Source organism: Aplidium turbinatum, chromosome 4, assembly GCF_918807975.1.
Source record: "Aplidium turbinatum chromosome 4, kaAplTurb1.1, whole genome shotgun sequence".
NCBI classification, from domain to species: domain Eukaryota; kingdom Metazoa; phylum Chordata; class Ascidiacea; order Aplousobranchia; family Polyclinidae; genus Aplidium; species Aplidium turbinatum.
Genome location: NC_137475.1, coordinates 23,323,323 through 23,395,411, shown reverse-complemented (window position 1 = coordinate 23,395,411; position 72,089 = coordinate 23,323,323). Strand labels below are relative to the sequence as shown.

Sequence of the window (72,089 nt, the reverse complement as noted above, 5' to 3'; positions counted from 1 at the left end):
TTTTGACAATGTGCTCAAGGCAAGCCTCCAATGATGAAGGTGTGCAACAGCTTCTAAACCTTCATAACTTTGGGGAAACAAAATTTGAATCGTTTGTATCTTCCAATTTTCTTGAAGATCAAAGTTTGGAGAACCAATAACCAAAGTATCGTTAGACTTGTTAGGCAAAACGCGAACACCAAAGAAGAACACACAACTCATAGTCAAATATAAATCATCCCTTCTTCATAGAGGGTTTGTTTCAAGCTATGTTCGTGGCAAAGGTGCTTTAAAGCTGTTCTTTAGGCTAAGCACGAAGTATCATTGTACCCTATAGCATTATCTGCAAACGGTTATTTGAGATCTACAACAAAATCGGCTCTGCTCACAATTTTAGAATATTTTGGATGTCCACATTGTACTGCACCAAGTTGCAACGTCTATGTTATAGATGGTTCAGCACTCATGCAAATAATCAAACCCAGAAGTAATGTGAAAACATTTGAAGAATACATTTTTTAAATCGTTACGGCAGGGCCCGATTAACCATGAGGCACACGAGGCACAGGCCTCAGGCCCTCTGGTTTTGGGGGCCCCCATTTTTTTTGCATTAGTAGGGAAAGTACTATAATTTGGACCACCTAATGAAAAATCTTAATATTTTTAAAAAGATCCACAACATTGGGGTGCAACTAATTTTATTTGATTAGTTACAGGCTAGTTGGTTTGCAAAAACAATTCCAATCAAAAAAACATAACACAAACAAAGAAAAACTACATTATTATTTTTTTATTATAGTGGTCCATATTATCAACTCAGTTTCTAAAATGGACCACCTGTTTCATAATATGGTCCACCATACTGTAATATGGACCGTTGTCATGTGAAAGTAAATATATCAAGGAAGTCAAACTGCAAAGGCATGAAATAGAACACACTCAATAAATAAAAATAGTCTGAAACGTTCATGATAGTCATCTCAAACAAGTTTCAAATCATTGATCGTTGGCACAGTTGTCACAATAGTAAAAATAAGCATTTGATATATCAGCACAACTTTCATGGGCCAATTTCTTGCACTGACAACACTGAATCCAATCCTCATCAGTGGACTCGTCACACACAAGACAAGTGCATGCAGAAGCAGCATTGCTTGGAATAACTCTCTTTTTTGAAGACTTAAAGGTTAAAGCCTTTTCTCACTTGTTTTGCTGGTTTAGCTTTTTCTGTGAACTTGATTTTATGTTTGTGTGGCGTACCTGTCAGCACAGTAGCCTTTATAGTTTTTCTACGTTTTCTTCCCTTCGTAACTTGTTTTAGAAGTGGGCTTATGTCCTCGACAGATACCCTGCATGAAATGCTAACTGAACAAGGTTGTAAGTTCTTAACACTCAATGACGATGGTCCTGGTGCTTGTGAAATTGCTTCATACGGTGCATCAGCTAAAGTTCCAGCATTTAATTCTGTTGACATAATAGATGTTTTTGCCACTTTCTCAATGTTTACCACATCTTGTGACAAAGGTGAAATGTTTCGAGAAATTGCATCTTGAGTAGACATATCTTGATCATCAATTACCAGCGGTGATAAATTGTTTGGAGAGGTGTCTACTTCATCAGGCTTGTCAGTAACTTCAGCTGAGTGAAAATCACTTTCATCAAATACAAGATAATTAATGGGGTAAATTCCTGCTTTTTTAAATCCATTTTAAATCCAATTTCCATGCTTAGACATGTCGTCAGAACTTAATCAAATTGTTTATAATATCTAAGTGATTATGCAAATTACTGGTAGTAGCTTTTATCACTATAAGAAAGCAAGTTACAAATATATGTTATGATGCACTCTAGAAAGTTTGAAAAAAATGCATAAATCTTATGGAACTTCATTTCTATGCCTGTCTTCATTACTGAGAAACAAATTTCTACCAATTGACCATAACCTGGACCACTGGTCCATATTACCAAACAGTTAGGTGGTCCATATTACAGTTAGCATATAATCTTATGTTGCTTGGTATCATTTAGAATTAAACAGCGGACATTTCTTCAAGATTTTGGCAGATAGTCATTAGTAATGTCTCTCCTGCAGATTACTTTTGTATAATCTTTTGTAACTGTAAAAATATTTGAAAAATTCGTAATAGTTTAGACCAGCAACATAACATCGCAGACCCCCAAAACACAAACCACTAGTAACAACAAAGAACCAGCTCATGAGCTCAATCCTTTGAATCCGAAACAGTAAAAACTAGGTCAGTAAGAAAAGTTAATTCAAGCTGTTCACAAACCATGAAATTATTTACTTCAGTCATTGAAAAAACAGCAGTGGTCCAACTTATCAGCCGGTCCACTTTATAGCACTTTCCCCTACCGTAGGCGTAGGTAGTGAAAGTTGTTGTGCCAGTGTGTGCACACTTGTTATTTTTGAGTAACAATTTCAAATTGTGTAACGATTTCGCAGTAACTGTTGAGCACTCCTGCTCTTCCTCGGCCGACTTGGGTCAAGCTCAACAGAATCCGAACCGGAGTCGGTCGCTTCCATTCCAACATGCACAAGTGGGGTCTGGCTCCCTCATCGGCCTGCGAATGCGGCGCGGAGGAACAAACTGCTGACCATGTCGTTCTCGAATGTCCCATCTACAAGGCACCAAATGGAACGCATGGTATAGCAACGCTGGACGAAGCTACACTCACCTGGCTCTCCACCACCTGCCCTGAAATTTGATCTAGTCTCAAACGAAAGAAGAAGACTCCTGCTCTGCATCGAAAGCGATTGCCAATAGGGGCCCCTAAACTTAGCTGTGCCTCGGGCCTCCGTGAGCCTTAATCAGGCCCTGCGTTACGGTATCCCTTACGTTACTGGCTAGGGAGCAAAGTTCAATCGTGTTGACATTGTCTTCGATGTACAGTATATCTGAAAAATAACATTAAATCTTCTGCAAGAAACAGGCGAGGATCTGGATGTTACGTGGCTGTCACAAGTAATAGGCTACTCGTCTTCCTCTCAACTGGTCTGAGCTTTTGATTTTCCGCGATTTCCGCGTGTGATCACGAAGAGGCAGACACCCGATGTTGCCTCCATGTGAAACATGGAAAATCCGATGCCATAATCAAACCAATAGATACTGATGTGGTAGCCTAATTATTGCAATTTCATGTTTTGACAAATTAGAAATCTGTAGACTATGGGTTGAATTTGGAGTTGGCGAAAACACTCGCTTCATTCCAATCCATGATATTGTTTCATCTTTACCTCAATCTCCGATGATTTGCGTTTCTTTGCCTTTGTTTTATGCTATCACAGGCTGTGATAGGCTACTGTTTCGTCTTTGGAAAAAAAAGCTTGGGATTGCTAGATGCTTAATAATCATACCGAAATGTGTGGTTTGTTTAACTTTCTGAATTTCTATACCTCTCCTAGTTCTATGAATGACATACAAAAGTATGTCATACAGTGACGATCGGTGAGGGAAAGCAGTGCTTACCTGAGCGAAAACTATGCAAAATATAATGACTGAATTCTAGGTTTAACTTCTTATTATTTTTATCACGTCTATTTTAACTTGAAAATTACTGTATTCGTGACTAAACTTACTCGTAACGCTTGTGAGTAGTCTTAGTCCTCACCAAACCGCATGTCTTGCCTATAAATGCCAATTAACGCAAACGCTTCTGTCAGAAACAATCACTGAGGCTCCAGGTAAGCAACTATCAAACTTGCTTTCCCAGATTCAAAAATGTCAAAAAACGCCTTCGTTTTATCCAATCCTCACTCGTTTTGCAAAACGTCACCAGCTGCTTAGCCAATCAGATGTGTTATGGTTATGGTATGGTTAGTTTTGCTTTCCCAGTGACGTCAATGCGAACATTCGCTAGAGCGGCTAGACTAACTCGTCAGAATGATCTCTCGTCACGGTACAGAGCATAGCATCATAATGCCGAAATAATTGTTGCTGTTTTTTGATGTCTCCTCGCCATGTACTTTAGCCTACTAGCTTTCATAGTCATGCCTTTGCCCTTTTTACAGCGTTGATATAACGTTACTTCGCCAATGAACGTTCAGGTGCGGATGCAATATTTAGTTCGTTAAGCTTCTATACGCAGGAGGCAAACTTTTGTACAAATCCAGCTTTTTGTACAAATTGCTTGCGGTTGTAATGTTTAGGCCTAAGTGTTAGTTTTTGTAGTGTAGGCCTAACTGAATATGTGAGAATGAACACTCATGACGAATTAAATAATAAGACAACTATTATTCCATGTCTAACACTGGATTTTGGTCCTGCAACGTTAAAATTAAAATTGTTCATGACTTCTAAACATTAAATGGATGTATGATCACGACATAGGCGAAGCACAATTTGACAGATTTTTATTTTTGATTTGTTTTGGAAATGCTCTCAGAGCGCACTAAATTGGAAGTGTTTTTCAAAAATTTCTGGGGGAGGCCCGCCAGACCCCCCGCTGGAAGTGTTGCCTTCGGCAACACACCTTCGGGCTTCGCCCGACGGTTACGCCCTTCGTGCCTACTACCTTGCTGCAGCATATTTCCAAGTTGCTTTCCCAACGGTTTAAGCCACCGAACGTCACTGATGTCATAGCTTTTTATGGCAATGGTCCTGCTATCACGGATGTAGACGAATGCCGTTATATGATGTTTGCCAATGGTTGCACTATTCAAAGGCTGCCACCAACGTCAGCTGCTCTAATGCAGCATACACGCAGAGCGATATATCAAGTTGAAATATGGAAATCAAGCCTCGTAAATGTCCAGCAATCACCTTCTCTTTTTAGCTTGGTGTTGGAAACATTATGATGCAAATCACTTTGTTCCGTTTTGGACCTCAAGCTATTCCACATCATTGATTCACGAAATGATAGATCATTGTAGGCTAGTTGTCAGTCTACTTGTGGCTCTCAATGTTCCTGTAAGACAAAATCCATAAAATGCACAAGCCTTGGTTCATCCGAGTACGAAACATGCAATTCGACCACAAAATCTCCAATCCTCTCTAATATTTCATCTTCATTCCACATTGACCTTTCATCTCCAATCCACACTGACCATTCAAGAAATGCTTTTGACTGTCTAAATTCTATGTTGTAACTTGAAAAAACTTGTCGTACGAATTTTTTTAACAGCAAATTACGTATGGTGGGAATTTAACATCGAAAACCGTTAGTTTTTTCATCCTGAATTGACAGTGTTGACTCAGACATTGCATAATCTGGTGTCGTGTATTCATTTGATTTGTAGATTACCTATTATTTTAAATTTTGAAGTGGCATGGCTAAAAGGGAAATTCACCCCTAGGAGTTGCTCTTCTGGTTATACCCTTGATGACGTCATTATTGCGTCATACTGTACTGGTATTGTTGTTATTGCTTGCAATTGAAAAATTTTAAGCATTTTCAAAACTTATAATTATAGTATTTGATCGCTTTTTTCGTAATAAACTTACCTTTGGTTCCTGAATTTCAAGTTGTCTAGTCTTAATAATGTAATGATGACGTCATAAAAGATGCAATCATGACGAAACTACTTTTGGTAATTGTGAAATGGTTTTAGTAATCGGTATTCCAACTAAAACCAACAGCAAACGACCAAAATAGGTTAAAAAAGCAAAAAAAATAGATAACGTCATAATGACTTCATCAATCAAATTATTTTGTGTTTGTTTTGTTTCACTTATTTGTGTGTGCTTTTTAAGTTAAAATATGCAAAAATCAAATATGTAATTGCACAAAAATGCCGTAAAAAGAGCTGAAACGTGATTTCTGGGGAAATCTCCGATTTGGGGGTGATCACGTGACCCAAAAAGTTGCGGCACTCATTAAAATCAAAGTTGGGTTGACCAACTCCAAAAATATGCAAAAAAACAACGTGTAACACCTAAAGATTCCCCTAAGGGCCTGCACTATGAAGGAAAAGAGGAAGTTATTATTTTGTCATAAACTTGCAGATGTCCTTCTTTGACTTTCTTTTTTGACTTTGTCATACAGTGCACCAAGTGTAGTGATTCTAGTGAAGGAGAGGACAAGAAGAAAAGAATAACTTTTATTTTATTTTTTTTTTTTTGGAAAAACTAAGTAGGCTAAGCTTATTCATTGGAAGTCGGAAGGTCATAGGTTCGAATCCCACTGGATGTAGGATACTAAATTTTCTTTTCTTGTTTCTTAATCTTGCAGCGGTCATTCACAAGAGCACTGTTAACACTTGTATCTCCATGATTTCTTATCTGTATATTATGCTTTTAGCAGCTAATTTACCAAGGTCCCGTGATTGTTTAATAAACTTAATACCAGTACCACTGAAATCGTGTATAAAAATATGCATCTCCCCAATGTTCAAAATCGTCTAAAACTTGATAAAATCTTGATTTATCACCCCCAATCCTCAACTAACTTAGGCACCACTGTCGATGAGGAAGCCAAACCCCACTTGTAAGCCTACATGTTGGAGTGGAAGCGGCTGACTCCTGTTCGGATTCTGTTAAGCTTAAAGTGCCCTTGACAGGTTGGACCCAAGTATAGTAACTTTTCTAAGCATTTTCTAGCGCAGAATTATGCTTAACGAACGTTTTAATCTTAACCTCGAAGCTCGACTGGTTAGGGCAAAATTTATACAAAACGACAGTTCCGCAGCGCCACCACAGGCGAAACTCCGTATTTCACTGCTCTGGGACGACTTTGGTGGTGTTACGTCATTCTGGGTGGGCGTCGTTAGCGACGGATGAAACAAATGCTTTCTAGATGTAATTGGTGGATCACAGTTTGGTCGGAGTTGGTACAAGCGGTTGCTTTTTTCGAAGATTTATTGTTTTTTGCAGTTTAATAAAACTGTACTGGATACGTTCCTACAAAACCTAAAATATACTTCAAGTGAAAAATAAAGAAATCGTACGAATCATCATTCATATTTAATTCATCACCATTCATCACTATTCATAAATGAATAAAAATTTTCTCTCTCTCTCTCTCTCACTCATAATGTGCCTTCAGTTGGCTATTGAAATCCGGTGTAACGGCCATCTGGACTAGAAAATTGTTTCGGATTCGCCAAACAATGCATGACGGCAGCACAATCCGATTGTTGCTTCCGAGAGCACCACCTTGTAGTTGTAGGCTAATATCCACTCCAATACATGCCTGTAAGCGACTAATTACCGATACTGCCTGCAAGGAAATAAAATCACTTCGTTTAGTGTGCATTCTTTAGCGTTTAGGGTATTTTTAGCCTAATGTAGCATCCTTATTCTTTTGATAGGTCTCCGTTTTCTCCTTTCCGCTTATAGCTTTTTCTCCAGTTCTTCTTGCTCCTCATAAAAAAAGTCCTCAGAACTGCAGGATGTAAGTGTGCCTCAAAATCGGTCAAATTGGTAACACAGCTAGATGCGTCTTTCTTCAAAAGTTTTTTCGTCTGTGGCACTTCATGGCAACATACAAATTCATTGGGCTCTCTTGTAGCAAACGCACCACTCGCACTTGTAGCAAACGCACCACCTACAGTTCCCAGCACGCCACTCATTGCTGAGAAGATCCAAATCGGGTTGGTGGTGTTAACAAAATCATCTCCATTGAAGTGAAGAGAACATATACGACTACTCGACTAGTTTTGTATGGTCCATCCCACTTTCGAACACTTGAAGAAAACTTTGACTATTTTCTTCTCAGCACCTTGTTTTGTTTGAAAGCATGAAAAGATAGCACACGTCTTTGTCACTGACTCTGTCACATAAACAGCAATTTCCAGGCATTACTTTAACCATAAATTAAGGGTACTGTCTGTGAGATACTGCTGTTACACCACAGTCTCTATATTACTAGTCTGGAAGGCTAACGAAAAAGGCAGTTGTCGTCGCTCGTGAAACAGCGCTCCTAGTGGTGGTAGGGTACATTATGAAAGCAAAGCACCAAAGGTATGCAAATACAGGCATATTGTCTACTATCAATGGTGAAATTGTGAAAGAGAATGTGGTTGCAGACTTGTTTTTAACTAATGTAGAATGTTTAGGATGTTAGTTCCAGTATTTATCTAGAAAAATTCGTTTGGTTTACTTTTCTGAGGCTTAGGTTAGCATGACTACAAGTAGTTAAAAAATGATGTGAGTTCAAATTATTATGGAATTGAATTTTGACTTCTTCAGCAGAAGACCAAAACATAGGTTGTTGAAAGGCTGGTTAGTTGCTAAACTTTTCTGCCAGAAATATTAGGCACTGGTTAGTTTAAAGGAAGGCACTTGTTGCCAATGGAAATTGACCTAGACTCAAGATTAAACAGTACTTTTGTCTATTCAAAGTTTATAAATGTATATGTACAGGCATTTATTCTGAAGAATTTTTAAAAGATATTGATAACCGGTAGCCTACATTATGTAAGTCTAGATAAGGCTATATCAGACTTGTGCAAATTATGATGCACTGGTCAAATCTATACTTGCCACAATCAACAATTTTGCTGTTCATTAAGAATATGTGAATTACAGTCAAAAATTTTTCCCATTCTTGTGGCTAGTTTTCTAGGTTAGGCACAATAAGTTTATTCTAACTTGCCATTGAATATTTATTGTTTGTCAGTTTACACTACAGACTGCAGATGTACTGGCAAAAAACTTGTTTGTTTACTACTGATAAAAATATAAAGTTAAGTATGTCATCTCCTTTCTTGTTCCACTTAAGATATTTTGCACCAAAATGAAGAGTGCATTTGACATGACACATTTGTAGCCTATATATTATGAGTTCTTATTCATTACCGCAACCATGGTTGATTTTAAACCAATTCCACTAAAACTATGCTTGTACTAATTCTCGTAACCACATAAAATAACTATGTTTGAATTAAACACCGATGGGCTAAGGTATTGGTAACTTACTTTTGAATGCAAACAGCTAGCTTCATAGAAAAGGAAATACAGCACTTCTATATTTCAGATATGTCACATTTAGCATGTTACTCGTGGGCCACTCATGATATAGAAAACAATTTATATGCATAATACAAATAGAGAATGTTCATAAATACAGTATATGTTTATTACAATACAGCAATAACTGTACAGAAAGGTTTTTTATTATATTGTTTTAAAAAGTCATTAAAATGTTATCACAATGTTTGGAGGCTCTTCAAGACATGAGTGAAGAAGAACTTATCGTACAATTTTTTGATGAGGTATGTTTAACTACACTTAATACTTTTGCAGCTTACTCGTTAACAATTCTCCGCAACAGCATTATCTGTTAACCGGGTTATTGTGATTATTCTTGTACTTTTTGTTTTTGTCTTTTTGCATGTATGGTAATTAATATGGACTGATTGGTCTGATGCAAATAAATAGTAATAATAATATTATCAATATCAAATTTGGAAATATAGCCAATGAAATACATACGGTAATTGCAGGTTGAAAAAGTTAGCTTTCAAAAGCATAATATGCAATATACACCATTATGATGACAGTGCTACTTTAGAAGTGCATTAATTCAATAATTCCGTAGCTATATTTACATTTTGAGGTACCGGTAATGAACGTTCTTTTTTGGGTGCCAATTTTGCCTACTATATATAGCAATTGAACGTGACTTATTTTACACAAAACATATGCATTACATTACTGGTATGCTAAAGAACTATGGCATCAAATGGTCACCCAAGTTCGGAGAGATTAATGGCACTTCATGAAGATGATGCATTACTGAATTTATTTGTATTTTACAGTTGAATGAAGATTTGGAAGGTGGAAATTCGCATATGACGGGGATATTCCCTTCGAAAAGTGGGCTATTACACCGACATATTGCGCGCAATGAAAGTAACAACCTTAATCTGCCTAATGCATATCATGACTATTGTGAAGAAAGCTTATTGCCGGACTTGGACTGTGCAAGGTATACAGCAATCCATACAGAAACCCTCTACGAAGGCGCTTTTAAAGAACTTTTCTAGAACCTTACTATGTTGACGTGTATTGTTTTCGCTGTGATGGTCAGAAATAAAAAAAAACTGAACTTAAGTGCTGTATACGTATGAGGAGTCATATTTTTTGCCACTACAAAAGCTGTGGCGACATTTACACTATATAGTGTAATAATTACCTCAATAGTGTTGCCAGATAAGGAATTCTGGTCTAATTTGAGAAAAGTTTAAAGCTGTTGAAAACAAAAGCCTGAATTTTGTAATTTTTTTTAGTCCTGGGCAAAGATGAAAACGCTAATCTTATTCCTAACTTTAACCCTTACCTTGACCCTTCTTAACTTTAATCCTAACTCTGGCAACACCTGCTTGTAACCACGGCGTTAAGTGTGGAAAAATAGCCACTTCCAATTGAGTATATGGTGAGGAAAAATATGCAAACACTAGTAAAACGTAACTTTAGTATTATAAACATTTCACTATAACATTTAAAATCAAAATGCAACGCCAACATTGTTAGGCCTATGTGTTTCCGGTGGCTCCAGGTCCCCTGCTGCCATGGGCAAGCATATTAACCCTTGAAAGGGGGGTATCACGACTGCCACGTCGCTCATTGTTGCCTGGTTTCGGAGGATGTTTGAAGTTCCTTGATTGGGGTAGGATCTCTACACAAACATATAGAAAATCATGTAGTGCAGTCAAGCATCTGTAGGAGCAGACAAACCTACACGATCAGCTAACTCAAACAACTGGGCATATTCCTCTGGTACACAGTCTTGGATTTTATGTACATTTATAATCTTGCACAAGCAATTCTTTGCAAGCCGAGCACTTTCTTCGGTGAGATACACTACGTCCAATGTGTCCACTAACAAAGCACGTAACATTAGCATCAACAGTTCAACATCAGATAAATCATCTATATGCTAACTACAACAAAGAAATCATCAAGCCAATTGAAAGAGAAATTCACATTCAAATGACCGTCGTGACCTTAACGCTAACCCTAACGCTAACCCTAATCCCTAACCCCTAACACTAACCCTAACCCTAACCCCTAACCCCTAACCTCTAGCCCCTAACCCTTAGCCCATAGCTTCTAGCCCCATACCCCTAACCATTCTAGCTCCTAACCTTTAACCCCTAGTCCCTAGCCCCTAACCCTTAATCATTAACCCCTAGCTCTTAACCCTTAACCCCTGAGTATTCCATTGCATATGTGCTTCGTCGTTCGATAAACTGTCGTTTCGATAAACAGTCGTTCGAAGAACTGTCGTTTCGATAAACAGTCGTTTCGATGAACTGTCTTTTCGATGAATTCTTGTCTTTCGATGAACTGTCGTTCGATAAATTGTCTTTCGATAAATTGTTTCGTCACGTTGAGTGCCACAGATTGAAACATATCAACTTTTTATTGTAGGCCTATCACTAAATAAAACAACTTTATGCACTTTTTTAAAATAAGTGTCAACTGAATTAGTTGATCAATCAATGTTTTTGGAAATGATGCTGGCTAAGTAGCATCTGCCAATTACGGTACTAATTTCAAGCCTACTTCAGCTTAAAGCTTCCACAAATATTTAGTAATTATAAACCCTTCAATTATTAAGCTGCTGTATATACTTGGTACATTGAAACTTATGAACTTTAAAAACCACTACTTCAAACTATAAAGTAATTAATTCCGTAGCAATTTGAAAACTCACATCATATTTTAACTACTTGTAGTCATGCTAGATATTAACTGTAACTAACATCCTAAACATTCTACATTAGTTAAAAACAGTCTGCAACCACAATATCATGCAGTTTCACCGTTGATAGTTGGCAATATGCCTGTATTTGCATAGCCTACCTTCCAAGCAGATTCTGTAATTTGACCACAGTCTCCATATTAAAAACTTAAGACCAACTTAGAAGGATAATCTGGTAATAAGAAAAAATAGCCTAGGCCTATTTAGCGGTAATCGGCAAATAAGAATTTAGCCTACTAAAAGTTAAAACAACCTGCAGTTGACATTACTCGGCTAAGCCTACCTAGTGCCTAGACTTTTGGCTACGACTTGCAAAAGTACCCTACCAACACTTGAGGCGCTGTCTCAAATGCAAAGACACAGCCTTGCCTAGCAACGCCATTGAGTTTCCAGACTAGTATTATAGAGACTGTGGTTACACTGCAAATGACTATAGCCAGATTAGGACACATAAAAAATTATCCATCCAAATTGTAGCCCTACAAGAGTTTAGAAAAACTGCAATTTCAATTGAATTGAGATGCTGTTTGATAAAAATAAACTCAATCTATTTGATCTAAACCTGATAGTAATAATAAGTTGACTTTTTCATTTCGGTAATTCTCATTTTGCACATGCTTTAGACCAATAGAGCCCCACACATTGACGTTTTGAAGTAGTCGTACCATACCTTACCAACTCACCACAGAGAAAGAATGTATCCTAATTCCCACCCATGGTGACGTCACAGCGAGGTTGCCGTTTTTATTTTCGCAATTGAATGAGTGCCAGTTTCGCCGAAAGTGAACGAAAGTTTGCAAGCGTGTTAGTAGCCTGTTGATATTTTTTACGATTTGCTGGTCAGGGAAGTTTGTTAGTGTCATCTCTTTGGTATCTTAGGTAAATTTAGCAAATTTATTTTCCTGTCAGAGGCACTTTAACCTAAGCCGGCCGGGGCAGGTCCATACCAGGGGGGGGATGCCACCGGGTGAGGTATAAACCATGGAGTTTGATGTCGGCGGCACACCATGCTGCATTCCAAGTGTCTTCCATATATAATGTGCTGCACTGATAGCAGTGGCGTAGCTGGGGAATGTGCCGCCCGGGGCGGATTCAGATTTTGCCGCCTCTTCAAGAAAAAGCATGTGAAAATGAAATGCGTTTTTTTATCAGATTATAATCAAAAATCGTAGTCTAAAAGTGCCGCCCAAGCTACGCCACTGACTGATAGTATGATCGCGCTCTGAATAGTGTTGTAATAATTCAGCGGCAGCTGGTACAAAGGGGTGTTTTGGCTTTAGCCGCCGAAAGGCTTCCTGAAGGGACATGCTGAGTTTTGAGTGGAGAAGGTGGTTGATATGATCTGCCCGGCGAGCTAGCTATATAACGGCTACCTTTCAGCGAAGCTCAGCAGGTTGGATGCCTGCAAGGATTGGTAGGTAGGGAAGACTCAGGTACCGTAAGTTAATTGGCCCAGCAAAATGTAAAATTGAGTTTGTGAGCTAATAACAAAATATAGCCTATGTTAAAGCGAATGCTATTGAAGAGCAGAGAATTTATCACTCTAGAAGTGGACATATTCTTGCATCAAACCAACATTCTCAGGTATGTAATTTATCAAGTTTTCCTAAAAAATTTAAATAGATCGTCTTGTCTTCCTATGCAGGTAATTTGGCCCATCATGGAAGGTAAGTTGGCCACGTGGCCAACATGTCCATCTACGCCGGTATATTAAACAGTAGAAAAGTTATCTTTCTCTTCAATTTTAGTTTCTTACTAATTATTTGTTGGTTTTATAGAGGCATACATACATTCTGGTCACAGCGGTAAACCATATATCTCCGTGGGAAAGTTGTAGGATAAAATTCCCAAATCCTTAGTCTGTATGCGATGACCGAAAAGAAACACTCTTCTGAAAAAGTCTTTAACGAATTGTATTTCAAGAAAACACAGCAACACCGGCTGTTAAAAAGAGAGCGCCACGTACGCACCAACGAAAAGTTGTCACCACAAACAGATTTCCAGATAAACAACAGAAATTTGGTCTAGTTATTACCCAAAGCAGAACTGTTTAATATCTGACCAACTTTCACAGCGACATTCTACAAAATGAGAGAATTGATTGCGATATTTCAAATGCACGTAACCCGCCTCTATGACGTAACAGTCCATATGCATCATTAAGCAATTCCACATGGGTTAAAAAGGAATGATGCAACAGTTTATAATTCAAGATGATGCAATACTTCACAGGTGTTATAAAAGAATGATGAAATCTCTGCTCATTTTTAGCAATATTCCATGACGTAAGACGCCAGGTTGAGTAGACTTTAACGGTTTTTGATTTGGGAGCGATTGTTCGTAACACAACGGCTCCTAGTTATGACAGGCCAACATGGCATAACTAAAGAAAAATTTAACGACAATCGTGAGCCAATGAATAAAAACACACGATACACACGTTGTTTGAATTAGTCACGGTGAGGCTAATGCCAAAAAACATGACAAGAATGAACAACAATAAGAATACACGACGATACATGAAGTTGGTACAATATAGGTACAGAAATGGTTGCGATAATAATCGACTGTTCTCAGCTCAGACAAATGTCGACCACCACAAACAGAACCAGGCTCAAACCCTAATTTCTTTAGGTAGCCTATACCGTATTCTTTAGGGGGGCGAGGCAGGAAATATCCCTCAACACATAGTCTACTTACACTTCCCCAGTACTCTCATCATAGGTGCAAACGGCATTCCCTTGCCTAATTTGTGGGACCACCTCATGCACCCTCCCAAGTTGATACTTCCCACATTTACCAATGTCTTAGTGAGAACCCACCACTACAAGTTAACCAGGCTCCAAATTCTCGGCCATTTTTAACCAATTTTTCGGGCTCCGAAGCCCTGACAAATAAAAATCTATCCATTTACTTCAAAACTGCTGAGAAAGTGACAAATTGAACCGATAGTCCCTTCGTAATTGGTCACGATCATGTGGTTGCCCAACAGCACAATATGGGTCTAAATATGGGGTCAAAAGTGAGGCAGTAAAATCCCTAGGTCGTCACTCAAAGGTACCAAAGGGCGTTCGTTTACGATCCGAACGGCACTGCTTGTCCTACGTAAGCTGTTCAATAAAATTGGGCTTGCGTATTCAAGTGTCCAAAATGTGAAAAAGGCATGTAGTCACATCGGCCATGAGACCTAATCTACCAAGCCGAAATCTAGCCAAGACATCTACCAGAGGGTTTAACAAGTCAGAACACGAAAACATTACATCATTAACACAAGTTCCTCGGAATTCAGACTTGTCATCGTAAATAATGCGCTTTTTTAATTGTGACGTCACAAAGTATGGTAAATACCACTCAAATCCCTTTACATTTTCTGCTTCACCAGCACGCTCAATCCGACCATTAGATTTGAGATCTCTCATGGTGTCGGTAAGGAAATTACAAAGTTCAGGTTGTTTTAAAGCCTTCTTTCTTAAAGCAGCAGCTCTATTCGCCGCCAACACATAATTGTTAGGTAGATCAATGTTTTTCTTCAATGGTACAGGTATCTCAATTCGATCATCTTTCAACTCAATATTCGGTTCAACAAGTTTTCTAGCCAAAATGTCATTGCGAAACAATTCACAGGTTTCATTTTGCAATGTCAAATCCTGAATGATTTTATTCAGGTCTGCTTATTTCCATATCACGAGACTCAATTTTACGCTGAAAGCTAGAGATGACATTAGACTCTGAAGACGTCTGCACTCTGCACACATTAGCAACGCTTTCATCTAAGGGTGACTTACCATCACAAGCCAACCCACCTATAGCGGAGTGAGTAAAGCATGTGGTTTACTACGATTCTCACCAAGACGCTCTTCTTTAGCCCACATCAAATAAGCGTTGTCGTTGCCAATCAGCACACCTACAGTACTATATTTGGTTAAATGAAACATATTCACGTCATGAAAATGACGGAAACCACTTAAATCCTGCTTATGCGGTAAAGTTTTAACATCGTCAGCCCAAGCTGGGTTAACCACCAAAGATACATTGCAAAACAGTTCATCCGTCTCTAACGACTTGATGTTGAGTTTAACAAGGTCAGCACAAGTAGCTTTCTGACCAGCCAGAGTATCCACTTTAAACGACGCTTTATCATACGGCTTAAGGCCAAGTTCGCACACCAAATCACTCGAAACAAACGTTAACTGCGAACCAGGATCATGCTGACAAGTGCGCCAACAGCAGTCGAGTACTGCGAACTTCCTGACATCACATTATCATGGGGTTTTATCGACGTCTGCCTAACGGGACATGAAGGCAGTTTTCCTTTGCCAAATTTTTTTAAATGATGCGTCTCACCAGAATCGCTCATTAGCATAATACTAAAATCAATCGACTTGCGTGTTTCATCCCGTACTACAAAATCGAACAAACTCTGAAAAGTAGGCTCATTAGTGCTTCCAAACCGATCACCTAAAAAATCAAGATAACGCTGCTTAGCGTCAAACGGGAGTCGCTTAGCCAAATCCAAAACAAAACGTCCTTCCAATTTATCATGCTGCCATAAGCTTGCGAGTAAAGCAAACACTACAACAATTCATCTTTAAACTCTTTCAAATCACTAGAAGAGATCGAAGTCAATTTGATACCATAGCGGTAGGCTACTTCCTAATTTCCGGTTCGGCAAAAAGACCTCCACGAGCTCTAAAACGTTGGGAGAAGCGAGCTAAAGATATTTCTATCCTATCTTCCTCTGACAAGCCAGGGGCGTTGGAAGCCAAATTAGCCATCGTTTGAGCAGCTGTTCTAACACAAGCTGCTTGTAACAAATTCAAACGAGTTCCCTTTAAAAGGCGAAGCTGCCATCAAGGCCGTACCGTAACACGATTTTTAAAGAAGACAAATGGCATATTATTACCATCGTAACCAATCAAGGCCGCCTTATCGAAAAACGTCCTACTACTTTGGTATTCAAAACAGCAATCCTGTTGTTGAGAACTCGATTTAGCAGGAGAAGACAAACTATATCCCTTAAGGAGCTGAAGGAGCTCAGTCACATGCACAGCCCGATCACGTTCCTCACACATGTTAAATTTAGGAGACGCGGTACGTTTCTCACAATCACCCAAATTACGTGTAGCTGGGCGATCAAAACCTAGCGGCGCAGAAAACTGCGAAAGAGGCAAAACATTACTTCTGATGGCGGCCCCGTAACCTGTACGCTCTGGGGGAGGAGTTCGGCAATAATTCGCAGGCCTTGGTTCTGTCTAACACGTAATTTATTTTCTTGCTTCGGTAGGAACTAGAACATGTTATTTATTTTTTATGGTCACAACGGTAAACCATATATCTCCGTGGAAAAGTTGCAGGATAAAATTCCCAAATCTTTCGTCTGTATGCGATGACCGAAAAGAAGGGTAGGCACTTTAACATTACCCACTCGTCGAAAAGCGTACTCGCGATTTAGCTGATTTCAGTCATGTGACTCGACACGTGATATTCTGATCGAAAATTTTTGATACGGTACAAAGAAATTTAACTGAATGCTTCGCTACAACCAGCTTTGCGTAATGGTTAGGGCAGAGGAGTACTAATTTCGATTTCGTGGGTTCGATTCCCACCCAGGGATATCTAGAGAAGGGGATATGAAGGCTCAAAGCGATTGCCTTATTCTCATGACATTACCAGGGCGGTAGTTTGTAGTGCTTTAAACACGTGTTTCTTTTTAAAATCATAGAGAGTTTTGTAGTGCAGCTGGTACAATGAGCTACAGAAGACAGTTAGCAAATGTTACGTAGAGAATATTTAAAGAATACTTGTTTACAAAGACAGTTGAAAAGTTACCAGTAAGCTGTTTTTTTACCAAAGCCTGATGCGGTAGGCTAGATGTAAAGCAAGTATATGGGTAGTTGAATTAACAAGCAATCATGAGCATGCTGTGATTATCCTGGCCTGATGCTAATAGCGCAATGCAAGTTATCATAACAAGATTTATTAAACTACTATCGGTGCCAATTGTCATTTTACGATAAACACAGATTATTTACGATAAACAAAAGCCCTTCTATTGTCAGACGTAATAAAAGCCTTCGTATCCCCTTCTTTAGATATCCCTGTTCCCACCCTCTGCTAATACTATTTTTTCTTCTGCAACTGAACTGAGTGCAAGAAGGATCTTAATGACTGCAATCAATGGAGTTTATAAGGAAAATTGTAACTAAAACACAAAGCAATTTCACATTGAAAAGCAGGCACTCTTCGACGAGTGAGTGATGTTAAAGTGCCTACCGAAAAGAAACACTCTTCTGAAAAAGTCTTTGACGAATTGTATTTCAAGAAAACACAGCAACACCTGCTGTTAAAAGGAGAGCGCCACGTACGCACCAACGAAAAATTGTCACCACAAACAGATTTCCAAATAAATAACGGAAATTTGGTCTAGTTATTACCCAAAGCAGAACTGTTTAATATCTGACCAACTTTCACAGCGACAGTCTACAAAATGAGAGAATTGATTGGGATAGGCTATTTCAAATGCACACCTCTATGACGTAACAGTTCATATGCATTATTAAGCAATTCAACATGTGTTAAAAAGGAATGATGCAATACCTTATCATTCAAGATGATGCAATAGTTTATTTTAATTAATGTTTTTGCCATGAACACATCCATGTAGCCTATGGTTTATAATATAATCTACTATTATAATAGTGTGTTTTACCTCAGTAAACTCTTTTTACATGAGTATTTACACCAAATAAGCTTTCGAAAATAACGAAGGCTGTATCAAATATCATGTAGTTGGAGCGGTATGCCTTTATTCCTAACGATCTGGTCACTTTAACGATACTATAATAAGTAGGACCTTGTTTGCAGTCCATAAACCCCAATTTTGCATGGGCACCAATATCGGAACATTTTTAATGTATCTCCGAAACCAAGTACGTTTTAGACCGTCGCTTGAAAAGTGGTTACATATTTTTCTTTGGCTCCCACCATTCTTCAACATCTTTAGCCCCTCTTCATACACCTGCTGAGACACATTTCCGCGATTGGTTTTCTTGATATAATTACTTACCGTTATTGTATTATTACCATATGGGTTAGGAATTAGTTGTCGCAATCTGTGGCATAAAAACGATGTTAAGAAGTGTATTATCGTTTGATCGTTTAATGCCGATGTAAAGCCGCGATTTACTTAGCCTACTTTGGATACTTGATGAAAGGCTACTTCAATCTTGCAAAATTAAGTTATCGGATTAATTAGTCAATTATTATCATTCTATATAATTTTTCATGAAGGCAAGTTGGCCATGGTGGCCAACGTACCCATCCACGAAATGGGCCAACTTTCCTGCATGGCAGCCATATTGTAAAAACTAAAATTTATGTCAAACTATCGAGCTTCTAACAACGGTTTTACCGTCAAAGTGAGCCTTAATAACTACCCTAGCGCTGCACTCACTATATAATAACTTTTCTTATAACTTATAGTAAGAAAAAACTCACTTAACATCTAAAAAATTCTAAAATCAAAATTTTTTAAAAATTATAATTTTTCATATAAAAATCGTGGTCACATGTTTATATTGCTTGCTAGAGCCTCCGAACCTGGTGATAAGGTAGTTTCAACAGCACTTTCTCGGTATGCGTATGATATGTCACAATAACTATATTGTAGGCTACTTAAAAAATTATTTAGAGTGTGCCAACTTGCCCATTGGGAAAATTTACCTGAGTCTCCCCTACTCTGATTGATTGAATCTTTATGCTCAGACTGGGAAAGCTTCTTGCAGAGCTTAATCCAGTTTTGCATAGGGTAGAGGCTTTGAATCACTGACGCAGGCTCGGTCATCGTGATTGATAAAGTGGAGTTTCCGATTGTTTAAGTGTTTTTGCCTGAGAATTATTCCATCCATCTGGTGCCACTGAATGGAGGGCAGTTTTAAACGTACGTTGCTCAAGCGCACGCCCCTAGAGTCGAACCAGCGCCGCTTGATCTTGAAGCTTCGTTCCAGAAGTCACACGCTCTGTTGGAGTTGTGCGCATTCATCAAATTACAGATCGCAATGCGTCGTTGATTGGCGGCTGTGGGCAACAAGGGTGCAGTATTTAGCAATGCAGTGAGCCAGAGTTGCTGTGCGCAAGGTGTCAGCGCCTGCACCCCACGTTGCGTCTTCCAAGCGTTTTAGCAAGGGGATGTCAGTTTTTGCGTAGTGACTGTAAATGATGACGGTATGTGAGTGACCTGTCAAGCGTAACCCAAAGGTATGTTGGTTTTAGACAAAACGACAAGATCTTGCCGTTGATACTCACTTTCAGGTCACGTTGAACCTTCCTGTTGTTGAGATGGAAGACTGCCGTCACCGTTTTAGTTTCTCTGATCTTCAGTTTCCATTGATGGAGGTGTAGCAATCCAATATCATGCCATATACGTTTTCCTTCCTGTTGATGACGTCATATCATTGCGCAACACAGTATCTGTCTTGAGATCAGTCACTTCGCCTTTTTGTATTCTACGACTACGTGAGCTAATCCGTTATCGCCATTATTGTGACACGCATTGTTGCACCTTGTTGCAAACGTTCGTAAATGCAAACGTTCGAAAAACCATACGCCGTGTATGCGACAACGTAACTTGTAAAAAAAGTTGGCGGCGTCAGCGTTAGCGCATACACTAGCATAAACTATTTTGGTTTGCCAGGTGCCCAACATTCACACGGTATAAACCACTCGAAACAAACAAGTTTTATTTTGAATTTTCACGAAGATGCACAAGCATCTGAAAGTGTTCATCTGACGTTTTGCTGTGTTTTGGTTCCAATATGTCTTTGCCCATTGAAAACATTCTTTCAACTGCAGCGCTGGAAGGTATTGGCTTGTTGTGGCAAAAAAAAATACATTAAAAGGTATGCGTTAACGCTATGCGCTAAAAACCCGCGAAAACTTTACGGCGCAGCCTCAAGCGCAAACTATCCAAAAAATGTGGCCGCAAGCGTTAGCGTAAACAAAAAGTCTACGAATGCGTAGAATTTGCGGCGTATACGTACATCTCTGATGGCAGACAATTGTATAATCCGTCAACAAACAAAACCAAGCAACCAGAAAGAGACACTCAAACAACACAACGAAGGAACGGCGCCATGGAAGAAAATTGGTATTGATCTGTGTGAGTTTCAACGAAAGAGTTATTTAATAACGGTCGACTACTACTCCAATTTCATTGAAATCGACGTGATGACGTCAACCACCACCAGACAAGTTATAGGCTGCTTAAAAAAGCATTTTGCGCGATACGGCATTCCCAAATGTGTAATATCAGACTGCGGCCCACAGTTTATGTCTGATGGCTTTAACGCATTTTGCAAAAAAAATGTCAGGTCACCCATATTACTTCCAGCCCAGGCCATCAACGAGAAAACGGGAAAGCGGAGTCAGCGGTTAAATGGGCAAAAACCATGCTTAAGCGCACATTTCTCAACCAAACCGACCAATACCAACCCTGCTTGAGATCAGGAACACGCCGCGCCGAGACGTAAACATCCGCCCAGCAGAAATCCTCTTCGGCAGAAAACTTAGATCAGTGCAGTGGCGTAGCCAAGGGGGGGGGGGGTTGGAGTTACAACTCCTCCTGGGCATGCGTGTGACGTCACGATATTGAGAATGATGCTTTCAGTCTAAAAAAATGCCTAATATCAAACATTTAAACATCTCAGCCAGGAATTAGCAACAAGAAAACATTGAGACTTAGCTTTATTTCCGAAAAATGCCGAAGAAAACATGATCTTATCCTTTTGCTATGCCACCGGACAGCACCATTTTGCAGGAATATTCATACCCACATTGTTGAAAATGCTCTCAAAATGCATCAAATTCAAAATGATTTTTAAAATTTTCTGGGGGAGACCCCCTGCCGCTGGGTCCCATGCATAAAAACCCATGCATAATTTCCTAAAGATTTTGTATTTTTCCTTCTAAGCTGAACCAAATAAAAAAAGGTAAGAGAAAATAAAACTGTCCACACTCGCCCTTTGAAGGGAGAGACGTGGAGAAACAAACAGCGAAACGAGAAAAATTAGAAAGTACCGTATGCAATTTGGATGAGTGAATGAGAACTAGGCGTACGTGAAGTCAAAGATCAGTGGATATACCCTGGCAGCATGCACTAACAGCAACGTTCATGGAATAGCCACATATGTGAGGAACTCTGCTAAGTAGATACCGATTGCTTCATACAACCCTGACTATGAAGTTGAATAGACAGCCATTGAAATCGAAGGCACAGCTGTGATCAACGTGTAGGGGAAGGCGGGGCAAGTTGTGCAACGGGGCAAGTTGTGCAAGTCTCCGTTTGAAAGAAATAAGTAGCGTAATGAATCTTTAACGCCATTATTATATTTTACCTATAATGCCTTTGAAGCACGTGAATCACAGTTGTCAGTTTTTTGGGCAGGTTAGGCTTGATCAACGATGTAAGGTGTTTAGGTCTTAGGATCTAAATTCGGATGCCAACAAAATTTTGATTTTTTGGATGCACAGTAAAACTAGTCAAACTTTAGCAGTAGGCGTCAGTAGACATATGATGTAGCCTAGTTGTATTTTCGCAGGTAAAATTTTCTCGTACATTTGTCAGTTTTCTTGAAATTTTTTGTTTTTTAAAAAGAGTGTGAATGGGGTAAGTTGTGCAATTAATGACGGGGCAAGTTGTGCAACTGTTCCTGTAAACGCCTTTGTTAATTTACAAATATTCTAGCCTAATAGCCATTTTTACATAGTTTCAAAGTCTTCCACGTGAATGAATGTAAAAATGGACTAGTGAATGAATGTAAAATAGCTGATTTGTTAAATTGTCTGTACTTTTGCTGGCCGTAATATGTTGCTCAACTTGCCCCTAGTCAAAACAAACGATTGTTGTTGCTCAACTTACCCCATGGTGCTACACAGCTTGCCCCATGGCGCTGCACAACTTGCCCCGGAAAAATAATCCGAAGCAAGTTGTGCAATCGTTACTTAAACTTAAATACAGTACAAAATAATAAATAAAACCAACTAGTTTTTGTCTAAAAACTTGGCTTACTAGCATGTTTTTGAAATGCAATAGCCTACTTGAGTCTTCGAAAAAGTTAGTGAAATAAAAAAAAGATTTAAAAAAAACCTGCCCGCCTTCCCCTATAAACCACCAAATACACGTCTGCAAGCTAGCTCCATTCCCGCCTTTGCTCCACCATGCATGTAGCCTATGTCCGGAGACTTCCATTCTCACAGCACGACCTGGGGCTACCGCCACTCAAATGCAGACGGCATAGCGTTTGAATCATGGGCAGCTGCCACTGGTATCCAATTAATGTTCAACTCAAAAGAACCAGACATTTTTTGTCAGGAAGATGGAAAACAGCAACTAATCCGGATCTGGACTTTGCCAACTTAAAAGGACCTTTACCAAACCGTACCATCCTTAGCCCCTTTCCTAAGTCCTAACATAGACCATCGTTCATCTCACTTGAAAACCCATTCAACCAAGTCCCAATCAAACCTGTAAAGAGGTGGAATTTTCGCAAAGCAAACTGGACCAAGTTTACACTCCTAGTTGAAAAGAAAACCCGGCACCACCCAGAACCAACTTCTGACGGGTTGGAGAAGTCTTATAAAGCCTTCTGCAAACCTTAATCATGGCAGCAAAGAATAGTCCATCCCCCGTGGATTCCGTCGTCAATTTATACCTTCCTGGGACGAAGAATGCAACAAACTTTATGGTGCGTTCCTGGCCTCAAAAACATTGAAGAGACATCCATGACTGCCACTGATGTGTTGGAACACCTCAACGTAAAACGTAAACAGCGTTGGGAAGATACAGTAGCCTACAAGGCATTGACTTCACCCAATCAAGCAGAGTTGTTGCTGCTCAACTTACACGGCGCTGGTTCGACTCTCGGGGTGTGCGTTTGAGCAACGCATTTCAGGACTGCTCTCCATTCAGCGGCACCTAGTGAATGGAATAATTTCTCGGCAACAAGACTTCAACAATCGGAAAACTTCACTCTGCCAATCTCGGTAACCGGCCCTGCGTCAAGTGCCTCTACAAGTATGCGAACAAGTACCAGGAATAACCTATCAAGGTTTTGTCAGTCCGAGGATAAAGATTCAAAACCAACCAAACCAAAACCAAACCAAACCAGAGCTGCATGAAAAACTGTCAATCGCTTTACAGGCCGCACCTCCAATCCTAAACGATGCCCTGTAACCGCTAACGCCATAGCACAACAGCTCCTAGCCAACGGTGCAGTTCAGTTGTTTTTTATTTCTGACCATCATATCAAAAACAATACACGTCAACATAGCAAAGGTCGACAACGGCAAATGTAAAGTGGCAATTAAGAAGCACGCCCTTGCAGTAAAGCAGGAATGCAGCAGGCTCTGGAACGCCCCAAGCGCAGATGGCCATTTGTCAGCCCCATTCAACACCTTGATTGCAACTGATAAGAGGGGGACGTTTTTTTAACGGCCGCAAGTACGGTAGCCTAACTTATTCTATTAACTTTTGATAAAATTTATAGAAAAACATCAAATGAGCATATAGATTAGCCTACTGATGTTTGATCCTGTGTGCCAACATAGCCTATAGCTCATAACATAATTTCGTCAATCTCATCAATCGTCAATGTGGTATTCGTGTGTGACGTAACAATGACCCACTGTTGCCGTCTTGTTATCGTATGCGCAATGATCAGTCTAGTAGGCTACTGTAGTTCTCGCTTAGTGGTTGCTAATTGTAAACTGTTGCTCGATTGTACATAGTATTGATAAGCTGTAGTTCTTTCACAATTCAGATATACAACATGGCGTCGCCGGCATTTTAAAGCCGAGTCAAGAGAAAGCTAGCAGGACATTAAATTTGCTCATAGCCTAGATTTATTGTCAGCTGAGTTTAGCAAGTTTTGGGTTAGCCTAGGCTACCTAGTATTTCTAATCATGCCAAAGTCGCGCAAAGAATTAGAAGCTGAACTTCAAGCAGCTAAGAAGAAATTATCTGAATTAACTGCAGCGCAACCCACAGACACTGAAGCTGATGAAATGGCCGCAAGCTCAGCCACCCCAGCATGGCTTCAACAATTTTTAAAATCGCAATTAGAAATGCAACATCGCGCTCAAGTGCAGACAGCTGAAAGTCAGCAACGAATGCAAAATCTAATTGCCCAAATGCGTCAGCCGCAAACGCCTGCAGAAGATTGCCCACCAACTAGGCACAGTGAGGTCGGGAATCATAGATCCTCGAAAGCAGATGCGCAGAAGCCGCCTGTACTTAATGTAGGAGTCTCGTTAGGCGAATTTTCAAGATGGCGGAAGTCGTACAACGATTACGTCACAGTCTCGCAAGCAGCACAGCTATCTCGTCACAGCCGATTAGCGTTTATGAGAAGTTTTTTCTCTATAGAAATGCGAGAAGCTATCGAACATGTCTTACTCATACCTGATGACACCGAGCTTCAACCAGAAGAAGTTCTCGATAAAGTAAAGGGTTACATTCGAAGCCAACGCAACATAGCCTTGGATTGTGTAGCTTTCGAAGAAAGAAGACAGCTCGAAGGGGAATCTTTTGATTCGTTTCTTATTGCTATTAAAACGTTGGCTAGAGACGCCGATCTTTGTGTGAATTGCTTAGATCGCCGCTTAGTTACAAAAGTTATGTCTGGAATTTCAAACAAGGAACTTCGACAGAAATTGTTAGCCATCACGCCGCTTCCAACTCTTCAGAAAGTAACTGATGTTTGCAGATCAGAAGAAGCTGCAAAATCAGATGAAGCTGCCATGGAACGGACGCGGAGCAGGCTCATTAACCGAAATAAATTTCCGCGACGTCCATATAAGTCTAGAGAGAGAGATGTCAAATCATGCAGAAGATGTGGAAAACCGAACTGCCCACCCAGAGGACAAACCCAGTGTCCTGCTAAAGACAAGGTATGTTTGAAATGTCGCAAAAATGGACATTTTGCTTCTGTATGCCACTCTAAGACGTCAAATTCTGTCAGTCGCGTAACTAGCAAGAAACACACAGGTCAAGTTAAACGAAGTGCTATTAATTCATTGCACAAGGATAGCCTACCAGCTCCGAAAATTTTAGTTACATTGCGATCAGCAAAATCTAGAAGTGTTATTGGTTCCAGTCAAGCCACGCCGGATACCGGTGCTGAAGCCACTCTTATAGGAACAGGCAAGCTTAAACAGTTAGGATACGATTTTAGCATGTTAAATCCACCAACAAACGACCCTTTAATGACCGCAAATGGACAGTCACTTACATGCATTGGTACTTTGCACTGCGAAATAGAGTATGGAGAAATGTCTTTAAAAGAAACCATCTATGTGTGTAACGAAGTTGAAGATTTTTTACTTGCATGGTATGTTTGCAAGCAACTTAGTATTTTGCCACCAGACTATCCTAAACCTCTAAGTTTGCATACTGCAAAGCAAGTTTCAAGTGTAAAAGTAAGCAAGTGTCAAGAGCACTCATCCAGCCAACAGCAAGAGCAAATGAAGTTTGATCTTCCTCCAACTCGTCCTTTTGAAGAAGTATCTATGGGTCTTTTCAGTTATGCGGGAAAGTGTTATCTCGTGTATGTTGATCGTTTGTCTGGATGGATAAAGATCACAGAGTTTAACCACGATCCAACTTCTCAACAGGTGATCAGTGTTATCAGAAAATACTTTGTAGGCTAGATACAGGTGTACCAGTCCGCGTGAGAACAGACGGAGGACCTCAGTTCACTTCCAGTAGATTTCGACAATTCCTAAAAAGATGGGGTGCTACCTCTGTGCGCAGCATACCTCATTATCCTCAGTCGAACGGACACGCTGAAGCTGCTGTCAAGGCTATGAAGAACCTCCTTGCTAAAACGTCTGAAAGAGGCAGCATTGACAGCGAAGAATTTTGTGAAGGTTTTCTAGAATGTGTAGCGCCCTGCGTTTTCACTTTAGGTCTTTTCAATCTTCCTTAACGCAAGTATAACCCTAGGACAACTGGCAAGTATGCTTCGGGCTTCCTGAAGTATGAGTAGGAATTTGATTAGGAATTTGCTTGCCTCTTAAGAAATCGTTTGCCAATCAGCTAAAAGCATTCTTACAACCTGTAGCTTCAATCACATATGCGTAGTCTTTCGTCTTTTCAACGTTATAGCTTACAGATGTTTCATTCCTCAGCGACTATGTATATCGCGTTTTGGCCGACCATTCAACAGACCGAGAATTTTAGTTTTGGGTGTAAAGGACATGGTACTTGTAATCGAGAACTTTACTAGACCTTTACTGTAATAGATTTTACTTTACTATTCAACTATATTATTCGAGACGGTTCAAGAAGGTTCGCTAGTATTTTCTGTTTGCAACCAAGCTGGCTATTTGATTTCTGCAAGTTGAAGTTCTATTCTTTGAAAGTTCGGCGTTCTTAGTTCGCTATGTTTAAATCTCTGTTCTCCTGAAAATAGTGGATCGATTAATAAACGACGGAGCCTTGGAGAATTCACTCTCGTAGTCAAGCATTAGCTGTCAAGCCAGTTAGTAAATAGACAGTGAAGACCATCGTGTCCTGGTCATTCCTTGCCAGCTACAATCTTGTTCTGCCCAGGAATGTCGCCGTCAGCACGGACGGCAGCGTATGAGCGCGCGTATTAACCGACGCGTCCGCTACAAATGGCTATATACTCCGAAAGCTCATGGTTTATCACCCGCTGAAATTCTATATGGATCTCCCATACGATCGATAGTACCGGCCCGGATCCAGTCGTTTAGTGAAGCGTGGAAAAATAAATTTGAAAATTGGAATAAAGCTGCAGCAAGCATAAAGCAATATGCAGAACAAAGTTACAACAAGCATTCTAAAGTTCTCAATCCCCTTCTTATCGGTCAAAGTGTACGTATACAAAACCCAGTTTCACATAAATGGGATCGTATCGGTCAAGTTGTTGGCATAGGTAAAAACCGTGATTACAACATCAAACTACCCAGTGGTCGAATTTGCTGGCGTAATCGACGATTTCTGCGACCAGAGATAGATGATGCCACCGTGACTCACAAGACAACCGAAGGAGAGGATGAGATACCTTCGCCGAATCGGAAAGTTCATTTTAATGACAATGTTAATGTGCGACAGATACCTCCACGACGGAGCAGGCGACGTGCCAAAGGACCGTCAAAGTTAAATGACTATGTTCGTACATAAAGCTCCGGACGTTGAGAAACAAACTGTTGCTCACAACTTCCTTGTAGAAAAAGGGGGGCTGTGGTATTCGTGTGTGACGTAACAATGACCCACTGTTGCCGTCTTGTTATCGTATGCGCAATGATCAGTCTAGTACTGTAGTTCTCGCTTAGTGGTTGCTAATTGTAAACTGTTGCTCGATTGTACATAGTATTGCTAAGCTGTAGTTCTTTCACAATTCAGATATACAACAGTCAAGTGCGTTGCGAAATCAGAAAATTATTGTAAGTGTGTTACTTCGAAAGTAATGTACGGTAATATGATTCCATAAAGAGACGCGATATACCAAAATTTCAAATAGAAATTTTGAGGCGCCCGTGACCGCTTCGAAGGTACCAAAAGTGGTCCACCAAGACAACAAAAGTTGAGAACCACTGCTCTACATTCTACAAATATGCGAAACTACCAGCAATAACCTATCAGAGGCTTTGTCAGTCCGAGGATACAGATTCAAAACCAAACAACCAAGTAGGCTCAAAATTAAGAAATTTCGATTCCAGCTAAATATTTTTTATCGTAGGAGTTAAATTCCGTCACACAAGATTTTTTGGCTATTGACAACCGAAATTGTTGTTACTCTCAGGACAAAAACTTATGTCTTTCTTAACCTAAATGTAAACCGGCTCTCGGTGGTTAGTGTGTCCGCCTCTGAATCGGTGGGCATGGGCTCGATAGGCTACCCTGTCGGGTCATGCCAAAGAATTTTAAAAAATGGTACTGAATCTAATTCCTGCTTGGCACTGAGCAACGGAATGGATTACGGTAATAATGTAGCCTACTCAGTTGCTCCTCTATACGGCTGCATTCTGCGATGGATACAGCGCAATTCGCATATCATCTGTTTTCGTATGTCATAACTTCTTCTTTGTTTATTTTAATTTTCTTTTCTGTAATTCGTAGTTCTGTAAATAATCTTTTTTCGATCGAATATTTTCACAGTAGGCGACGTAGTCAAGCTCAAGTCAAAAAGGAGAAAGGTTTTAGAGTAGACAAAAATAGAAAGTTTAACTTATCATGGGCAGTGTTGTACGTTGACGCCCTGAGTTAGGATGACCGTGACGGCCGCCGATGTCAATGTAGGCTATTCGGAGTTAGGATGACTTCCAACTTTGTCATCCCCAGTTGTCACTTCTGTTACAACATTGCAAACGATATGACAACAATTGCAGTTTTTATGGTTTTGCGGTCAAAAAAGTTTTACACACTTTATAAGAATTTTGGTTTAATCTTTTGAAAAACCAAAACAAACCTCTTTTTATGTGGAATTGCTTGAAAACATGGTTGTGTGATTGGCAAACATCGGCCAGAAGTGTTGCCAACGTTGTGCCAAATTAAACTATAATTTTAGTAGTTTCTTTCAATTACCGGTAAAGGAAATGTAAACTATCCTTTGTTACAGGTTTAAATGTTAAAGCCGTTTATGATTGTGCTAAATTCAAATAAATTATATGATTAAAGCCATGGTTGGTTAGAAATGTTGCCAACGTTGTGCCAGCCAAGTAATTTTTAAATGATAAAACTTAGAAAGTGTTAACTGCTGCTTAAATTTTTCTTTACACATTAAATATATAAAATGATATTTTAAAATAGCAAGACAAAAAACCTCTTATGTATTAGTGGTTAAAAACATAGTTGTGTGATTGACAAACATCGGCCAAAAGTGTTGCCAACGTCGTGCCAATTGAAATATAATTTTAGTACTTTCAATTTATGGAAATGAAACGCTTCAGGTAAAAATAGCCAAGAATTGCATTTTTTTTAAATTATGCGTTAAAAAGTCTCAAATACTTCATTCCAGGTTAATCTGGTTTAACCTTTAAAAATACCAACACAAACTTTTTCTTGTGTGGGATTGGTTGAAATCATAGTTGTATGTTCGGCAAACATCGGTCAGAAGTACTGCCAACGCCATTATAAAATTTAATGATATTAATGCTGCTATTGATTTGCTGAATACTAATACTAATATGATTATTTAAGACTACCGGTAGCGTTGGTAAGAAGTGAAGGCAACGTTCTGCAAACTTAGTGATTTTTTGGTTTCAAAACTCAAAAAGTGTGAACTGCTGTAGTTTTCTTCAAATGTTTCGTTAAAGCGTAGACCATATATGTGCTATTTTTATCATGCACGCAGTGATGATCATATTGTTGAAAAATAAAATTTCTGCAGTAATTCTTGTACCAATTACGATAAGATACAAATCGTTTAGTTGAAATGAAGTTATTTAGTTATAGTTTGGGAGAACAAGATTGGCAATTTTCCCCCCACATTTTACCAACGTTGCCAACAAGCGCAGTTTTTTTTAACCTGATCAAAAAGGACTTAAACACTTCATTTTAGCTTTACTATGTTTCAATCTTTGCAAACACCAATACAAATCTTTTTTCTTTAGCTTTGTTTAAAAATATTATTGTGTTATTGGCAAACATCGGTCAAAAGTGTTGCCAATGTTGTGCCAAGTAAATAGCTATTCTGGTATTTTCTTTGAAGTTATGCAAATGTACATGCCATCATTTGCAACGAGCGAACAAATCAATCGGCGTACGCTCTATTACCTTCAACGATCCGACGGACCATTTTCTTCGCGTCTACCGGATGAATTAGTATCAGGAAAACTAGATGATAGAACAATACTGAAGGCACAACTGTTGTCAAATTATGACGTCACTACTTAACTTTAATTGGGCAAAGTGACGCGTTGAACTAATGGGGGAGTGGAGGGCGTTTGAGATCAATAAAGTAGGCTACAAACCTGTAGAACGCAGAAGGGTAGTGATTAAAAGGAGCAAGATGAATTGGAACTGCGGCTCTTCACAATTGTTAGATTAACGTGCTGCAACTGAGAAAATGCGATGCGTTATATCAACGTGAGCAGATGCAATTTAGCAAAGTAGCTTGATTTATTTTGATGAAAGAAGAAAGACAAAGGTAACGAGTTGCTAAAATGATTATCACGTCACTCGATTCACTGCGACTACCAAGCAGGGCGGTTGTGCGAAACACACAATTAGCCTACATGGAGAGCACACAATGCTTATGTAAACAGCACGAAGAGAATTTTCCCTTATTGCATCAGTAATATACAAAATTGGACGGACAAGTGGCTCCTCGTGCCCCATCCTGTGAGTAACATCTACTACACCTAAGCAGATGCTAAATGAAACTTGTCAATTAACAGTCTCCACCCGGACGGCACAGCTGCAGGAGGCAACAGACAAGTTAGTAGACACCCAACCATCCTGCAGCTCAACACAGAAGGCTTAACAGCACGCAAGATCAAAGTTATGGAGCAGCTTTCCCATACCAACCCGGCACTCGTCATCCTCCTCCAGGATACCCAGTGTAACTCTGCAGAAAGACCAGCTATCTCCAATTACACGCTAGGCGGGTCTACCCTAAGAAGGAAGCACGACATTGCCACGTTTGTGCACGAGAGCCTGAGGTGGACCTTTGTCGATCAATCCCCGAGTGATACCGAAATTTAGTGGGTGTGCATATCTAATCTATCTTAGACTACAACATCGTCAATGCCTACAAGCCCACGCCCTCGCGAATGTTTCCATCATCCCTCTCAATGTTCTCCCAGTCTCTACGCTGGCGACTTTAACTGCCAGCAAATCGACTGAGGCTACAACAACACAAGCAGCGACGGAGAATCGCTGGCTGACTGGGATTCCACAAATCGTCTTGCCCTCCTTTTCAGCCCAAAGGAACCAGGCAATTTCAACTTTGGTCGCTAGGGAACAAGGGCAAACACAGACTTGGCCCTTGTGAGTGTCAACAGTTCTCTTCCAGCAAGACGTGTGCTTTAGAAGTTTCCACGGTCCCAACATCGGCCGTCCCTTATTAATTACCGCTCCAAAACTTGTGGCACCTGTCCTGAGTGCACCGGTGAAGCGATGGAACTTCGAAAAAGCCGATTGGTCAATACAGCCTTTTGACCAACCAGTCTATTGCACAGCTACCACCACCTGAAACGTGCAACGTAGACGAGGCATACCAGGACTTCTGCAATGCCATAATATCTGCGGCAAAGGCCACAATACCACGTGGCCGCCGAACCAGCTATAGTGCTATACACCACGCTGGGACTCTGGTGTGAAACTCTCTATCGCCCCTACCTAAACGTTACACTTGGCACTGCTTCTAGCACCGCCACGAAAAGAAGCTTGAGCCATTGATCAAAGCCTTCCAAAACATTGATCTCACACTCAAGCGGCAAAGCATGGAGCATCATTAACAACTTCACTGGGTGCTCAGCAAACTCCCTTCACCAGTGGCCCGTTTCTGTTGTCCTACAGGGATCGGTCCTGGCTCCTCTTCTTTTCAACATCTACACTACAGTACACCCACGACCTGCCTAGCACGGTCTCAGAAAAATATGCATATGCGGATGACCTGACAATTGCAGTGGAAACATAGTTAAAAGTTTTTGCTGCAATGTACTGTAACATACTTTTATTCAAGCTACGATGAGAAAATGTTAACAGGATCACTTTTTTATTTTCAGAATTAACTATAAAATGCTTAGTCTACCCAGTTTGGCTTCAGGTGGTAACTGCCTAAAAACTCAATCACAAATCAAAATAACACCAAAGACAGAATAAGTCGTTTGTATTAATAGCCTATAGGCATACGCAGAATTCAACCAGATGGACATTTAATTCGCACACTATTTCCAAAAGAGCGGACATGATCACAACTGCACCAACAATGTGTGAAATTTCCCTTCATAGACTCACAGCGTCACTTCATTGTCATGTCGTTTCTTCTAACGATAACGATAATCATCAGACAACGATTGTTAAATTAGTGTAAACAAAACCTTGAAAATCAATCGTCGCATGTTAGCAACAACGGCTTCGCTTTAATGCTTTTGGCTATCTTTTCCAAACGCTGTTTTTTTTTTGAAACTGTGCTTTTTGAAGACGGTCCTTTGCGCTTCTTTTGCCCATTTTTGGTGTCACCTGATGTGCCGCCCATTGCAAATTTCTTATTTTTTAGAGGAAGTGGTTGCATTTCTTCATCTTCTGAGGAGCCGATGCTCAATTTCCCAAAGTATTTTTCTATAAACCAGCACATGTATTATAATTCGTGTATTATAGTTCAACCAAGGGTTATTGATTTTTGAAAGTGTACACCCTTGTGGCACATTTTGAAAATTTTAAATAAATATATGCTTTACTAACCTTATTCGCAATAAAAAATCATTGCCTGAGATTAAATTCAAGTAGGCTAACCATTTCCCCTTAAAAAAGACAAGTAAAGTCGCCCCTTTCGCTTGTAAATTAAGAAATAGGATTCCTCAATGGTGTGCTGTAAACATTCCCACCTAAACAACCTCGTTCGTCGTTCCGTTGCTTTTCATGAGTTACCGTAGTATTTTTTATTCCTGCGTCTGATTTCTTAAAATCAACGTACGATAGGCTACTTAAAATATTTTTGTCTAGGGCTACCATATGTCCTCTTTTTGGAGGATTTGTCTTTCGAGAACACTAATAAACGCTCAACTGTCGTATTTTTTACTGTTTGAATTATCTTGTTTATATTTTTAACGGGATTTACTTTTATTTGACTTTTCGGCAACAATTTGTGTTTTTTTTGTAATTGCACGAGTGACCAACGTTTTGGTTATATGCAATCGCCATCTCAGCTTGCAGCAGATTGCGCATCAACATGAATTATCTGTTTCCATGAGTCAAGGTTTTCAGTTAGCCTGTTCACTTGTTCAGTGTTGTCAAATTGAGTTCAGTCCATGTCTGGAAGTTGTCATGCCATCGCCTTAGTGGTCTGAATATTTTTCTCTTTCCGTTAACTTTACCTTCCATGCAGATTTTGCCGGCCCCGTAAATTGATCTTTTAGTCTGGCCGAAAAGTTTTAGGATTTTTGATTTTATTGCATCTGCAAATTTTGGAACATTCTGGTTACCTACTTCTTAACTCTTAAAGCGAAATATTTCTATTTCCAATAAGTCATCCTTTCAATTCTCAGCACACAATTCATTGTTAACTTTTTTAGAATTGCTAGTGATCGACGAAAGCATGCACTTCTTGGAAAAAATTGAGTTAATGTAGGAACCAACCTGGATACAAATCGGAAAAGCTGTCATCAGATTCATAGTTTTCTTTAGTCTCGTCTTTTTCGCCATTCGGTTCTGCAAGAAGTAGGCTATAGTAGTTTTGCATGACCATGTCAGCTTTTAGCTCTTGACTTAAAAGCCAGTTTTAGAAGCATTTCTATATTTGCACATTATGTTGTAGCCACCGCAGAGTCTATGAACAGTCGAGATCAAAGAGGAGATAAAAAGATTACTACAGAGGAAGCAATAAAGGAAAACATTTTATCTTGTAACAGCCTGCCCTACTGAAATAAAAAACACAATAAAAAAATGCGCAAGATGTATATTTTTATCGCTGCCAAATATTTCTTAGCATGTCCAATAATCACCATAGTTTCAAGGATATAATTGACAGTCAATCAAACGGGATCTACTTCATAAAGTGAGTTACCTTCCTGTCTTCTTCGATTATGACATTGCAAAGGAACAAATTTCTCTCCCGATATTTGACATTCTTCCCCTGCAGAAAACATTTCATGAAACAAAATACAATTGGACTGGTAGTTTTGACATGTTTGTCAAATCATAACAGTCATAAATACACGTAAAACAACAAACCCCAAAAAAAATGTTCATTGTTTATCTTTATGCTAAAGGTCAAATTAAACACCTTTGCTGATGCTTCAAACTTTCACACGGCAGAACTGTTTCAGTAGAAAAACTCCTTGTTCCAATTTACATGTTACAGAACCAGTTTGTCCGATTTCAACAAATATACCTATTCTTTATAGTTATTACTATCTGAATCCTTAACAGCCTGTTTCATCTTTAACGGATCATCATAAGTATCTTATTCAAATAGAATCTATTTGAATAAGACCGTTGGTAGGTACAGTTAGGTACAGTTGGTATGATTGTATCAGTTGTAATGTACAATTGTACATTGCAGCCTATAGTTAGCACATGCACATTCCCAGCAATACCGTTCATTTACAATAAACCTTTTTTTTTTGAACAAATTGATTAAGCGTATCATTAAGATAATCATATACGTTTTGATATCAAAACGTCTGACTGTCACAATCAAGGTGCAAATGCCTCGCGATGGCTTGCTTTGTATCTTCAACGAATGTGCTATTTTCATTATGGAATTCTGGTGCGTTGTGTTATTATCGGTTATGACCTGAAGTAACCTCTGATTGAGAAATTTGTATTATGTAACGTATTTCTAGAATCATCTGTAAGCATGCAAATCTAGAAGGTTCTGTTGTTTTTCATGATTTCTGAGCGTCGTTTGTCATGACGTCATAAGGTTGTTTATCAGTAAATGTCCGATTGCGAAATCGTTATTATGTAAGAATCTTCTTGCGAACGTGACCTTCTAGAGACTTCTGTTGTTTACCTTTTAAATGCTACGTGACCGAACGATGGTTCTTTATGATGTAACCTTCTCGAAGTTACTGGACTGAACAGCCAACTATAAATAGTGGTGTAGTTTGTATTTCTATTTTATTCTGAGATTATTATTATGGGAGTTGTATTATGATGAGTTGGTGATGAGAGTTCATTATTGTAGTAGTAGCAGTTGTTAATAGACGCAAAGATTATTGTTGATCGAGAGTGGAAGTATTGAATACGAGTACTGTAAAGCAAAGTTGATGCTAATATAATTTCTGATTGAAATTAGAATCGTATGAGAAGCTGTGAGTGGATCACGTTAAACTCGATCAATAGTCGCAAGCATTGGAATCTATTGCTGTTTACTATTACTTTGATTAATTGTTGGAAGTGGTGAACCATTCGTTGGAGTCCTTCAAGCGTTTTTATATATCATTTCACCAGTAGAACTGTCCGTGAATTTAATTGACTGCTTTTCGGTTTGACCCATTAAACTACGTCATTGAATCTTTCCAAGTCTTTTTCCTGGTAAGAGATAGAAAGAAATCGTGACATTCTGGGGGCTCGTCCGGGATTAACCGAAAAAAATTTAACCGAAAAACCGAAGAATACCGAAAGATTTATTGAAAGAATAATAAATTAATGTCAAGATGGCGGATACTGTCAAACATGAGATGATTGAAGACTTAGGGAGCATGGCTGAACGAATGGGGCTGACTGGTAATGAGAAGTCTCAGTTTGTGATAGAAGAGTATCACAAGATAATGGACCAAAAAGCTCAGCGAGAAGCTGACGAAAGAGAAGATAGAAGAGCTGCTCGTGAAATAAGGAAAGCAGAACTTGAAGCAGAAGAAAAACGAGCACAGCGTGAACTTGAAGCTGAAGCAGAGGAGAAGCGGGCGCAGCGCGAAGCTGAAGAAAAACAAGCTCAACGAGAAGCTGAAGCTGAAGAAAAACAAGCTCAACGAGAAGCTGAAGAGAAACAAGCGCAGCGCGAAGTAGAAGCTGAAGAAAGAAGAGCGCAATATGAATTGGAAAAGTTAAAACTTGAATTAGAAAGACAAAAGCTGGACATTGGTGAGCGATCTAATTCTATTAATGATAATGCTCGAGATGTTATTGTGGCGCAAGTTAGACGTCCAGATTTGCCATCATTTGTTGAAGAAAAAGATGAGTTGGATAGTTATTTGTTAAGATTTGAAAGATATGCTACAATAGCCAAATTAGAGAAGTCGACGTGGGCTACCCAGCTAAGCATGTTATTATCGGGACAAGCTCTTGATGTATATTCAAGACTTTCACAAGAAGAAGCCATGAATTACGACAGATTGAAGTTAGCTCTGTTAAAGCGATACAATTTTACCGAGCATGGATACCGTCAAAGATTCCGTGAGGCAAAGCCTGAACGACACGAAAGCCCAGGTCAATTTATTGAACGTTTAAGAAACCTTTTGTTAAAATGGTTTGAACTTTCGGGGGCCGAACAATCATTGGACGGATTGGCAAACCTTATAGTTAAGGAACAATTCACAGATTCATGTTCAAAAGATCTGTCTGTTTATTTAATGGAGAGAAGTCCAAAGACTCTAGAAGACATAGCCAGTGTGGCGGAACAGTACTTGGTTGCTCATGGCAAGAAATTGGCGCATAAAGAACCATTTCGTCGCAATACTGACAAAGGTCATACCAGTAGTTTTCACAAGAGCCTTTCTACCAGTGAAATTCGTTGCTTTAAATGCAATGGGATAGGTCATAAAGCTATTGATTGTCGGACTAAACCCAGGGATGGACGAAGGTGGTGCAATTTCTGCAGTAGATATGGACATGAAACGAAGGAATGCAGAGACAAGCCGCGTTCTCAAACCACAAATCAGCCGCCGAGGAACGTGACCGGTACTGTAGCTCACCGAGTGGGATGTGCTATCCAAATTCAAACTTTATTACCAGAAGAGGAGATTCCAGATGAGAGTGGTGGTTGGTCAGAAAGGAAGAAAATGGAAGATATATCTGAAGAAAAACAAATTAACACTAATTTGCCCATAGCGGTTGGAAAAGTGGGACATAAGGAGGTGAAGGTTTTACGGGATACTGGATGTACCGGTATAATTATTAAAAGAAGCTTAGTCAGTGAAGATCAATTGACTGGTGAAACGGGTCATACCACGGCAATTGATACCAGGTTAATTCAAGGACCTTTAGCGAGAGTGCATATCGATACTCCTTACCTTACCGGAATTGTGGAAGCCTTATGTTTGGAAAGGTGTTTGTTTGATCTAGTGATTGGTAATGTGGATGAAGCAAGGGCACCTGGTGAACCTGATCCGGAGTGGGGTATATCTGCCGCCGCTGTTACGAGGGCACAGGCAAGGAAGAGGGAAGATAATGTAAAGCCTCTAAAGGTAGCTGAGGTACAATCCAAATTAACCGTTACGAGGGATAAATTGGCTGAGATTCAAGAAAACGACCTGACTCTGAAGAAATTTGTTAATATGAAAGAGCCAATTAAAAGAGGAAATTTTGAGGTTCAATATGAAAAGTGTAGAAAAATCCTTCGTCGAAAACGTAAAAGATTAGATACCGGAGAAGTATGGAGCCAAATTGTAGTGCCAAAGGAATTAAGAAAACAAGTGATGAAGATTGCTCATGACTCCATTTTTGGTGGACATATGGGTGTGAAAAGAACGGAAGATCGAATCAACACCAATTTCTTTTGGCCAGGGATGCATAGTGACGTTGTGAGCTTCTGTAGATCTTGTGATATATGCCAGAAAACAGTTTCGAAGGGGAGAGTTGGAAGAGCTCCTTTAGGGAAGATGCCGGTAATTGACCTACCCTTTAAACGAGTTGCAATCGATTTGATAGGACCGATTGCTCCCGTTAGTGATGACGGTCATCGTTACATTCTGACCCTAGTAGACTACGCCACAAGGTATCCAGAAGCTGTACCATTGAAAAGGATAGATACTGAAACTGTAGCTGAGGCTTTGATCGATATTTACAGTAGGCTGGGTATTCCTGAGGAGGTCTTGAGCGACCTAGGAACACAGTTTGTTTCTGATTGCATGAACGAGGTATCCCGTTTACTTTCCATTAAGTCACTCAGGACTACTCCATACCATCCCATGTGTAATGGATTAGTGGAACGTTTTAATGGAACACTAAAGAAGATGTTAAGGAGGCTTTGTAGCGAACAGCCCAGACAGTGGCACCGATTTATTAATCCCTTGTTGTTCGCGTACAGAGAGGTACCCCAAGAATCAACTGGATTCTCCCCCTTTGAACTATTGTATGGGAGGACCATTAGAGGGCCAATGAAGATTCTAAGGGAATTCTGGACCAATGAATCCGATTCTTCAGAAGTAAAAACTAGCTATCAATATGTTTTGGAACTTAAGGAACGCCTAGAAGAAACTATGAAGATTGCCAAGGAAGAGCTAGAGAAAAGCCAAATAAAACATAAAAAATATTTTGACCGGAAAACGACAAGGAAAAACTTGAAGGAAGGGGACAAGGTGCTGATTTTGCTGCCGAGTGACAACAACAAATTGTTGATGCAATGGAAAGGCCCTTACCAAATTAAAAAGAAGGTCGGAGAAAATGACTTTCTCGTTTCTCTTCGTAACAAGCTAAAAACGTATCATGCTAATCTTTTGAAGTTGTACTATGATCGAGATGAAGACGCTAAAAGCAAGAAGCAAATGTTCCAAGATTCTTTACAAGTGTCAGAGCCCATGGTGACATTAACAGGATTAATGGAACATCAAGATAACGAAGATTATAGTGTCGATGATGATGAGTTACTAGAGTTAGGAAATTGCCATAGAAGAGAAAATATCAACGATGTGGTTATTGACTCCAAGCTGCCGGACGTACAAAGGAGAGAAATCAATGATTTACTGAAGAAACATAAGGAATTATTTTCAGATCTACCTGGAAAAACAAAAGTCACTAGCCATCGAATCAACGTGACCACTGATATACCAATGCGTTCTAAACCTTATCCTTTGCCATATGCTGTTCGAGAAAATTTGAAGAAGGAAATGGAAGAAATGGAACAGCAAGGAATCATTCGTAAATCGACATCTCCATATGCTTCACCGATTGTTATCGTGAAAAAGAAAGATGGATCCAATCGAATTTGCGTCGACTATCGGAAGCTCAATAAGATTACACTCGGAGATCCAGAACCGATGACCACGGCCGAAGGTTTATTTCAACGCCTGGGTAAGAGCAAATATTTTACGAAGATTGATTTAAGTAAGGGTTATTGGCAAATTCCAGTGGAAGAAAAGGATATTCCCAAGACTGCTTTTGTGACGCCAGATGCAATGTATGAGTTCATTCGAATGCCGTTTGGTATGAAAAACTCTGGCGCGACGTTAGTGCGCGCAATCAGAAAAATTCTATCCGGAATGGATAATGTAGAAAGTTACATTGATGATTTGATTATACACACTAAAGATTGGGACACACATCTACGGACACTCGACGAACTGTTTGGGCGCCTTCGTGTCGCTAATTTAACAGCCCGCCCGTCAAAATGCGTTGTTGCGACCAAGGATGTGGAATTTTTGGGTCATATAGTGGGATATGATTGGATTACGCCAAATGAAGAAAACCTAAAGAAAATTCGTAACGCGAAACGTCCCAAGACTAAAAAGGAGGTGCGTTCTTTCTTTGGCTTGCTAAGTTATTACAGGGATCATATTCCATCTTTTGCTACGATTGCTGCGCCTCTAAGTGATCTAACTAAGAAGGGGATGCCAAACAACGTAATGTGGAAAGAAGAACAAGAGAGAGCGTTTCGAACACTACAGGAAAGTCTTCTGCAAAGACCAATTCTGAAATTGCCCGATCATGATAAGGAATTCCTCGTGCGAACCGATGCATCAAACGTTGGTATTGGAGCAGTGATGATGCAAAGACACAATGACAAACTATATCCAGTCACATATGCCAGTAAGAAGCTAACCAATGCCGAACAGAAATACTCAACGATAGAAAAGGAATGCCTTGCAATAATTTGGGGCATTAATAAATTCCGTCTGTTTTTGATGGGAAAACCATTTATTTTGCAAACGGATCATAAGCCATTAACTTTCCTTTCCCACGCCAAATTTCAAAACGATCGGATAATGCGTTGGGCTTTGGCATTGCAAGTGTATGACTATCATATTGAAGACATTCCGGGCAAGGACAATATTGTGGCCGATTATATGAGTCGAATAAACATTGATTAACTTGACAGTTGCTCAGCTGCATACCGCTGTGGCGAATAACGTTTTTTTTTGGTGTTTTATTTTGTAGTGTGTTTTATATTGATTGTGTTGTTATATTGTTTGCAACAATATTCTAAGGGGGGCGTATGTCACAATCAAGGTGCAAATGCCTCGCGATGGCTTGCTTTGTATCTTCAACGAATGTGCTATTTTCATTATGGAATTCTGGTGCGTTGTGTTATTATCGGTTATGACCTGAAGTAACCTCTGATTGAGAAATTTGTATTATGTAACGTATTTCTAGAATCATCTGTAAGCATGCAAATCTAGAAGGTTCTGTTGTTTTTCATGATTTCTGAGCGTCGTTTGTCATGACGTCATAAGGTTGTTTATCAGTAAATGTCCGATTGCGAAATCGTTATTATGTAAGAATCTTCTTGCGAACGTGACCTTCTAGAGACTTCTGTTGTTTACCTTTTAAATGCTACGTGACCGAACGATGGTTCTTTATGATGTAACCTTCTCGAAGTTACTGGACTGAACAGCCAACTATAAATAGTGGTGTAGTTTGTATTTCTATTTTATTCTGAGATTATTATTATGGGAGTTGTATTATGATGAGTTGGTGATGAGAGTTCATTATTGTAGTAGTAGCAGTTGTTAATAGACGCAAAGATTATTGTTGATCGAGAGTGGAAGTATTGAATACGAGTACTGTAAAGCAAAGTTGATGCTAATATAATTTCTGATTGAAATTAGAATCGTATGAGAAGCTGTGAGTGGATCACGTTAAACTCGATCAATAGTCGCAAGCATTGGAATCTATTGCTGTTTACTATTACTTTGATTAATTGTTGGAAGTGGTGAACCATTCGTTGGAGTCCTTCAAGCGTTTTTATATATCATTTCACCAGTAGAACTGTCCGTGAATTTAATTGACTGCTTTTCGGTTTGACCCATTAAACTACGTCATTGAATCTTTCCAAGTCTTTTTCCTGGTAAGAGATAGAAAGAAATCGTGACACTGACCAATAGGTGGTACACTTGACCGACTTCGTCAGTAGTATTATAAAAACAGCACATAAAAAATTACATCTTTTCTTGGCCTTTATAAACTTCTTTCCATCGACATGTCTTTTGATATGATGAGGAATATTGTTGACATGCTTCAACGTTAACTTGCAAAATAACTGATGCCTGAAAAAACAAATTTTCCACTAGCATAATAGCTGCAATACTGCATTTAACAAGCCAACTGAAACCAAAATCATGCATACTTGTATGCAGTATAATAAAAACAGAATGGTTCATTTCGGTGCGGCCGAATTGGAATCACGGTCTTAAAGATAACTGTTTTGGTGTGGACGATTTTGAAAATTTCAATCTGGCCAACAACCTTTCCGCAGAATGCAAGTATTCACCTGCTTTTGAAAATATACCCAAATGTGACGAACATAGGCGCCAGGTTTTGAAAATGGCCGGGGGGGGGCAAACTTTCTAGCCGACTGATTGCTTACATTCAAAATGCTGATGTTTGTTTATCAGCATTGATGTTTGTTTGCGTCTATCTGCCTTTGTATATCGCCAAGCTTTATAATGTAGGCTCAGGCCTCGAAATTCACGGCGGATATGTCCGCCGTCACAGCATGTGATGTCTGCGGGAAGTACCATCTAAATCGGTCATATTTGTCCGCCAAGAAATAACACAGGAACTAGCGATACAAATCGTCATTGCATAGCACGAACAATTGTTGCAATAATATATTTTCCAGCGCGCATCTAGAAAATGTGAATACTGTATCCCTTAGCTTCCATTCAAGGAGAAAAACTTTCGATTTTTACGTTGCTTCAACGATTGATGACATTGAATCAGCGTAACAAAGGTGAATTCTTCGCTAAGAATCGATAGGAGTACAGGTATTTCTACACTAATCACGCGCAATTTAGTTCACGTTTTACGTCACAATGTCTGGCTTTGATCTCCGAGTCATAATGATATGGCAAGGTTGGTTACTAAATTAGATTATACGAGTAGGCTATTTCAGCAAGATGCAACAAATTTTGTTAAGTTTTGGTATTACAGTAAGAAATGACCCAAGGAAAATTCACTTTCGCTCACATGACACACAAAAATAAACTTAAAGAAAAAAGCCTGTGAAACTTTGCACAGCAGAAAATAGTAGCGTTGGTGTAGAAATTTTCCCACTCCTGCCCAGAGCATTGTGATGCAACAAGCCACACGACCTCGTTCGGTGGAAGTTAATCAGTTATGTGACGTATTGACCAGCTACACGGCGCTTTGACTCTTCAAGAGCAAGTCGTTGGTCTGATGAAAGCCTTTCAGAGTGACTACTGATTTTTTCAAAGCCTTCTAAAACCGTAGTTAGAGTTCTGAAATGGCGAAGAATTATTATCAAGATAAAGTGATTAAGCATGACGATCGACGGCTAAAACTGGTGTGTCCGCCGTGAGACTTAATTTGTCCGCCGAGATAGCTGCTCAGACCGGACACGTTTGTCCGCGTCAACAAAAACGAATTTCGAGGCCTGTAGGCTACTTCGAATTATGTGCTGGTCACTTTGAACTTTAGCTCTTAGGCTAATACACGTAGACACTAAACCGAGCAAACTGCACCTCGTTATTGACACTACCAAGAAAAAACAAAGCCGAAGAAATCAAGAAAAACGTTTTTTAATCATTGTTACTATGCTTCAACGGCACCATGCTGGCGGTTATCAGCTACCGTACTTCTGTTTCTTTTGTTATCTTAGGAGCAGCGCTCTTGTTGCAACAAGTAGATCTTTTAATTGAGATCGATCCGCAATGAAGGTCAAACTAACGCAAATCTGAACTTAGAAACATTTGATTTAGGATTTTATTTTAATAATTTGCGGGGAATCGGGCAACCACCCCGAGCTAAATTCATGGGGGGGCGCCGCCCCTCCGGAGTCGGCGCCTATGGTGACGAAGTATTTACAGTAGAAGAAAAACACACTGTAAATTTGGCTAATCAGTTAATTCAAATTAACAAAGTATGAGCTTTACGGCATAAACGAATTCATTTTGGAAACATAAGACTGGAAAGTTCAAAGCACATTCTTCATTATCCAGCAGGTTTTGTCCCATTGCAGAATCACTAGATAATATTTTATGAACAAATTATTTTATTGTTATTATATATATTTATTACATTGATTTTTAAAAATAAAATATAAAAATTATTATAAAATCACCTTCATAAAATCACAATCAAAAGACTTTTAGGTATATTTTATTCTGACGACCTCCTGAAGAAAGTCAGACAAAATCTGCAGCAATGAGCAACATTCTACCCGCCATTTTAAAATACTTACATTCTGTGGAAACGTTGTGTGCCAGATTGAAATTTTCAAATTCGTCCACACCAAAACAGTTATCTCTAAGACGACGTCTCCGATTTGGCGGCACTGATATGAGCCATTCTGTGTTCAAACTAAAGGTGGCAAGCAAATATAACCAGTGCACTTACTCATGTCCGTGTTTGTTGCTTTGTGTTAAATGTGGCTCATACTTATCAACGGTAATTTTGCCATGAAAGTCTTTAGCCAGACGTTTGTATCTCTTCCCATTAATGTGTTGCATAATCACTTCTAGTTTGCTCAACATCTCATGATTGGTGACTGCACATTTTATCTGAGAAAGTTTAATTTTTTGAAATCTTGATCTACTTAAAACACTTGTGGACGGATGATATATATAATACGTGAGAAAACTTTTGCAATAAGACAGGTGCCATTTATCCACACAAAACTTTCAGCAATTCTTTATTTTAATATTTGTAACATTATTAAGTTGCACACTGGGGTAACCACTGAACTGAAAATCCATTCAGAAACAAACTTACAGTAAAAATAAAAAAATCTCTGAATTTAATCCCGTCTAGCAGGCTAACCGCGGAATGGCCCGTTTCGGCTAGTTCCCTATTCGGCTACAGTTTTGAATTGTATTTTATTCCACAATATTCCACAACTAAAATCGGAAATTTCAACAGCACAGTTTGAATTTTTACATTAAAAATGATAACAGAGAGATGTATGTCCGATTCTTCCGTTTATTAGAATTTTGTATTTTATTCCACAATATCGTTTCTTTTGCCTTCTTGCATTTTATCCAGTGTTTACCTTTGAGTGCCATCCCAGACGGCAAAATCCGTCATTTTTACATTGATTCAACGTCTGCAGACGTTGAATCAGTGTAAAAATGACGAATTTTGTTGTCTGGGTTGGTTTAAAATAAGTGTTATACATCAACATTTTTCATGATTAACAATAGAGGTTAATGAAATAAAGTCTCAGCGAAAACGTGTCAACGAAAAAAAGACAGTTGCCAAATAGTGTTTGACATAAAAGATGAAGTTAAAACCTAAGTGGCAGTTTAGAATAAACCTGGGTTTCGGCATTACATGACCTGGAATTTTAGTTTTGGTCTCAATCTCATTATCATGATTCGGAGTAAGATCTTTGTTAGATGATTCACAAGGCTAATTGTTCTGTGGAGTGAGCATTCTGTTGCTCCGGTTTTCTTTGGTAAAGTTATGAATATGGAACGTACCATATCACTAGGGATGTTTCCGATGTCATAAATATGATTTAAGATCTCAGTGGTTAGGTCTAAACCCCACTCATCTAAAGCTTTGATAATTTCAACTATAAAAGAAACGATATTGTGAAATAAAATACAACATTCTCTAAATAAACAGAAAGCATCGTTAGATTTGGAATTTTGTAATAGTTGAGGATTCTAATACCATATATTCTAAGTTTGCATACAGACGATATTGTCTGAGTTCGTTCAAAATAAGTGTTTTACATCAAAACAACATTTTTCATGATTAACAATAGAGGTTAATGAGATAAAGTCTCAGCAAAAACGTATCAACGAAAAAAAGACAGTTGCCAAATAGCGTTTGACATAAAAGGTGAAGTTAAAACTAAGTGGCAGTTTAGAATAAATCTGGGTTTCGGCGTTACATGACCTGGAATTCCTTTGGTTACTTCCTTCGTTAGACTCTCAGTTGATGTTACTTTATCATGACAAAGGAATCGACGTACGCAACGACATGTACGCAACGACATGCAAACGGTCGGAATGCAAAAGAAACGATATTGCGGAATAAAATACAAAATTCTCTAAATAAACAGAAGGCGTCGTTAAATTATTTATCGTTGGATTTTCAAAAAATTGCCGAATAGGGAACTAGCCGAAAAAGACTGTAGCCGAATAGGGAACTAGCCGAATCGGACTAGCCGATTTGGACTAGCCGAATCGGACTAGCCGATTGGACTGTAGCCGAATAGCAGCAGACCCGGCTAACCGACATAAAAAAATAGGAGTGTGCAAGACTCCAACCAACCAGTCCGCCCCGATAGCTCAGTTGGTTAGCGTGTGACTTCTGAAACAAAGAAGCTTCAAGATCAAACGGCGCTGGTTCGAGTTTCGGGGTGTGCGCTTGAGCAACGTACGTTAAGGACTGCTCTCCATTCAGCGGCATCTAATGAATGGAATAATACCCCGGCAACAAGACTTCAACAATCGGAACCTTCACTCTGTCAGTATCGGTGACCGGGCCTGCGTCAGTGATTCAAAGCCTCTATAAGTATATATTGGAAACTGCCAGGATTAAGCTCTGCAAGAAGCTTTCCCAGTCCGAGGATAAAGATTCAATCAATCAAAAAACTCAAAACCAGGCCTCGAAACAACTTTTTTTTTCAGGCGGCCAAACGTGTCCGACTGAAGGAAGCTGTTCGGCGGCCAATCACAAGCACATGGCGGCCATCGGAACTTCGACAAGCATCAACATACAGTCTTAAAATTAGCACATTTTACTTTGGCAGAAACATTGCCGAGGCCAAATGACAAAAGTTGAAATTACCTCGGCAATTGTTGTAAACGTTTATTAGAAACATTTGTACCAAAACATGTAAAACGAGAAGCGAAAAATATACTAAAGCAGGCTATCACGACCGCACTGTTCGATTTGTTGTGATGTAATAATAACAAAAGTAGCGATAAAGCAAGCAACCAGATACGCACGTCGCACGCTGTTACAGTAAGTTACGTTAAATAACTCATGGGGGAGGGGAGAATAAGTTAATTTTGGGTTGATTCAACGTTCGAGTCAACACAAATCGATTTAATTTTCCGGCGGGTAATATTGCGTAACAACGAAGCCCAATCAGAAATTTACGTTTGTTTTACTTTACTGCGACATTTAGCAACGTTGAATTATCATAAAATAACGTTAATTGCTCAACCAGGTACCGGTAACAAATTAATAGCTCCCTGCGAGAAGATTGCCTGGATTTACGTATAACTATATAGCTAACATAATTTCGGCACAATTGGGATACTGCGATCAACACAAAGTCTGTTTGATAAAGAACTAGACTCTGTCAGACTTGCCTCATCAAGGCGTAACCGTTTGCTCACTGGTGTTGGACGCTATGATGCAGACATGTTGCGCTGCGGTTTGGCAGAGAGTGCTGCTTGTGAGTGTGGTGAAATGCAGACGGCAGCCCACATTATCAAGGATTGCCAGCTATACAGACCACCTCATGGTATGGAAGGCCTAGTTTCCATCGATGACGACACCAGGCAGTGGCTAACCAACGGATGCCCTGACATATGGCGACAACACGAGAGAAGAAGCTATCAGAATCGGAATCATCAGATGCTGTATCGAAGCACGAGGTTGTCGCGACATCACTGGAATCAGACACATCAAGAGGCTCATCGCTTGACTGTAAATCTACACCGTCTTCGCCGTTCGCAATAAAGCGTCCACTAGGGTGGATAAAAAAAACGAATTTTTGAGTTCAGCCAAAAGATGCAGTTTGGGCTATCTTTTACATTGGTATTTGAAAAAACATTTTTTGACTCCGTTTGACCCCTATCCAAGAGCGCTCTAGTGGCCGCCGAGCCAAAATTCCTTAAATTAGCCATAATACTTTTTCTAGTGGGTGTCTAACCCCACTAAATCAAGTCTTAGGAAGTCACTTCTGCAGTCTAAAATGATGCATGGGCAGCCAAAATTGCATAATGACATTTTTGCTCTATAAAAGGCATTTTATGGGAAAGAAATGGCATTTTCAGATATTTTGGGCAGTTTTATGGATAAAGTACTAAAAAAAGTGTAACCTAGGTAAAACACACTAGGATGTGACCATTTGTGTGCAAACTGGCCTCTAGTCCAATGAGGTGGTTGAGGTGATGTGAGGTCCAATAGACTACAGAAGCATACGATAGTGCAGCTGCATGCCGCACATTTTTATTTGATAGTGTAGACTTTACTATTGCATTTATTACAGCTTTAGATATTGTTTATTTCAATGTTTGTAAATATCTGATCAGACTTAACTTAATTGAGTTCATATGATGTTTAATAGAGGCAAAACTTGCATTTGGCTTCTGAATAAACATCCCATTGAACACATCCTGGGTAGTGTGCACACAACCCCCTTGTTTTTTACTTTTTTTTGTACTATTGACTTGTAGATTTGTGAGATTGTTCCACTAGCCAAGAATCTTTGCTGGTCCATAAATCAGTAGAATTGGAGCACGTTTATGTGGGCCACCATCCCTATCAAATTTTCAAGTTTGCCATTAAGTAAATATTGAATTACCGGTATTTTCACGCTTCTCAACAGAATTTGTATGTTTCAACAAAATAATATGCATAAAACTTTTGCCTTTTCGACTATCTATCGTACAGGGAATTAAAAGAATATGCTCGTCTAAGATACGAGTTGTCTGTGAATTCACATTTTTTACGCGTTCGAATAGCTAAATATACAACTCCAGTGAGCGGAAGTGGTCTAAAATTCTAATTTCGCACTGGAAATAGATCAAATACCACATAGAACGTTACCAATAGGCTAGTAAGTTTGCTACATGAAAACCTGGTAATGGTATTGAATCTGTATGTATACAGTAACTGTAAACTTTTACAAACACATTTTGTCACAGAAGGCAATGTGATCGACTAGTCCAGTGGTTCTCAACCTTTTTTCTTTCGTGGCCCATTTTTGTTACACAAAAATTCTTGTGGCCCATTAATTGTTTATGCAAGAAAAAAACTGCAAAATAGATTTAAAAACAAAATAACAGATTATACCGTGCAATCGTGCATCAATGAGATGCGTGCTCCTGAACGTTATTGACCAACTTGTAGTTACAGTGGTTTTCAACGTTAATGCCATATTCCTTCTTTGAAAGACACAACTATTGTCAATTTCTCCCCACAATAATAGACAAAAAATACTAAAAACAGATTTGCACAAATTTTAGTAGGCTACCGCTTTCAGTTAGGCTATGATTTGATGGTAATCACAAAGTTGTCTATTACATCATCAAGTGTCATGTGCTACGTGCTATGTGTTCAGTCATAAATAAATTAACCATTTCAATAGATTTTTTAGATAAATTTACATTTGCAGTAGAGCAGGGGTTCCCAACCTGGGGGCCATGGCCCCCTAGTGGGCCATGAGCCTTTTTCAAGGGCGCCATGAAAAAATTTAAAAAATAATCATTTTTTTATATATATATTATCTCTAAGTCCACTCTAGTAAATTTAAATAAAATACTAGAATTACTAGTTACAATAAATACTATTATACAATAAATATTATACAATAAATACAATAAATAAATTAGAATTACATAAAATACTAGTAAATTTTGTCCAAATCTTGGTGCTCAAAGCGAGCTCTTGAAGTTGCAAGAAGAGACGGAAACCCGATTGAGCTTTGAGAAAGATAGTTTGACCACATTTTGGGCAAAACTAAGCAAATTGTGCCCAAAGCTTAATGAAATTGTCATGCCATTGCTGTTGCCTCCCATCAACATATCTTTGTGAATGTGGGTTTTCAACAATATTACTTCTGAAGACAAAGCAGCGCAGTGTCTATTCAACATGACATGCGGCTTGCTCTTTCCACCACCAAACCAGCAATTAAGACATTGTCAGAGCAAAAACAAGCTCAACCATTGCATTAACTGCATATGCAATAATAATAACTAATTAATGTACTATCATGTTTATTGTGTGTTGTATTTATATCATTTTATCATTCTAACTACCGGTTACTGTATAAACAAGTTTTCTAATTAAAATGACGTTTCTTAATTTTTACAAAAGGTTGAAAAAAATAGGGGGCCATTGATTTTTCAAAATTTTCAAAAGGGGCCACGGTGTAAAAAAGGTTGGGAACCCCTGCAGTAGAGGGTGGTAAATAATGCAGTAGAGGGTGATGAGGATAAAATGCTTGCTTCACATGCTATGGTTGTTAAGATTGCTTGTCATTTTAGTGGTAACTATTCTACATGTTTTGCCCTGCAAAAAATTAACTGCCGAACAGCTGAAGGAACTCCTTAGTCCTTATTGAAGCTGCCTTAGCTGTAGTTAGTGCTGGCGGTACTATAATTTCTTTGATATGTGACAATTGCAGCACCAACCGCAGTGTATATCCAAAACTTGGAGGACGAGGAACTTGTCAAGTATTGTCAGTTCAAGAGCAATAAATGTTCGCTACAACCGGATTACAGCTAGTGGCCAGACACTATCATTCGTCATAAATTGCAATGAGTACAAAGCTTACTGGAGTGATATTCAGAAGGTTTATAAACGAGATTGACAGGGCTACTCCTATTCGCTTAACAAAGCTGACACACACCGCTGTTTTCCCCAAACCCCTTCAACGTCAGAGCATACCATTGGTATGTCAATTGTCAAGTGATCAATGGCAACACTGTGGCTTTAAAGGATTCACTGAGCTTCAGTGAAGGCCCCATCATTCTCACCCAAACAATGAGTGAGTGTTTAAAAGATGATGAATGTGAAAGACCGTTTCTCAGCTATCCATCTGCACGACAAACCCAGACAGCCTTGGACAGTAGACTGTACACTACATAGGGTGCGGCTGATGCCCAGTGAAATTCAAAACTTGATTGTAGAAACTCTAACTTTTTTTTGGAAGTGAGGCTTGGTGTAAAAAGCTTAAATATTAAGTTTCAGCAAAATTAAATAAAGTCTAGGGGGTCCAGATTGCAATCAGACTTTTATAGGATTATCGATTTTCCCAAATTTTAATTTTGACATTACATTGAGTGATTTATGTTTTTAAAAATTTGAGTGATTTTTATATGTTCATGTGATACCAGCTAATTTTTGTAAATCATTGCAAATTATAGTTTTTATGCTGTGAACAGCAACTTAGGTTTCACTTAGAACCAGTGTGTCAATTTAGGGGTAATTTTGCATACTTAGTGCAACGGAATTTCTGAAATTTTTGCAGAATTATGGCAAACTCACCAAGTTTAGGCAAAATCTGTGGAGCATAGGCCTACTTTGCAAAAAATTTCAAAAATGGTGTCTTCGGATCGCAAATTCTTTGAATGAATACCCTGTTCAGAACACACCATAACTGACACTTCAAAATCAGTGTTTTATACTTTTAATGCCATTTACCACAGCGCTGTGTAGGCTTTAGCCATAATAAATTTAATATAAGCACTCCTTTTGTTTGTTTTGTTTTATTATCTTTATCCTGCATTGCGGGAAAGCGGACTTGAGCGCTATGCATCGGTGTACGCCTTCCGACGTACGCCTTCCGTACGCCGCAGCCGAGTAGTTCTTGACTGTTTGTAAGGTGTGCCGAACACCTTACAAACAGTCAAGAACTACTCAATCAACTTAGAGACATGCCACGAGACACCCTGAGAAAATTCAACTTTTCCTTCAGCCTGGATGTGACAGCAATGTACACCTCCATCCCTCCTAAGGAAGCGATCAACAACGTAATCCAAAAGCTGTCGACAGGAAAAACACAACTATGCAGCCCGTTCCACCCTGAAAAGATCGGTTCCCTTCTCAAGATTATCCTTCAGAACAACGTCTTCACTTTCAAGGAGAAGTTCTATAGCCAAGTCGGCGGTCTACCAATGGGAAACGCCGTATCTGGAGTCCTCGCCATCCTCTTCATGGACACCCTAGAAAAACAGACACTGCGGAACCAGACAAACCTTACCCTCTACAGACGATACGTTGACGACACATTCTTGCTGACAGTCAACAACAAGGAAGCCCTAGCTATCCAAAACGCTCTCAACCAAGCGCACCCAGCTATTAACTTTGAAATAGAACTACCAACAACAGACAACGCCATCTCACTACTGGACTTCACCATAAAAATCGACAAAGACGGTACAATCCACCACAAATTCTACCAGAAAAAAGCAAAGGCAAAACTACTCCCACACTTCAACTTGGCCCTACCCACAAGTACTAAGAAGACCATACTCTTAAACGAAACACAGAGAAGAAGGGATAGATGTTCCTCGCCCAATAAAGCAACACCACACTTTACGAATTTGAGAAAACAATGGAAGAAAACGGATACCCCAAGGACTTTCTTAAACAACCACCCAGACGACGACGACACCAGCAAAACAGACAAACCCCCCAGACACCATACAACCCAATACATTTTGAATTTCCATACATGAGCGACGACGCGGACCGTAAAGCAAAGAAAGTTTTCAAAGACCTGGATCTGCCAGTCCGCCTTTTTCGACGCTCACGAACCCTCAGAAACGCCCTTCAAAAACCAAAAAAACCCGAACCTTGCCGGCTACAAAACTGCCCACTACGGAACGATGACATATGTACCACCAAGAACTGTGTCTACAAGATCGCATGCAAGAAATGCAGGGAAAGCTACATAGGCAGCACGATTCGACCACTCCACTCCCGCATCAAAGAACACTTCAGTTCAGACAAAAGTTCGGTGTTTAATCATCAACAACAGTGTCACACCGACTTTGAATTTACAATAATTGCCCGAGAAAATGACGCGGTAAATTACGTTTCAAAGAGGCCATATTCATCAACAGACAAAATCCTAAAATCAACAACCGTGCCGAAAGGGAAGAACTACGTCATCTAATCTACTAATCAACTAAAAAAAAAAATTTTGCAACAAAAAATGCCTAACAACACAGAAACTCAACAACCAGCAGCCTCAAGCTAAACGAAAGAACCACAGTAAAGAACCACTCACTGACTTCAACATCATTCATCAAAGCACATGACTAGGGAACTGTGTTCCGAAAGCTAGCGCAACTTACTATTGCCACAGCAAACTCGCAGCATCAGGCTAAGACAGATCGTTTAAATCTACCTTGTGAAGAAAGCAACGATCATGCTGCTAAAAGCGAAACTCAATCAATTGCAATTACAGTACAGTTGAGCAAGTTTTACGTTTTACTTGAGTTGTGAGCTAACATTTTTACAGTTGCAAAGCAAAAATTGTCAGAAAAATAATTTCTTTTTACAAGCAAGATTTTCAAATGAAGACTGAGACAAAGGCAAACCACTAAACAATATACAGAAATTTCAGAAAAGCTTAGTGAAACCTTTCCTTTCTGGCCACGCAACGTAATGGGAAAAAAATAGCAATGGCGTGGTCACCACCTGCTGTTGAACTTCTGGAGACTTTCTGGAGCTGAGGATGACGTGAACAACGAGCCATGCACATTTTCAATGATTTGTGAGATAGAGGAAAAACGCTCTCATGAAAGATCAAAAACAGGAACAGCCATTTTCATTCCTCATGACATAGCCTAATGAAATCTCCAGGATTAGTCTCTGCAGCAATCAGAAAGAGCACTACCAACTGCCTTATCTGTTACTCTCCATTCTATGGTTCAAGCCTGTTCTGGAGATGCTTCGAAGCTAAATCTGCATCCATCTTAGTCACACAGATAAAGAGTTGAAACAGCGCAACATATTTCAGAAAAAATTCTCTTGGCGTGGTCACCACCTGCTGTTGAACTTCTGGAGACTTTAACCAGCAAGTAAAAGCAAGATAAAAGGCTCTAAGTTTTGATATCTGGCATCGGTGGCATTAAATTGTTGGGTGTTCCAATAATCCCAACCTATTCAACAGGAACAGCTGGAGCACTTGTGTCCAAAGTTACTATACAGTTGCTTAATGATTGGCATTGCAAAGATTTTGTTACATCTCTTATTTTTGACACAACAAGCTGTAATACAGGGCATAAAACTGGTGCTTGTAGACAACTTTAAGAAGATATAGGTCGCCCCTTTCTTTAGGCTGCATGTAGGCACCATGTGGGTAAAGTAATTCTTTTGAGGGTGAAAACCTGTGGTGCAATGATATGTAATTATGTATCATAGAGTACTAAAACACAAATGTTAGAATGTCACTTCGTAATATCTAAAATTTAAATCAAAAGCAACAAGGCAGCAGTGGCCGAGTGGTTAGCGCGTTGGGCTCGCAGTCGAGAGCCTGCAATCCTGCATGCTCGACTCCAGCCACCCGCAATCGCTGTTGTTTCTCTGGCCAAGAAACTTTACGATAATTGCCTCTACCCAGTGGTCGATTTCGAGTAATGGGTAGGCTAGTACCAAATTTAAGTCATAAGTAGAGTAGACAACCGGAAACAGACATTGCAGTCGGCTGCAGCGTCTAGAAGTAGGAAGACAGATCGTTTAAATCTACCTTGTGAAATGTACTGTAATTACCCGGAATGGCCCGTTTCGGTGAGTCCGATTCGGTGAATCCTATCCCTTAACCGGGGATTTTTTCAATTTTTTTTTTAAATTGTCGGGTACCGTAGCCTAATTATCATTGCCGTTTTAAGGTTAGGGGTTTGGGTTAGGGGTTAGAGGTTAGGAACTCACCGAATCGGACTCACCGAATAGTAGCAGACCCATTTAATCAAAAAAAGTTTGCTAGGCTATGCCTTCTCATGCACAACGACACAACATGACCCTTGGTAGGGATGGGCAATTCAGAATATCGAATCCAGAAGGATTCGGATCCTAAACTATCCGAATCCAAAACGGCAATAAAACCGGGTAATAAGATTCGGTTTTAAAGATATACATAAGTCTTGTGCAAGCTGTCAGCTTGAGACAGTGAACTGAAAAAAAGTGTGGTTTGCACTTTCTCTTTGCACTGACACCATCCGCAGTTCTGCACTTTCAAAACCATTGTGCACGCTTTGTGCGCGCACGGCGCATGCAACTCTACGTCACTCGCTCGCATGAGCAATCAAAGAAACTAAGCGCGCAATTTTCTTCACGCTTTGTACACATGCACAATCGTGCACTGCTTTTTTTCAATTCACGTGCGTATGCGACTCTGCGATAGTTTGACTGGTGCGCGTAACAACATTGAGCAGATGCCCTCTGCTAAAGGAGTTGGCTCTGAAACACCTCAGCATATCTGCCACATCAGCATCTTCCGAGCGATTCTTTTCGACTGCGGGTTGACTGAAACTAAGCTGCGCTCCCGTTCAGCGTTGCCAGATGGGGAGATAGAATATCAAATTGAAAAATTCTGGTGAAATTTAGAGGTCTTTATTGCCAAGCTTTTTGACCTTGGAACCAGATAACTTTTTGGTGAAATCTGGTGAAATTTTCCCTACTCAATTTTTTTCAAGAAAGTTTTTTTAATTTTTTTAAACTTTTTAGCAAATAATTAATCCCTGCTCGTATAGAAAACGTTTTGCAAGAGGTTTGCATATGGATGATGGCAGTGTCTCATGTCTTAAAAACTATTTGTATTTAAGCGAAATTGCTTTATTTAGGGTCAGGGGCGTAGCCAGACCGCAGAGCAAGGGGGGGGGCAATTTTTTTAGGGGGGCCGAAAATTTTTTTTGGACAATTAATCATTATAATTGTTGCTGTTGCTCGAGAATGTTGAGATTTTGCCAGGGGGGGCAAAATTTTTCCAGGGGGGGGGGGCAATGCCCCCCTGGCTTCCGCCTGGCTACGGGCCTGTTTAGGGTGTTTTAAATATCTGGTGATTTTTAGTTATTTTTTGTTGCCAAGCGGCTTCCATCATCTGGCAACACTGCTCCGATTTGGCTGGAAGTCATTTAGAATGCCTTAATGTGTTGCATTGCAACAAAAATTTACTTTGAATGTGTAGCTTTTGTGTCTGAAATTTTTTACTTTTTGTGTTGCTGGAGCCTGGAAGTTAATAGGATTTGGTATTCTGGATTCGATTCTGGATTCGGTTTAGTATTCCTGAATTATTCTGAATTGCCCATCCCTAACCCTTGGTATGTTACTCGCTACGGTTCCCACAAAAGCAGATCAAGATATCAAACGTAGCAAGTTACCAACCTACAAGCAAGCGATTTTCAAATTAATTCAAACAAGGTTATCAGGAAGGCAGGTAATTACGAGTCTGCTACTATTCGGTGAGTCCGATTCCTTGCTACGTTTGATATCTTGATCTGCTTTTGTGGGAACCGTAGCGAGTAACATACCAAGGGTCATGTTGTGTCGTTGTGCATGAGAAGACATAGCCTAGCAAACTTTTTTCGATTAAATAGCCTACCAACTGAATACAAACTACACGTATTGAATCTAATCTGCAATTAATACGATTCTATGAATGTTTCACCACATAGCATACTAAATGTCTAAGGTAATTCACCATTCCTAAGTTGGCACAATTACTGTAAAATGGTTAGGAGCCTTGTATTGATATAGGAGAAGTGCTCTGTAACGACTCCTTACATTTAACCTTAATTCTAAACCTGGGAACAATGCCTTAGAAATGATCTACACATACTAGACTGAAACTGGAGGTATTTGACTGAGCGAAATAGTGGTACTGTACCGTAAGTCATTTTGAAGGTATTCTGACATCACAGAGGCATGTTTTCACTTTTAACGATTCTGATACCAGGAAGATTTCGCTCACTCACATTTAATAAAAGTTGTGTGCTGTGCTGGTTAATACACAGACTATGTTGTTCTACTGCTTAATACTTGCATTCTCCAGCAATTACATCAAGCATATTTTGCAATAGGTTGTCACATTACTTCTCAATATAGTGTTTGGCTATCTGCTTGCAAAACCCTACTTGTTAAAAAATAGTATGGAACATAATAATACTGTGTCAAACATTGCAACTGTAGAGCCTAGATGACATTAAATACAAAATTTACCATGATAAATGAAGGACTATGTAGCACTGTAAAACTACCCGAATAAGCACCAAATTTCTTAATTTTCAATTCAAATCTGGACCCCCTAAACATAAATTGATTGGTCTTAAACTTCATAAATATTGTTTTTGTACCAAGTGTCACCTATAAAAAAAAGTTAGGGTGTTTTGCTTCAGGTCGGGGCATTAGCCGCACCCTACACTACATGGCAATGGAGGTTGTGGTCGTAAGCTAAAGCTTACTCAGCAAACTGCTGAAGCCTTCACTGTGTCAACACGTAATAACGTGGGTGCTGCCAAACTACTTCTGGCGGATAAAGACTTTAACTATGTCCTTCCTGCTATATTCGCCGATGAAGCCTTGGAAAAGTTTTTTGGCCAAGCCAGGCAAAGGAGAGGTGGACACTTCTACATTGAAGTAGTTGACATTATGGCTGCAAATAAAATTGTAAATTTGCAAACACTAATTAAGCACGAATGAACTTCATTACACCTAAATGAAGTTCTCGTGTGATTGGTTGCTCCAAGCATCGTACAACTTCCACCAATCCAGATGAGCAAAGTGAAATTGACAAGATTATTCCTCAAAACAATCAGGAATTCTTAGGGTCTGATGATACCCTCAAGCATAAAGTGGTTTATTTGGCCGGATACCTTGAAGATGAAGAATGAAGATGGTAATGAGGTGTCATCCGAGTCAAGTGAATTTTTCCTGGGCCTTTTCTTTCTAACTGTAATACCAAAACTTAACAAATTTTGCTGCATCTTGCTGTAATAGCCTACTTGTATAATCTAATTTTGTAACCAACCTTGCCTTTCAACATTACTCAGAGATCAAAGTCAGACATTGTGATGTAAGACTTGAACTGCGTTGCGCGTGATTTGTATAGAAGTACCTGTACTCCCATCGATCCCTAGTGAAGAACTCACCTTTGTTACTCTGATTCAATGTCATCAATCGTTGAAACAACAGAAAACTTGAGAGTTTTCCTGCTTGAACAGAAGCCAAAGGATACAGTATTCACATTTTCTAGATTCATGGGAAATTTTATAATATTCTCACAATAATTGTTCGTGCTATGCATTATGCATCTCTCGGTGGACATCTCTCGGTATGCTATTTCTCGGTGGATAAATATGACCGATCTAGATGGTACTTCCAACGGACATCACATGCTGTGACGGCGGACATGTCCGCCATGAATTTCGAGGTCTGTAAACGCCTGCGAAATGGGTGGGCACACTATGATGTCAAGATATTTAGTTGCGCACTTGATCATTTAGGTTAGACCTGTTCAAAAATCAAAATTTTTCAAATTTTAGAGCTTCTCGCATTGTTACCCGTGATTTTGACCATAAAAAAAATGACAACTATTTTGCTCTCAGATGGGATATCCTGCCTCAAGGAGCCTAAATATCTCCATTTTTGCCAATATCACCCCTTTTTTACCTGTCTTGAGTCCGATGCTGGATGTCTTTATTTCAACTAAAAACACTTTCATCCAATGCTATACCGATAGCTCACAAGTGAAATCAACTTTTGGATATATATTTGGCATCATTTTAAGAAGTGTGGGCCGTGGTGGGAATAAGAAGAATTAAGAAGCAGCACTTAGCTTCACTAATAATGAAAAAGCATTATGCTCATTTCAGGCAACCTGTATACACATCTTTTGAAACTGCTCAATGGGTCTAGTCTAACAGAAAGAAACCTTAGATTTGCACCTGAAAGACAGTGTTTGAGCTTGTGGTATCAAAACACATGGCTTCAACATTTCCTTTGGTGTTCCATTTCCTAAGTGCACTAAATATGCTCAAGCTTAAGCCTCTCCTGGACTGCATGGAAGCTTCAGCAATCAGCACTGGCTGTCTTTTTAAATCACGTTAAATCATAATCATTTTAAATCTTTTTAAATCATGTTTTAAACAAATATTCTGATTGGTTTGGATGTCAGAAGCATTCAAAAATTGAAAAAAACACCTTTACGGGGCAAAATATTAGGATTGTAGTGACTCACCTAATAGGCCTACCCATGCATCCAGAAATGTTGTTTTTTATTGTTGAACTGTATAGTATAGTTTATAATGAGCTAACATAGCATTATAGTTTTCCAATGTTAGTTTTCCATTACGTTTGCAATAGAAGTTATGGGGCCCTGAAAATAGCAAAATTTGCTATACGCACCCCCAAGTCAAAAACGAGGGTGGTTCTCGAAATTTAAATGACCGCCATGGACAAACCCTTTGAGATATTGATCTAAAACTTGGGATTCTTTTGTTCGGTAGTCTAATGCATAGTATGACAACTTTTCACCAAATATGAGAGGTATCATATTTGAAATATCTTTATATTGCCTGTTCATGTGAAATGACCCTATTTCTCGTTTTTTCAAGCTTGATGTGGACCCGGTAGAGTTCATCCAAATTTGGTAATATTTTACACAATTGATTTTTTTCTAAGGGTAGTACAACTTTAACATACTGCCATGAGAAAAATTTTTCATGAGGGGGGCTTCATGCACCCTAATATACAACTAATGACTTTGTTGAACTCCATGAAAATAATGAAATGATGTTTTTGCATGCAAACTTACTCTTCCATTTTCTAAACACTGTAACGCTGGATGAACTTTGAGAATGGCTTCCAATGCAGAACTCTTTTCAAATTCCGCCATATCAAACTCTTCTATAGGTTACCGTACCGTATATAAAGTAAAACCTGTTATTACCGGTATGTATTTATATGAGAAAATAAAATGTCATGTAATGCACTTGCCAGATGTTTTGCCCCTGAGATCTTTGTCCCAACTTTTCGGCCCTACCCTACAGCCAAGGTTGCCAGATTTTAAAGCACAAAATATGCCAAATTAGAAACACAAGAATTCAAGGTCATTGGATAAAAAAAACAATTGAAAATTCAAAGAAATATTTACACCTATCAAGAATTCAACAACTAGCAAAAATTCAAGGTCAAAATTAGATAAAAAAAATTAAAAATTCAAACGAAATATTTACAACTATTAAAAAATTAAAGCTTTGGTAGAGAGTTTGCTTTGTTGAACCATAGAGAAATAAAACATAGTATATAACCTTAGCAGGTTTAACATACTTTATTATTGGAAGTGACTATTTTTCCAAACTTAATGCCATGGTTACAATCAGGTGTTGCCAGAGTTAGGATTAAATTTAGGAAGGGTTAAGGTAAGGGCTAGAGCTAGGAATAAAATTAGGGTTTTGATCTTTGCCCAGGACAAAAAAAATTTCCAAAATACAAGTTTTTGTTTTCAACAGCTTTAAACTTTTCTCAAATTAAGGCAGAATTCCTTATCTGGCAACACTATTGAGGCTATTATTACACTATATAGTGTAAATATAGCCACAGCCTACTTTATTACACACAAAAAATATAACATAATTAAAATAAACTCAAACGTTTTCGACACGTACGTGTGTCCTCATCAGGAATTAAATCTACAGTACAACAAGCCTTAAAGCAGCCGGCGGCCATGGCCGCTAAGTAGTGCTTGAATGACCGCCGGTACTACCTCCTCAGTCGGCCAAGTTTGGCCGCCGGTTTCTTCTAGCCAATTATTTAATTTCACAATAGAATGATCGTGGATCAACTGTCGAAAATATCTAGTATCAAAGAGTGACACAGAATTAGGTCAGCGCGTCATTATCACCGCTGTTGTATTGTGCGGAAACATTTGCCATTGCATGGAAAATATCCAGCTGCGATCACCAGCTATAAGTCTTGTTTGTAATTCCCGACGTTTATTTTAACAAAGTGTTAATCCGAAGTGCTAATTTACATCGGCTGGCAATATTGTCGTTTTTATGTCGATTCGATGTTGTTGTCGGACATTGAATCGTTGTTAAACAGGAGAACTATTATAGGTTAGTTGACATCCGAAGGGAAAACACGTATCTTCATAGTTGAGAAATGTTCCCGCTGTGGGTTAGTGACTTCACGTTCACACCCTCAATGGTGACATCATAACGGTATAAATGGTCAGGTTTTATGAAAGGCGGTATGCAGTTGAAACAATTTAGTGTGTCCGCAATACCGGATTACAATCCCGATAAAGCAGTTATTGCGTGGTACAACCATTCTATAGCAGGACGTCGCCCAGACTTCAACAACACCAAGTGATCATTTTGGCCTTGTTGCAAGTTTAATTCTATTTACTTGTGCTATCGTTATTTGTATTGTGGCCTCCAAGAACGCAGATTCGGCCGTCGAGAAGGAGCTCTCGGTAGGCCACAATGGCTGCCGAAAAAAAACACGAGTTTTAAGGCCTGCTACAATAGGCTATATATCAGGGTGATTCATAAATTGAAATTTTTTTTAATTCAATGGGGCACCCTCTTGTATCGTGTCAATACCTGAAAAAATAATCCTGTCAAATGTTTTAAACAATCGAAAGCATTTTTAAAGTTGCTACCGACTTTGAAAGCTGCACATAATACACACATGGGTCATTCCCTGTCAACTCAACAAGGTGTGCAAGCTCGATCCTCTTGGATTTTCTTGAAATTCACACTAAAGTTTCATATTGATGTATAATGAACACAAAAAAAGATTCAGCTCATTATCTCAAGACGTTTAGAAATTACAGTCCTTCAAAGTCACCAAGGTGCCTCAAAATGCGTTCGCATGTACATTTTCCTCTATGTTTGGGTCTTCATAACTTTTACAAAGCTGAAATTTGGTATTCTGATTAAGAAGCAGCCCTAGTTTTCATATCTACCACCAAGATTGCTAATTTCAAATTAGTTTTATATATAGAACCTTTCAAAAATTGAAATTTTTTATATTTGAAAAAAAATTATCAATTTTTGATGTCCACTATCTCCCAAACCAATAGTCACAGAACTACCGTTTTGCATATCATTAATCTATACTAGTTGATAATTAACCCCCATGAGACTGACACCAAACAGATGTAAAATTATTGAAGTTTGGAGGGTGCAAAGATGAAGCTCGAACCATCTTTACACCCTCCAAACTTCAATAATTTCACATTTGTTTGGTGTCACTCTCATGGGGGTTAATTATCAACTAGTATAGATTAACGATATGCAAAATGGTAGTTCTGTGACTATTGGTTTGAGAGATAGCGGACATCAAAAATTGATAAAAAAATTTTAAATGCAAAAAATTTCAATTTTAGAAAGGTTCTATATCTAAAACTAATTTGAAATTAGCAATTTTGATGGTAGATATGAAAACTACGGCTGCTTCTTAATCAGAATACCAAATTTCAGCTTTGTAAATGCTTTAGATTAAAAGTTATGAAGACCCAAACATGGAGGAAAATTTACATGCGAACGCATTTTGAGGGACCTTGGTGACTTTGAAGGGCTATAATTTCTAAACGTCTTGAGATAATGAGCTGAAATTTGTTTTGTGCTCATTATACACCAATATGAAACTTTAGTGTAAATTTCAAGAAAATCTAAGAGGATCGAGCTTGCACACCCTGTTGAGTTGACATGGAATTGACCCATTTGTGTATTATGTGCAGCTTTCAAAGTCGGTAGCAACCTTAAAAATGCTTTCGATTGCGCTAAAAATTTGACAGGATTAGTTTTTCAGGTATTGACACGATACAAGAGGGTGCCCCATTGAATTAAAAAAAAAATCAATTTATGAATCACCCTAATATATATACATAAAATGAAAAATCGTAAGAGAAATTTGACTTTGCACTACAACTGTAACGACACTCTGGACTGAAAAGCACAAACTGAACAAATGATACGAGAATGATTGCGAGTCAAAACAATTTACTCGCAATCATTCTCGTATCAATTGATTGAGTTTCACTTTTAGCAGCATGGTCGTTGCTTACTTCACAGTGTAGATTCTAACGATCTGTTTTAACCTGATGCTGCAAGTGCGTTGTGGCAATATCGAATTGCACTAGCTTTCGGAACACAGTTCCCTAACCATGTGCTATGACGAATGGTGTTGAAGTCAGTGAGTGGTTCAATCTTTAACCCTTAGAAGGTTGGACTCTTGCTCAGTTTGAGGGGGCTGTTAATTCTTCTTATGCTTTAGTAGTGACAACTCTGTTATTTTTTAAGGCACGGTTTCAAAATTTGGGATTCACTTTGTAAAATTATTCATGCTGAGCATATCCGAAAATTAAAACTATGTGAATTTTAGAACTGCTCATATACGTTGAAATGTTGAGGTGACTTATGACTGTAGTTGTAGCGTGAGTTTACACATTATTTTTTGGTAGAGTAATGAAAAACATGCATTGCAATGTTGTGATTAAAATTTTTTTACATAATTTTACATACAGCTAATTCCCTTCACGCTGTGAAACAGTTAGGAGGGCCAAATTAATTACTTTCATCCAGCTGGTGGGGAAATTTGGAACAATAGAATATGAAATATTTCAGAGGATGTGCTGAGAAATGCCTTAAAAATATCTCTCAACTTATAACCTTTATTCGCTCAATATTTCAGCTCAATAGAGGTGAATAAAAGTTAGAAAAAGCCAAGAAATCTCGTAGTTGCAGCCTCAGTGGTTTTAGAGATACAACTGTTGATACACAAAAATTGAATTGACAGCACCCCCTCCCAACCTTTAAAGGGTTAATGTGGCTCTTTGGTTTAGCTTGAGGTTGCCGGCTGTTGAGTTTCTGTGCTGTTAGGCATTATTGCTTTGAAACTTTGTTGAATCAGTTGATTAGTAGATTATGTGATGTAGTTCTTCCCCTTCGGCACGGTTGTTGATGTTTGGATTTTGTCTGCTTATGAATATGGCCTCTTTGAACCAGACAAACCTCACTCTCTACAGACGATACGTTTTTATGTCATTCAAAATGCTCTCAACCAAGCGCACCCAGCCATAACCTTTGAAATAGAATTACCAACAGCAGACAACACCATCTCACTACTGGACTTCACCATAAATATCAACAAAGACGACACAGTCCACCACGACTTCTACCAGAAAAAAGCAAAGGCAAAACTACTCCCACACGGCCCTACCCACAAGCACTAAGACCAGGAATGGCCCGTTTCGGTGAGTCCGATTTGGTGAGTCTGATCTCTATTCGGTGATTTTTTCATTTTTTTTTTAAATTATCGGGTACCGTAGCCTAATTATCATTGCCGTTTTAGGGTTAGGAGGAGGTTAGGAACTCACTGAACCGGACACACCGAATAGTAGCAGACCCAAGAAGACCATACTCTTAAACAAAATACAGAGAAGAAGGGATAGATGTTCTTCACCCAATAAAGCAGCACCACACCTGACTGAATTCGAAAAGACAATCAGGGAAAACGGATACCCTAAAGCAGTGGTTCTTAAAATTTACTAACCTGCCGAACCCTAACGCCAGTCTGCAAGCTTTCGTTGAACCCCAAATTTTTGCTAAGTCACAAAAACAAAAATCTACCACATTTAATAGTATTAGTAAATCAATGAGATTTCTGTTGCCATTTTTTCTGAGACCAATAGTGAGATTCGAGGCTTTGATCTCAAAAACAGCAATTCTCATGTCATTTTTGCATGCAAGCCGGTATCGTTTTTTTTTTTGCTTTAACATCCACCAGAATAGAAAACGCATGCTCGCATAAATAAGTGGTTACGAATGGCATGAGAACTTCAAGGGCAACTTTTGTAATAAGAGGATAACTTTCCATTTGTTGGCACCAAAACAATGAAGATTTGTTGTGTTAAGTTTCTTTTTTTGCATCTCGCTTTGTTGAAGCTCGATAATGTCATCTAAGTAAGGACTGTTTATATCTTCTGTTGAAGTATCGTAAGTAAATGGTTGACGTATCCATGCTGGATATTACGTTTGTTCAGGAAAGTAGTTTTGAAATAAATTTTGCAACTTCTGCAAATGCTCAGTAAATACTGGCTTAAGCCTCTGAACTTCTGCAACTTCGCCATTAATTGCTGTATCTGAACTACTTACTACCTCGTCCAGACGTGGAAAGTTAGCAAAGTTGTTATGTTCTAATCACTGCCACCACAACAGCAATTTCCTTTGAAAAGCACTCATTTACTGTTCAGCTTCTATCTGGGTTTTTTTTTCGGTCATTTATCGGTCATTGACCGATTTTTTAGCAAAATGTCCGAAAAAAATATAGTCAATTCGGTCAAACTGTCAGAAAAAATGTGTACGCACGCAAATCGATTTCAGTGATTGCAAAGAAGCTTCTTGCGCCACTCTACGATTTTTTGTCAACCGGAAATACAAGACGTAGACTTAGTGTTTGAACGTTTATCCAATGTCTTATTGTATGTGATAACGTAAATACAGAAGTAACATTTCCCAAACGTGACTGACGTGGTGCTTTCAAGTGTGACGCAATGTTGCGTTGCCTTGGAAAGGTCAAACCGCTTGGTAGAGATTGATCGGTCTGTTCTGTCAATCGGGACATTTTCTCAGCATGTTGCATATATTATCAATTTTTGAGCTGGTGGTCAACCCTTTCGAAATGTTATTGACCAGACCTCGATAAATAATGAAGTATCCCTTTGTACTTTGATCCAATGTCTCATTGCTTGTGATAAACGCAAACATGAAAATAACACACTCAAAGACTTCAACTTTCTAGAAATGCCACTGTGTTTTCAAATCTTTCCTTCAAGTCGTGGAAAAAATTGATCTGTCAGTCGGGAAATTATCCCAGCATATTGCATAATGTTATTAACTTTGGAGCTGGTGATAACCTCTGTGAAATGTTTGACTCCACATCGATAGATAATGATTTTGTGCGATGGTTTTTGCAACGTCGTACTCCATTGAGTAGACGCAAAAAACCCTACAAAAATATAACTGTTTGTAACTTTTTAATGAGCAGGTGGGAAATCATTTCAATTTAGCTGGAATTTTTCCGTTTTTGGTAAGTATTGAGTAGCCTCAGGGGCGTATCCTCAATGGAAGCAAGGGAAGCCTCAAACCCTGTCAAAATTGAAAAAATAGAAGATGATATTTTTCAGTAAAACGATTTCGTAATTTCTTAACCTGAATACGAATTAAAACAGCTTCCAACTTAAAACAGGCCTCGACACTGAAGGCGGCCATCGCAAACATGGCCGCAATTAACCTACAAAAACCGACATTTGTCCGCTAGGTCTCGCACTTCCGTCGGCCGCATTTGTCCGCCATGAAGTTCCGAGAAAATTTTACGCAAGCGGTCTTGTGAATAAAGTATATTGCCACTTATAATCACAAAGGATTAGAAAGCAGTCAAAGCACCCGATAAATCACAATTTACACACTGTCTATGCTTGAATTGTTAACATTATTGATTGCGAACCATGTGACAATTGGCGGAAAGTTTTAATAATAGCTATGAAGCGTGGCATAGATTGGCCAAGTTTGGCAGCTATTGCTAATGCTTTGCTGACTTTTCATGCAGAGAACGCAACCGTGCAACGTGGATTCAGTTTGCTTTCTCGGTTGCGAACTACAACAAGAAATCGCTTGCGTTGTTCAACTGCAGATAAACTTATGCGTTTGAGGTTAAATGCTGCATCATCAAAAACATTCAATTATGACGTGGCACGCACGCACGCACAGCAGCACGCTACAACGTGAGCGGTGAAATTGTTGAGGAGTTAATATTCACTTTGTAATTGCGAACCATTAGAGCGTAACGTGTTTTTTTATTTGGTCATTCTTACTTGTTTTTATCCCTTTCCGTTGTACTGTATTTTTGTTTTGTGTTATTTTTGAACGTGTGTTAGTCACGGTGTTAGTATGCAATATAAGATGTCTGCGGCCGGGTGTTGCAAGGTTGAGTTTCGCTGATGAACGTTGAAGAACGTTTGTCTGTTCTAACTTTTCTCAGATAAAACACGACAACGTTTCTCAGCGAAACTTAATGTTGTAGCTAGTCAGAAAGTGCAATTTTTTTTTGTATCAGCTACTTGAAAGGAAGTATATTCATCAGAAAAAATGACCAAAATAATAAAAAATGACCAAATTTTTTCAAGTCATTTCGGACAAATGACCGAAAAGCCTCAGCAAAAAAAAAAAAACCCAGGCTTCTATTACATTTTTACTACCTCCTTGCATTTGGTAATTCAGCTGATTGAGAGCACCAAAGATGTCAACAAAATACCGTATTTTACGGACCATAAGGCGCACTTTAAATCCTTTTTTTCCTCATAAATTGATTGTGCGCCTTATGGTCCGGTGCGCCTAATGTATGGATCAAGTGCGGTAGTGCTGTATTGCCTACACTCAAAACCAGTACCGATACTACCATTATATATGGTGGTGCGCCTTATGGTCCGGTGCGCCTTATGTATGAACAAAAAACTGATCAAAGCAATTTATTGACAGTGCGCCTTATAGTCGGGTGCGCCTTATAGTCCGTAAAATACGGTAAGCCAAAGTAAGGATAAAACTTGTCTTCAAAGTTTTTTGAATGCCGATGGTTGTGACTTTCCAAGAACTCCAATAATTCTGTACGCAAAGCAAAAACGCGATTCATCACTTTCCCCCTCGATAGCCATCGTACTTCATTGTAATTCAAAAATATTTCCAAAAATATTTGCTGATACACCATTCGTAGGCCGTGTGTTAATGTTTCAGAGGATGTTTGCACCGAACCCCTGAAACAGCTTCGTCGAACCCCAGGGGTTCGATCGAACCCAGGTTAAGAACCACTGCCCTAAAGACTTTCTTAAGCAACTAGCCAACCACCCAGACGACGACACCGACAAAGCAAACAACCCCCCCTCAGACACCATACAACCCAATACATTTCGAATTTCCTTATATGAGCGACAACGCAGACCGTAATTTAATAAAGAAAGTCTTTAAAGACCTGGACTTGCCAGTCTGCCTCTTTCGACGCTCACAAACCCTCCAAAACGCACTTAAAAAAAACACAAAAATCAACCTTGCCGGCTGCAAAACTACCAACTACGGAACGACGACATATGTACCACCATGTCCACCAAGAACTGTGTCTACAAGACCATATGCAAAAAATGCAGGGAAAGCTACATAGGCAGCACGATCCGCCCATTCCACTCCCGCCTCAAAGAACACCTTAGCTCAGATAAAAGTTTGGTCTTTGATCATCAACAACTGTGAAGCCTCAAGCTAAACCAAAGGGGTCTGCTACTATTCGGCTAGTTCGACTTGGCTAGTTCCCTATTTGGCTACAGTCCAATTCGGCTGGTCCGATTTTTTCAACGATAATTAATTTAACGACGCCTTCTGTTTATTCAGAGAATTTTGTATTTTATTCCACAATATCGTTTCTTTTGCATTCCGACAAAAATAAATAAATTGAAATAAAATTTAGCGAAAAATGTTTGAACTATTAAATTAAATGTTTGCTCAGATAAAATTGACATGTATCCTGCGTCGCCGTCTATATGCAAACTTAGAATATATTAAAATCCTCAACTTTTACAACACACACACTATTACCTGATTTGTTGCTGCACAAGTGTGGATGCGAGCCTTGCATTTCTCATCACGTCGAGAACGCCAGTATTTCTTAAGTCTGTCTGCACTATATTGAGCTAGTTGAAACATGTAGCCATCATGTAGAAAAACCTCACCTTTGCGTTGCGTACTAATCGATTCCTCTGCCATGATAAAGTAACATCAACTGAGAGTCTAACGAAGGAAGTCCCCAAAGGAATTCCAGGTCATGTAACGCCGAAACCCAGGTTTATTCTAAACTGCCACTTATAGGTTTTAACTTCATCTGTTATGTCAAACGCTATTTGGCAACTGTCTTTTTTTCGTTGACACGTTTTCGCTGAGATCTCATTAACCTCTATTGTTAATCATGAAAAATGTTGTTTTGATGTAAAACACTTATTTTGAACAAACCCAGACAACAAAATTTGTCATTTTTACATGGTGTTCCCGACAATTATTCAACAAATCAAACGTCATATAAAACCGCTATGGTCTACTTAACCTAGCTGGCATCTTACGTCATGGAAATTGCTAGAAAATGTCCAAATACTGTATTGCACCATCGGTCGTAAAACCTGATGAAATATTGCATCACTACCTTTCAACACCGGTTTGAATTGTGTGACAATGTCTTTCATTATTGCGTCACAGTTACTGTCTACGTGCATTTGAAATATCGCAAATCATTCTAGTCATTCGTAAAATGGTTGCTTGAAAGTTGGAGACATATTTAACTGTTTGCTTAGTGCTTGTCAGCTGGACGAAAATTCCGTCTTTTATCTAAGTAATCTGTTCTGTAGTGACAAGTTTTAGTGGTGTACGGCGTTGCATCCAATTTCGACAGCTTTGAGGCTATTTTTACAGAAATACAATTTTGAATAGACGTTTCGAAGGAGTGTTTCTTTTTCGGTCATTACATACAGACGAACGGATCCGGGAACTTTATGTTACAATTTTCCCACGAAGAGATTATGGTTTACCGCTGTGACCGTTAGGGTGCATCAGGAGCCGCAACCATGCAATTTTTACTTCTTCTATTGTTTAAATTGTTAGGCTATATTAATTAGAATGTGTGGTAAAATATCATTTAATTCTTTCAACGTTTAGGTATGCCACACAGAACATAAAGATTGATCCAGTAGCCTACCGTACAGGGTTGCCACTTAGCAGATTTTATTGCAAAATTTGAGAAATTTAGCAGAATTTTAAGCTGTTTGGCAGCGAAATTTTGAGTCAGAATTCTTAAGTTTAACAGATTCATAAAACTCGTGTTGAATTCCATTGAATTTTTGACAAAATTGTAGTTCTATCTTGTCGTTTGTGAAATAAATGGTGGTTATGTTTACGTTGTAATCATTTGCTTTTAACAAAGTAACTATGACATCTAAAAATAGAAAGCATATTAGTTTATTTTAGTGGGTTTCATTTCAGTTTATCTTAGGGGTAAACTATGCATAATTGGTTTGGCAGATTAAAGATGATTTTGGAAGATTTTTGGACACTGTTTGGCAGAATATCAAATTTAAATCTGGCAACCCGGATCCAGTAACATGTATGCAATTAAATTGCTCGGTGCTCAAATAAACTGTAATGAGGTATTGAGGTAATATCGCTGATTTTCATTGTTATATTATATAGTGCAAAATAGGATAGGTTCAGGTATGGTAGATACCAGAACAGGTTTAGTATTCAACATCCTAGTTTTCAGATAGATATCCAGTGCATTTAATTTTCGCTTTGTGTTGTAAATCCTCCATTTTTCAGCATTTTCTGTTGCTTAAGACCAACTCTGTTAAAGACAAGTGGAACAGGTGTGAAATCACCCACCCAAACACCAAAAACTCGACAATGTTCAAATATTTTTGGTGTAGGTAAAGGACTGTTTGTTGATGATGCAGAAATTACAGGAAGCAAACTGCCACCGTCTATGAAGTATTATGTTGCATGCTGTATCACGTTGAAGATGGAGCCAAAACTAATCGAACTAAATTTCAGGCTTCTAAACTTTATGCCTTAGAGGGCAATAAGAAACTTCGTGACATTCCAGCTAACAGAAAACAAACTCCATTAGTGATGAAGAAGTTAGAAGCCAGTAATTTAAGTTTGTCAAAGACTTTTCGACTGTGGCCTACAGATGTTGAAAAACTGATTAAAAATGAAGATGACATAGTTCCTAAAATCCATGCAAACTGATAGAGTAGCAACTTTTGGGTCGTGTGATAAGAAACAAGCTTATTTGGTTCAGCGCCGCCAAGCACGCAAGGAGGCTGAGACTCGACGTCATGAAAAAGCACTTTCTGATATGAGTGCAAACACCAGCACAGCAGTCTTAGACGATAGTGAAAGTGAAGATACATGTACCTCGTCCGATCAACCAAAAGCTATCCGAAGCCACAAACGTACAAAGGTAACAGGTACACTACACAGGCATTTATACCTCATGATATTTTACAGTCCCAAAAGCTAGTATCTCTTGCGACACGCATAAAAAGGATCCAAGCTCAGCAAGCTGCATTTACAGAAGCTTTTATAGAAGAAGTTGGAGGTGACACCTCGAAGGTAGTGACATCACATTCTTCAGCGGATCGCACCAGACGAAAAGTGGGAAAAGAAATGCAAGTTTTGTGAAAGAAAAATGGACTGCACCAAAACTGTTATCCCTCCATTGGGATTTGAAGCTGCAATGCAAACTAACTGATATAAATGAGAAAGAGGAGCGAGTAGTTATAGCAGCTGGCACTACAAAGGAAATGAAAATTCTGAGCATTCCTAGTTATGAACCTGGAACAGACCGTAAAACTGGTGAAATAGTTGCAAAAGTTTCAGCTGATTTGATTGAACAATGGGACTGCTCGAAGTGCATTGTAAATTTAGTGTTTGATACCACTTCAAGTAACACTGGACCTGCATCGGTGGCATGTATTAGCCTGCAGCAGCAGTTGGATCGACCCATTTTATGGTCTGGATGCAGGCACCACATAGGTGAAGTGGTGATTACTCATGTTTTCAATGAGCTAAAAATAGAGACATCAACATGCCCTGATATGATGTTGTTTGTAAGACTACGCAAAAACTGGGGAATGATTCCACATTGCTCGGCTGAAAAACTAGCTAGGCTGGACATATCTAATTTTGATGAAGAAGCGAAAGTATTAGTATTACAGCTGAAAGAAGATGTTCTGAGGTTATTCAGAGCGCAGGAGACGTTTAAACGTGATAACTATGTATAATACCGTATAAAGAATTTATTCATTTGTGCTTGGGCTACTTTGATCCAAATCAACCAGTCAATTTCATGAGGCCGGGTGCTTTACATTTGGATGGCCAAGATCATATATATTCTTAAACTAAGCTTACTGGAACACCAGATTATTCAGAGCCTAATTTAGCTACCCAAGGCCGTGAATGTTTGTGCATTGCATGATTTTGCATCCTACCCTGGACAGAAACCAATCATTATGATATTCTAAATATCAATTAGTATAAAATATTGTGCCGTACATGCATACTTTAGTGGCGCTAAATTCAGAGTTGTGAACTAGAACGTGACTTTTTGAGTTAAAAGAGGTGAAATTGCACAAGAGTTACCATTCAATAACATTAGGGCCATGTGGCATACCTAAATGTTCACAAAACTTTATAGCATTTTCACACACTGATTTTCTCACCCAGTCTAACAGTTTAGGCAATAGAAGAAATGCGATGTTAGTATTTTTCAAAAATATGGGGCAGCTGATGCACCCTAGGGACCATAAATAGTAAAAGACGTTACTCTGTCTAGTGTTTGGTACTGAAGCAAAGAAATAATAAAAGAAGATCTTGTTGGTTGGTAGTCTACAGAAGCAAAGAAAATTAAAAACATTTCTTCTCAGTTGATACTGAAGAACTTCAAGTTAAAAATTAAAGGCGTTTCTTTGTTGGTTCTGAAAAAAACAACAACATTGACATTCATTTGAAGAAAAAAGATTAAAGACAATCGATCTGTGCTTGAAGATTCAAGTGAACAAATCCAAGCAAGTTTTGTGGACTTTAGGACTTCATATACCCGTACAGCTACGGTATCGTGCATTTAA

General features: G+C 39.0%; 1 protein-coding gene across 3 annotated transcripts; it reads right to left on the bottom strand.

Moving 5' to 3' along the window:
* Window positions 1-32,486: 32,486 nt before the first annotated feature.
* Window positions 32,487-68,327, bottom strand: LOC145768727 (surfeit locus protein 2-like). Of its 3 annotated transcripts, none has more exons than XM_082580307.1 (7): window positions 68,151-68,324; window positions 59,184-59,275; window positions 44,072-44,235; window positions 41,657-41,760; window positions 34,398-34,466; window positions 33,971-34,042; window positions 32,487-32,953 (listed from the first exon to the last, which is right to left on the bottom strand). In XM_082580307.1, exons 1-7 carry the CDS (start codon window positions 68,182-68,184, stop codon window positions 32,721-32,723), a joined length of 768 nt encoding a protein of 255 aa, XP_082436433.1. In that variant the 5' UTR covers window positions 68,185-68,324; the 3' UTR covers window positions 32,487-32,720. The 3 variants fall into 3 exon arrangements, with proteins under 3 accessions (XP_082436433.1, XP_082436431.1, XP_082436430.1); XM_082580305.1 differs by having other exon boundaries at window positions 68,017-68,188; XM_082580304.1 differs by lacking the exon at window positions 59,184-59,275 and having other exon boundaries at window positions 68,017-68,327.
* Window positions 68,328-72,089: the final 3,762 nt, after the last annotated feature.

Coding starts and splice junctions, on each gene's coding strand:
- LOC145768727 (XM_082580304.1), bottom strand. CDS start 68,184: ATGGCAGAGGAATCGATTAGTACGCAACGCAAAGGTGAGGTTTTTCTA. Junction 34,467..41,656: donor TATAAAGGCCAAGAAAAGAT/GTAATTTTTTAT, acceptor TGTTTTCTGCAG/GGGAAGAATGTCAAATATCG. Junction 34,043..34,397: donor TAATCGAAGAAGACAGGAAG/GTAACTCACTTT, acceptor TACTTCTTGCAG/AACCGAATGGCGAAAAAGAC.